Raw genomic sequence first — 72,089 nt, forward strand, 5'->3', positions numbered from 1 at the left:
TACAGTTACATGCACATGCCGGAGTAAAATACCTTGTCATAATTTTTTCCAGAAATTTCCAAGGATGCTAAGAACACAAGGAGATTTTTTTTTCTGATTCCATTTACTGTAGGAACATTCTTTTCCTCTGTTTTATAATAACCCTGCTCTGAAGGTGGGACATCAAGTTAGATTCATTGTACTTCATTTATCAAGTTTGCGAAGATACACAGAAACATCCCTTGAGGGATGGGAAGTTCTGATACTTAGAGAAATAAAATTTAATATCTACTTTGCTGGTGTAATGGAAAATGTTATTACTTTCAGAAATATATTTCAAGTTGGGAGACAAAGGTTTTAGGCAGATCTTTCAGAGAAAATTGTGTTTTATTGAAAATGGATATAAAAGTAGATTAAGTCTCTTCCCATACATTAATGCAAGATATTTTAGCCTGCTTCAAGAAGTCTGGCCAGCTTGTGAAAAATATGAGCTTGTATAACTGATAGTCAAGTTTATCAGGGGACATCCTACAGGTAAGCCCAGTGTTTACATTAAAGCATCCTGAACACTGGGAAGCATCTGTAAAACCAGACGAAAGAAAACAAAACTAGACAATTAGAAAATCCTTAGTAACTGAAAAAATACATATGACAAACACCCATCTCAAAAGCTGTAAAATAATGTAGCAGCAGTCACTTCAGCAGACAAACTGGAACTGCTGTCTTGGAGACAAAAGCATGGTTTTGTCCTCTGCTCTTCTGGCAGTGCCTAGATAATCAGCTAGGATTTGGTACCATTGCCTGAGTCCCAGAGTAAAATGCCATCCTCTGGTGCTAATGCTCTCACTTGCCAGAAGACTTGCCAGAGAGGGCAGACATGACCAGTGAACTTCGGCTGTGGCAAGTCTCTTGCTTAGATGGGGCTCTCATCACCAAGAGAATCTGAGATGCCTACCTCAGTGCCACAAAGGGATGCAAGGCAGGTCCAGCAGAACCGTGTGGTGGGCTGTAATGGGCACCACTGCTAAGGAGGCTGGGTGGCCCGGATGCTGCTCTGCGACTGTGACAAAGTACGTCAGACCTGCCTGAGCCTCCAGGAACAGGCTTCGTAAAAGGTTGAGAAATAACCGCCTTGAGTAAAAGAAAATAGTCTCTTTCTGAAGGGTATTAGGGAGTGATGCTGTTGTTAATTTGACATCATTAAAAAAAAAAATAGTCCCTGACAACAGGAAAGCTCTTGTTCGTCCCCAAAATTCTTCTCAACAGATCTATTCTGCCACACGTTCCCAAAGCTCACCAATACAAACTCCTCTGCACAATTCCCCCTGAGCCCCAGTGTACGTCAATGCTGCTGTCCTTGTTCCCATCCTTCAGGACAGTCAACATCTTCCCATACTTCACACATGGGCAGTGCATGAATGGCTCCCTGCCCAGGGGGTTTTCCGACACAGCTGTATTGGAGTGAGAGTGAGCTGTCTTCCCTCCTGCTGTTTCTCTTAGGACCAAAAGCGCCAGGTTCTTCCATATGTCCCTACGTTCCAGTCAACCGATAGCGTTTTGTACCAGGGAACAGACGTAGGTAAGCAAACAACACACAGGTACGCTTTCAACTTGATGGACAATCTGGAAAAGTGCAATGTCGTTTGAACACTGCGTCCATTGCACCCACAGGAGAAAAAGGGAAACAAAGTACAAAGCGATTCATGTGGGGAAAATGCAGGAGGGAACTCTGTTACGCTACTGGAGCTGGATTTGCAATGCTTCGCTAAACTAAGGATTGCTGTTGATAGCAGATCTGTGTCAGAAGTGCCCTGGGATAGGAATTTATGGGAGTGGAGAGAACGCAATTGCCAGAAAGGGTGGGAATAATAGTCCTCCTAGGACTTTCTTGTAAACAACGTTCCCTGCTGAACTGTTTCCTAACTGGATAATTTAAAATGAGATTTTATATTCTCTGTCATAGGATTTAGCTCCTATGGGTTGTTTGCATCTGTTGAGTAGTTTGGATGATTCCCTTTGCTACCCGTGATTATCTCCAGGGTGGCTGACTTGTCCTTTCCTGGGAGATTTGTGCTCCAGCACTGCTCTTACAGAATCTTCATGGAATCATAAAATGGTTTGGGTTGGAAGGGACCTTAAAGATCATCTAGTCCAACCCCCCTGCCATGGGCAGGGACACCTTCCACTGTACCAGGTTGCTCAAAGCCCCATCCAGCCTGGCTTGAACACTTCCAGGGAGGGAAGTGCTAGTTCTAGCTACCTCAAGCCTCCTAAAACCTTCTGAAACCTCCCCTTGCTCAGGAGCTGTCCTTCCCCAATTTGCCTATAAATGCCACCCTGAGAAGCACAGCTTCTTGAGTTGGAAGCTGGTGGCTCTTACCATCTGCAGTTGCCACTGCTTTCCGAGTGTGGATGACCTTGGCCTCTGGGATTTCAAATGAAGGCTCCAAAAAACCTAGTTAACCTAAATTCAAATTAAGAAGAAAGTGGACAATTCCTTTCAAAGTTTTGCCACATAACTAAATTACATGGGACCATTGCTAAGGTGTGGTCTGGTTCTAACCAGCAGGGTAAAGGGACCCAAGAAGCCTCTTCTGCCTAGAAAACCTTTCAGATTTCAGGATAGAAGAGGAAGGGAATTGAAAGAGTCTCAAAATGTGTTTTCTATACAACTAAACTTCTCCATGGCAAAGAAAGCATATGGTACGAATGCAAAAACTCATTAGTGCAGACCTTTGGGAGACACCACGATTAAGCAAAACAGAGCCAGATGAACATTTGAGAGAAACAACAAATTGCCAACACTGAAGAAAAAATAACTGAGAGCCAAGTGACTACAGTTGCAGATTCATTAAAAGAATATTCAGGAATGTGATTTCTGAGAAAGACTTTTTCCAAGAAAGGTTTCTGGCTCTCTGAGACCAATCCAGGCATGGAGGGAGCAGGCTAGCTCAGTCCTCAGTGGCGGTGCAGACAGATAGTTAGGTTGGTAGCAGATAGCTGACGACATTTTCCTGTGGACTGTTTCTACCTCATAGTACTTCAAATATTTCAAGAATTTAAGATCCTTTCCTGGACTGCTTAGATTCTTGGTCCTTCTTTTACAGGTAAGGTCCTCTAAAATTAAAATATCAGCGCAGAAATGCCACGAAGACAAGTTTCCTTTCCCTTCCAGAAGGAAATATGGAATGACGATGGAAGATAAATACATGTGACCTCACACACATCCTTCAGTCAGACGGAAATTAACTCCTTTAAATCTTCCTTTTTTGGCCTTTTGCCCACTGTTTCATGGCTTTCATCAGGAACTCATACCTACCAGACCTTATTGTGTTTCTGAAGCCTAAGCCTGAAAAAGAAGATCTAATTTAGCTGATTGAAGGAAAAAAGGATGGAGAAACTACAGTTTGTAAGGGATTGTTTTAAATGCTAGCTACTTCCACTACAGTTAACTGGGATCTAGAAGCTGGTTATAGGAGTATGTGTTTTAAACATGTGGAGACTATGTCTTGTAGTGATGATTTGTCAAATTATGAGCTGATTAGTTCTGCAATCTAACTTCATAAATGTAGCGCCTCATTGCTACTTGTACCTTTTGGTTAAGCTGGATTTCTCTGTCCTGTGTTTGGAACAAAATTATTTTGGATAGCATTAATGAGAAGATGAAATTTTCAAATAATATACAATTTTTGTAGCAGGCTAGTCCAATGACCTTAAAAACATTATTTTTGCTTTAAATGTCAGTCACAAATTTACTGTAACATTTTAAGTTACCTCTTTGGATTTAAAACCGGTGCTAACTTGGTACCTACCTCTGCTTTGGAGTAGGTGGAAGAGTCATGGATGAGCATTCATTACTCAGATCTGTGTAACATATGGATGAAATCGGCTTGGCTTCTGCTTAAAAGTTACATTGTTTTCACATTCCTACTATAAAGCATGAAGACATGATTTTTTGTCCTTCACCATGGGCCTTGTCCTGGTATTCTAGTCTGTCTTACCCAAGTGATGAAGATCTGACTGTGCATCAGTGACTTGGGTGCAAGGACTCTGTCCTCACTGTGAGGCTCCTGGTGAGCTATGCTCTCTCCATCTGATTCCTTACCTCTACCTCTGGCAGGTCGTACTGTGATGGGGAACAGCGTATTGGCTTTCCTCTGCAGCTGCGACATACCTGAGGTGATGAGACATAGAAGTGAAATGGCAGGGTACACGCCTTAGTCATCTTCACAGGGTTCTCTCACACGGGCTTCACCCTGGTTGGCCATGATCAGGCTTTCTAGTAGGACAGGCTGGGAAATTTTTCTCCTGGAGAGGAAGGAGAGTGCGCACTTCGTAGCCCAGGTGACTTGTCAAGTGCTGTTCATGGAGGAGTGTTTACACACACGTCCTTGCACAGTGCGTCCCTTGCCAGCTCCTATGGAGCAGGCAAACCCTGAGTCCAAGGCTGTCAGGGAACTCTCAGCAGCTCACAGTTGAGTACCAGGCTTGGGGCCGCCGCATAAGAGCATCCCTTTTCCCTTTGGGCAGAAGAACTCTCTGGCCAAGGATTTTACCTGTGTACTCAGCAATGGTGCGTGAGCCAGTCGTGACATTACAGGAATCCAACAACAGTGGTACCCTTCTCCAACAGTGCTGTCTCCCTCAACCAGGCACAAACGTTGATACCATGTGCCCGTTTTCTTCATAGCTGACAAGTTATAAATCACATGCACTGCATTGTCATGTTTCCAGGCATTTTGCAACCCAGCTCCTCTTACCAGAAGGAAGTGTTAGATTCAAAAAATTGCTGTTGCTTAGTTGTCAACTAAAGCCACAGACATAAATACAAAATCAAAAGTGCCACTCTTAGGAGGCAGGAGCACATAACTACCAAAATCTAAAGAGTAAGAGTAGTCTCATCTTTCCTTCCAGTATGGTAAGCATGGTTTGGTTGTGTTTTTGGTTGCGTTGCGAACAGGGAGTACGAGCTGCATCAAAAACTTCCTCCGCAGTTGTGTGCACCAGAGACTGAGCCGCTTGGTCGGTTGTGCCTCATCAAAAGCAGCTCGTCGGTAATCACTAAAACCTGTCGAACATCTGCAACGCTCCGATGGCCATGTCACCCCTGCCAAGGGAACAGCACAAGCGAGGCAGGGGAATGACGGCAGCTGCAGCACAGAGCAGCTTTGCTGCTGACGTGAAGGATGGTTTAAGTATTCCAGACACATCCTTCTTGCATGCGACGGGTCTGCTCTTCCTGGGCTTGGTTTTAAACCTTTTGAGTATTAGGGCTACCTGCTCAGCTCTGAACACAGCCTCCCTGTAATCCCACAAGCTCGGTGACGAAGGCGACAGAGATCCCAGCCCTAATTCACACCGCGGGGAGCAGCCTGCCACAATTAACGAACTGGAACTGCTTCTGACAGATGTGAAGATGAAACTTAGCACTGGAAGCACCCCGTGCCTTCCACACTTATTTCAGTCTTGAGAAATGATCAAGGAAAACCTGCAGCTTGTGTTGCTAAGTAGCTGCCACCATAACAAACCTTTTCATGCCTTTCCTGGCTCATTGCTGCCTCCCTCAGCATCATCAAGACTAGCTACATGTTTGCATCCATGTAATTACAAAATGGTGCATTTAGTTTATTTTCAGGGTTGCTTATCAGCTATTTGACCAACCAGATAAACATTCTGAAGTTAGGCATTGAATTTGGCTTTTGAATCCAAATACTAAGCTGCTTCTCCTGTTTTTTTTTTTTTTTTTTTCACAACATTGCCTTGTGGTTTGATTCCTTAAACATCAGCATTTCTTTTGTTTTGGAGATTAGTCCCGTAGTCAAGGAATATGAGAAGCGGCTTAATTTGTACAAAACAAATATAGCTGAACTTTTCTGGAAAAATGCTCAGTGGTGGAATGGTTTATCATATCCCGATCCCTTTGTTTCAGAGTTAACAATCTGCTGTGATGTGTGGTACGCACTGCCTGTGGAGCGCACATTGACTCTAATTCTGGCTTACTCTCAAGTAACGTGAGGACTGAATATATCAGCTTTCACAAAATGAACAGAAAGCTGGTGCAGACACATCCTCTGGCAGAGGTTGGACTTGAGCTCTGTCATAGAAATACCCGATTTGAGAGAGAACATTCAACTTTTGCCTTGGAAAAGCAGAATATGAATACTGGTGCGCAACTTGACGATAAACATGCCAATCCAGGAGTTTTAGCCAGTGCTGGGACTCTTGAATTCATACAGCATTATTATGAAAATTTTTCTTAAACTGATTTAACACACATGCAAAGTTGGCGCAGCCATCTGAAAAAGCAATCCTCACCCCCTCCCTTCTCTGTTCTCCTGCCTGGTGCTTCTTGTGTTATGCTGGCACAAGTTTCTGTACGGCTGCCCAGTGCGCAGGATGTAAGAATTAATCCAGCCGGAGGAAAAAAAAAAAAAAAAAAAAAAAAAAAAGTTTCTTTTGGTGGGCTTTACTTTGAATCAGTTCCCACCATCCCCCAATCCAGATAACTGAATTGTACACATAATTGCCAGCACTACCTGGGCACCGCAAAGCAGGGAAGGAGAAAGTATTCCAAGAAAGTAGCAGAACAGTTTAATTTAGAGAGGAGTCCTTGCATGGAGAACGTTAGTGGTTTTAAATCCTCATCTGCTCTAGAAGGATGCTAAGTGTCATGAGCAAATCTGTGTTTCTCATCACATGTATTCTTCATCAATGTCAAACACCATTTATAAACATCCATGATTAAAGATCAACCACACAGTCCTCAATTATTTAATGTTAGTTTCAGGCTATGTTACAATGTTTAATGTTTTTATTGAAAACAAAAGTTGGGCAAACAAGAAAAGTGGGGGGAGCTCGGGAAAAGAGAACATGTAGAGACCTAGCTCACGACAGCCAAACTACTTCTGGTATCCTTCCTGGCTGCTGGGGAACAGCTAGGGCCAAATGAAATTGGAGGGTGTGTTCTCTCATAAAGTTTCTGGCACTTTATTCTACTTATAACACAACATTAACATTAGCATTTGGCTAATGTGAATATTTTCTCCTAGTTGAGTTTTTGCATTTTTTTGGACTCTGCATGAAAATGTTTTGAAGTCAAGCAAATGTAAAAACCGCTCCTGTGAGAACGAGGTAAAATCTTCCCTTTTTCTACCTCCTCCTCTTGTCTCTCCAATAGCTTTATCAGATGTTCAGAGGTTAGCAAGAAATGCAGGGAGAATTGTCCTTTCTTCCTTGTGTGTTAGGACAATCTATTTCCTGGTCCTTTAGCTTTTCTATGTATTCATCTTGCAGAAGTTCAAAGTACATAGCCCAGCCCATTCTTCTAGGTATAACAAAAGAAAAATCTTTCAAACAGCACAAGCAGAAACATGATAATTGCTTGAGAAAGTATGTTCCACAAGTAGCGGACACCTGAGACCTTTGGAAACAGAAAAACCTACCAGAACCCCACTCCCCTGAAAAAAACCCAGCATCTGTTATGTAGCAACGCACAGACACACATGGGGCAATGGAATGGCAGTAGGGAGTCGAGAATAACTCTGAAGTTTTACTTCCAGAAAAGGTGATCTAATGTCTACAAAAGATGGGCCCACCTCACCATCCTTAAGACCATATACTTGACCCTCCAACAAAGTCCTTGAAGCAAAGTCACACATGACAGCTGCAACTTAGAACAGGTTGCTAACCAAATTGCTTTAAAATCCTGAAGTGTGAGTTCCAGTGATACCTTCAGTCAATACTTTTAGCTAAGTTAGAACCTGCCTTACAAAACGTCCTGTGAATTATAGAGTCTACGACTCATACCCTTCCTGCAAGCAGAGAGCTAGTTAACCTACAGATGTAGATAATATTACCTGCCTGCCTTCCTCCCTTCTGCCCCATCTGGAATGAGAACAGAGCTCTCCCGAAGGAAAAATGGAGCGGTACGTCTTCACGGTGGTCAGACATGTAGGGTAGAAATTAATTCAACAACTGAATCCCCTTGAAGGACTATTTCCTTAGATACATTAACTGTTTTCTTTTTCACTCACAAAAAAAAAAAAAAAAAAAAAAAAAAAAAAAAAAAAAGAGTAATTTGGAAAGGAGGGCATGCATAGTAGTCACTGATATAAATACTTGAGATTTGCAGACAGAACAAACCTGCTGCCAGCGGGGAAGATGGAGCAGTGAGATGTATTCAGAGCAGTTCCTTCCCCTTGCTGAGGCACTGTAATGCTATAGCCAAACACAGCAGCGACATTCCAGCCTGAACGGTAAAGCCGCAAGGAATACATTTTACAGTAATGTTATCGATCAAATCTAAATCCCTCATAAGAAGACTGGTTTCTGAAAAGTAGATGGTATTACTGAACTGCTAAGAAAATGGCTTCTTATCTAGTAAAACCTAAGTGAATGCTTATGGTTAATTCCTTTAAAATTGTTTAGACATTTATTTGAGGAGGAACTATAATAAAATGCAGATGCTGTGTTTTTTAAAGTACTCCAGTATCTTTGTAAAGAACAGCAGTCACAGGGAAACAGAATAAATGCTGTGCGACACAGTCCTTCTGCATCTCCTCACCTGTCTGCACAATAACACAGTAGGAGATAGAGGAGAAATACAGAGAGCAAATGCTTTGTCTGTCTCCACTCCTTACACCTTACTCAACAGCTGATCCGTATATTACTGCAAAGCCTGCTTTCCAAGAAATAAGTCTGTCAGTACTACTCGCAGGCCATGTTCAAAACAAGTAACAAATCCTGTACATTATGAAGCAGAGCTTGCATTCATTGCCCCAAATTGCATGTAGTGTCATCAGGAGTCTACATTTGTGCAAACTCAACTCGTCATGAGTGCTGATGACACTGGTGTAACAAAGAGCAGGACTGATAATAAAAGTGTCCTAGATTATTGATATAAGAAAAAGGCAGAGAAACAATCTTTGATTCTCATCTGAGTACCTGAGTTCCTATACTTCAGTGGTAAATCCCTCCCTTACAGAGCTTTAACCAAAGGAATGAAAAATCAAGTCCTCATTTTCTGGTGCAGACAAGTTGTACACATGCACACACACTCAGGTTAGCCCATTACAGGCCAGCCTGCACCCTACAACACTTAGAGCACAAACATCAGCCCAACTGCTTTCACAGGTAGCTCAGTACAGTCACCTTTGTGTGGAGCCCAGCTTAAGTCAGCTTACGGGATCCAGGTTGGCTCTTCAATCACCAGAGACTGCCCATGTCAAACAGAATTCCAGACCCAGGGCTTCATACAAGCTCTGCAGGTAACCCGAGTGACTCCAGGGAAGACGCACTGCTGCTATAGGCTTGGATCCAAGTGCCTGGATCTACCAGGAGCGTGTAACTTCAGAAGCACTGTCATACCCACATGCAGGAGTCAATCTAGAAACAAGGGAACAGTAGAGCTAAAAGAATTCAAGCTGGATATGTTCTGGCATTCAGAAAGGACTGGCATGGAGATGAATCAGATTTTATAGACAGTCTCCCCTAATTTTCTGCACAGACATTCCTAGCATAGAACGCTTGAACAAGACCACAGTACAGTCAGTAAAATAACTCTTCCTCCCTAATGGCAAGAAATCTGTTTACATATGCAAGCTTTAATTATTTAGCTCTTTGAGAGATTTACATTTCCACTCCTAATACCAAAACAAGCAACCTGTAAATGCTGGGTCCCTACTATATAAATGAAAGGTGTTCAAACAAGATACAGAGCTAACACATGACAGCTTATACCACAACTTTTATTAGAAAAGTTATACATAACAGCATCAACTATTTTCAAGAATATTAACCTTGAAAAGCAACAAAAACAGACTAGAAATGTGTAACAAGAAACTAATGACCTTTCCTATAATTAAACATTCAAGTTATCTACAATGTCTCTTTTTACAAAGGGGGGAAATAATGGTTTTACAGGCACATCATGTTGAAAATAAAGCTGCAGTAACTTTATACAATTAACTTTTCCAAGGATTATTAAAACATGGTCATCATGTAGTCTCAGATTTTTTTTTAAACATTCACATAATTTTACAGTTGAGTATACACTGACATTTCAGAGTCCCAAAATTATTTCACAAAAGTGCCAACATTAAAACCAGAACCTTCAGTGTGAATAATTTTGCCCTAAAAAAAGTTAAGACAGGTTTCCATAATCGACATATTCACATAATTTCTGGTGCTACCTGGTCTAATAGTAAAGCTTCATTCTTTGTAAGTAAAATCAAATGGGACTTCTTTTGCAAAAGTGGTAAAACGTTTTGAATACAGGAGTGTGCATTATTGGAAAAACTGATACTAAAACTATAAATATATCCAAAGAGCCATTAATACACTACACAATTAAGTGGAACTGTGCCTGTTTGTACTGTATACATAGATGTATATTCGAGTTTGTTGCCCTCTCGGTACAGGTGGTATCTGAATTTAGCATCTTTACAAAGGCAATCTGTTCAGCTTCTCTTATTCTTATCTTCATATGCCTGCTTAATAAAAATCAGATAATTTACAATCTAGAAGTCTGTTTTAAAAAGTCTGGAGTTTATATACAGCTCTAACAAACCTAAAGCATTTTGATATCTTAAAGGTTTAAATGAAATGACTAGAGTTTTTACTTGATGCTTATTAACAGTAATTAGCCATTATCAGTAGTGGACCGTAATGAGGTGATAAAGTGAAAAGGAATGTTTCGTCTAAAATGCTTAACACATGTTCTGTCCTTTCATGGATGTAATAATATCATGTAGAGGAAGTGCTTACCACAGACACTCGTTTCCCCTTAGCATCAAGGGCTACAAAAATCTGACTGCAAAAATGCAGTGACAAAAGCAAGCTGACATATCAGGCACTACCTTTCATATTGGCAGCTGTAAGAGACCCACCCAAAGATCTAGGGAAGAGGGAAAAAAACCCACTACTATGAGAAGCAGACCGAACATTTTAGATGAGTTTGGCAAAGTTTTCAATCAGACAATAGGTTGGCCATTCAGGTTCACTTGTATAGGTTAAAAATATCACTATTGAATCAACTAGTCAAATTATTGTAAGACATTTTCATTGATACTCAACATTACATGCACCAATATTGCACACATCTGCTCCGAGTTGTTAAAACAATCTTCACCTGGGTCCTTGAGCTGTCTGGTTTCTGCAGTTGAAACTCAAGTCACCCACCCCAGCAGTTTCACTAAAATTTTAAGTGGTAAATTTAAAATACAAAACCCAAAATAACCCAAAAAGAAAACCAAGGACTTTATACAGACAATAAAATCTAAATTTTCTGCAATGGTTTTGTGGGCCCTACAGATGGGGCAATACACGTACACACTAGTGAAACGAACACTAGGTCTGCTGTATCTAACCATTCAAATAATATGGAACCTGGGACCGGGCGTTGCAATGATGTCACTGTAAGGCTCCTCCTGCGTCAGCTCGATAGCTTGCTGTTTTTTAAGTACCAGGAAACTGTAGAATTTTGCAGCTGCTTGTTTTCTATTCGTATTTCTGCACAGCTCAAGCAAACTGATAGATTCTGCTCCAGTCTTAGCAAGAGCTCTCTGAAAAACACAAACATTGATACCACAAATTAAACAGAGAACTACATACAAACAAGAACGTTGGCAAGATTCTGCTTGTTGCCCCAGGACACTGAGGGATTGTGAAGGACTCAGACAATAGATGGGGACATTGCAACATGTACATGAAAAATTCTAGACAGATCTCACTCTACATGAAACCAAGTAGGCTTCCCAGAGATGTGTGAAAAATCGATCTTAATTCTGTGCAACTTATTTAAGAAACACTGTAGTATAGCACAAGATTTTCTTTCTGCACCAATAACTAGCCAGTCTTTTTTGACTACAGGACAAATATTTTTAAGTAGGAATTAAAAAAAAAATCCTGGTTTATTTCTCCAAATAAAAATAACTAAAAAGAAAAATCATGATCTATTGTTAAAACAGAATTTCAAGAGCTAAGGTTATTTAAAAAATGTGTAATTTTCCCAAGGTGAAAGCCTGTTAGTTTCAGACAAGCAGAGGAGTTCTAGAAATAAAGTACCCAAAGTCGCTTACATTTTTTCAGTCTTGGCCACAATATTAAAAAAAAAAAAAAAAAAAATCCAGAAAATACATCTGTTTGCTGGCTAGAACAACAACTGACGTCTTCAATTTAAAACAGAACCGTCTGCTCTGGAATATCTACTAGATGAAAAGATTAGGCTGGCCAAACCAAATTACTTTATATTAAACAGATCTTAGCTTCGAATCTCATTACAGACTTAATTTTTCAGCCATACAGTGTTATGCTCTTTTGGGCACATGGAAAAAAGAATTGAGAAAAAAAAAAAAAAAAAGCTAGACACAGTCCAAAGAGAATTCTGAAGCTCTTTTCAAAAATTGTGATGAAACGTTCAGAGAGGAAACCATTACACAACACTACTGACTAAACATCCGTACACTTTAAAAATTACTTTTAAGCAACAGTTGTACTGTTTTGTGCTGGGACTGAGTTAATTTTCTTCAGAGCAGCTCATGTGGTGCTATGTTTTGGATGGGAGCAAATGCTTTAGTTTTGGAGCAAGTAGGCTGAGGGGGCACAAGAAACTGGGAAGGGACACAGCTGGGACAGCCGACTCCAACTGACCAAAGGGATATTCCATACCATACGACATCATGCTCTGCAATAAAAGCCAGGGGAAAGAAGAGAGGTGTGTGCCCGGATCTGGGGGTATGACATTTGTCTTCCCAGGTAACTACTACATGTAATGAAGCCCTACTTTCCCAAAAATGGCTAAATGTCTACCTGCTGGTGAGAAGCACTGAATGAATTCCTTATTTTGCTTTGCTCGTGCACACAGCTTTTGCTTTACCTATTAAACGGTCTTTATCTCAACCCACGAGTTTTCTTGCTTTTACCCTTCTGATTCTCTCCCTCATCCCACCAGGGAGTAGCGAGCAAGCAGCTGCGTGGGGCTGAGCTGATTAGCAGGGTTAAACCACAACAACAGTTTAAAACAACCTTACTTAAACTAGCAGAATTCTTGCAGGTGTGCAAAAGAACTAACTTAAGTCACATTAGTTTACAATGTAATCTGAACTAAATTTAAGTGTATTTAAGTGTCATAAAGGCTACTTCGGAGCTTAAAACTAAGGTTTCATTGTCTAGAGATATAAGCAAGTAATTCTTACGATGTAACTCTAATAACATTTTCCAGAAATATAAAGCTTTTTCTTGATTATATCATACTTTTGAGAAAGTTAAGAGAATACAAAATACTACTAAATCCACTACACTGGAAGTTCAGAGATACAATAATGACAATGAGCTTTTATCAGCAGAAGTGAAGCCTATCAGTTTTACATAAAAGTGAAGATTAATTTGGAAAACAGCTTAGAGAGATGGAACTGAAACACTTCAGTGACAGCAGAATCTCAGGAGCTGCCAAAATGTTTAAGGGAACAAAGGGGTAGGAACCGCAAACTAGACTGAAAGGCAAAGGTAGCCCAACAATACATGAAGTACATACACATACAGAGACTCGTATGCAAACGGACAGCAGTTTGCACTGAGGTTCAAGTGTATACTAAGGGTGTTCAATTATCTTATCAGAAAAAACCTCTTTTCTAGCAAGCAAGAAACCATCCTAAAAAGATTCTCTGTCTGCGCAGACTGAAGCCAGATGCTGAAAAGTAATGCTGCACCTCAGCCAAGGTCAGATTCCCACAGCTGTAGATTCAGCTTATCATAGCATGCAAGTTTTCAAACTAGCCTAGCTGGAAATAAACAACCTGTAAAATGGTTTTATCCCTACACCTTGGTGAGGTTTGCCTAGTGTCATATAGGACTAGGTCAGAGGTGCTAAGGTTTAATTAGAAACACAATCAAACCCAATTATTTTAAAATTTGAATTTCTGGGAGTCTTACTAGCACACGAAGTGTGGACATAGAGGTTGAAAAACAGTTAAGTGAAAAATTTTACTTCAGATGTTCTTTGGAATAAAGTGACAATTTTATTATGATTTAATCACTCACAAGCACTTTCCTTCCCCCTCTAAGATGCAACTGGCATTTTAAGTCTGTAACATCTACTGCAAAGAAAGTTTTTTCTCAACCTTTTAACTCGGGTCAGTAGGCACACTCAAAAGCTACTTTAAGAGAAAGCAAATTATCATGTGTACCTGAAGTCCATGAAGCATTTGTTGAGTCCTCTTGTTCCATCTCCTTTCTTCTTGATCCTGATCACCCCCTGTGCCATCTTCTTCCTACAAGCAGTCAAAATTCATATTTACAAAACAATAATCTTTTCATCAGCTGAGTTATGACGTCAAAGATATTTCTCGGTATCAATGTAGCTTTTTCTTTTCATCAAGCCAGAAGTTTTAGACAACTGGAGTCACAGGATACATCTATGTAAGGCAGGAAGTGGGACAGAGGAAGATACACATGTAAGCTGCCATATTGTAGTAAGACTGGCTGCCATTATGATTATACATCAATGTTACGCTGACAATTAAAAAAACAAAGAAGTTCAGTCACGACAGCTGAAGGAGAAGAGACACTTCAGTCTAATCTAGGATTGCTAGTACTGAACAATGCTTTTATTTTACAAATATTGATAAACACAGACATGTCCGCATTTCACTGTGGAAACAGAACCATTGAAAAGGAAAACAGGCTGCTGCTGTAAGCTGCAAAGGCCAGCTGTAATGACTCAGCCCCTCAAGTCCTATGAAGAACTCACCTACACAGAACAGTAATTGTTTACGGAAGAAGTGCATATACAGCTTTTAAAGAGCTTTATTTCAAATCAGCAATTTAAAAAAATAAAGTCACTGCTTGCATGTGTCGCTATCATTGTGATCTGCTTTGTTTCCAACCTTAATTCAAGAGCCTCAAACTGTGTGGAAAAACTATTTGGCCAATTATTTTATTTCTCAAAATTAAGTCAGCATGTATTCCTTCCTCTTCATTGTATTAAAGTAAGATTTTTCTGCATCCAACAACATCCTGAAGTGGTCAGGCAATTGGACTAGATGATCACTGTAGGTCCCTTCTAGTTGAAAATATTCTGGTCCTAACTGCTTTTGGCATCACTAGGAAAATCACCTTAGCTAAAGTAATGTACATTTCATCGTGCATGTGACTTGTTACAGAAGGAAACTTCACATGTTCAGATACATTCTTTTTCCAACAATAAAACAGTTGTTAAAATGCTAATTTAATATTATGCACTTTGGGTGTCAAATAAAAAGTATCAATGATGTTTGTTTTGATATCCACAGAATATTAAATATTGTAGTTAAGAAACAACTTCAGTTATCACATTTTAGGACACGGACATTTTTCTTACAAAAATCTACTTTTATTAACTGGCATAAAGTATTTAAAATTAAATAATAAAATTAAGTTCAAATCCCCTTGCATGAGGCATCGTATAGATTGGTTTAATCCAACCATGTGCAAGAACAGGAGAACCCTCTAATTCAAAGCAGAATGTATGTGCAATTTATAAAATGGTCATGGAATAATTGTAAAATCTACATTTCCAAAGGTCATCATTTCCCAAGTAAGGTCTGAAGATTTCTTACGCCAAATGAATCCAAAGTCAAACAGGGCTAGGAAATACACAAACCCTTTCTACATAGCTTGCTTTTAAGAGCTTAGTTCTTACCTCCTCTTCTTCCTCCTCCTCTTTCTCCTTTTCCTTCTCCTTCTCTTTTTCTGGCAGAAGTTCTAGCTCTGGTATTAGTTGGCAGATGTTCTGGGGCTCCTCTGGAGGCATTTCTACAGGTGGTATTTCCAGCTGTTGCGTTGGTGGATGCTTTAAGAGTACACAACATAGTTAAACAGAAAAGTGATGCTATCAGTGCTTTTACAATAGAACACTGATGCTACAAACCAGCTTCACAAAACCCAAATCTGTAAATCTTAGCCATTTGTCAGAATTTTTCATTTTTGAAAAATCAAAAGCCTTTTTTTTGTTTTGCTGTTCATACATGTATTTTTAATCCTTTAGAGAATACTCAAACCAGAAATTATGATACCACTATAAGGAAAAAGGCTTTCCAGTAACTTCACTTAGTCTACCATCCAAACAACTGATCTCATTTCTCATGATCAGAACAGGCAACTTGAAAATCCCATGTAAGCAGATGCAGGCCTACATGAACACACTTTAAATCATTGGAACAAGACACCTTCAAAATACCAAAATGCTGTTCTTTGCAACACAAGCATGAAGGAATTAGGTACTTCGTAAAGTTTCAAAAAATGTGTGACTTTGGTACCCAAGTATCATTCTCAGAAGATATTTATATTAAGAGGAAAATCTAGAAACGCAGTCTAACAGGATTTATGTAGCCAGTTCTAATAAAACTAATACAGAGTATTCCCCCCATGAATCTATACACAGAGTTAAGTGTTAGTCAGCAAAGTCAGCTTGACACCTGAAACTATTTCTACACGTACCACAAAATAGCTCAGAATAACTTCTGGTTTAGAGTCATACAGCAGGTTATCACCACAGCTTATCTTGCTAGAGACCTGATCTGGTTAGTGTGATGAAAGGATTACCAACACACGCCAATGGCACTGAATTCAGCACAAAAGTACAAACAGTCAATGACAATTTCACCTAATGACATGGCCAAGAGGAGCAGCAGCTGCCACTCTTTTTAACAAGATAATGTAACATCTAATAGTCTTATTCTACAGCAAACAAGCTGTTAGCCAAGTAGTATGTGAAAAGTGGGGTTAAAAAAAAATAAACAAATGTGAGAAAGACAGCATAAACCAGGACTGCTCTCATCAGGTAAGCATTCAAAAAAGAAGACACCTTTCATTTTGCCCATTTCCTCTCCCCTTCACAAATGTGTTTTCCTTTGACACTGCATCACAGCTTTTACAGAAGAGGTAGATATGAGATAGTTTCCAAGTCTACTCATAATTCAACTAGGAGACCTTTCCTGAAGATTTAAGTTTTTCTTTGAACCCTTAACCCTGGGACACTAGAACTATCTTAAAAACGAAGTTTGTGCAGCTAGCACAATGCTTTCTTCGTCAGTGAAAGTTTTTCATATACACTTGCCAAGCAGAACTTGATAGCTTTGTAAGTAATACACTTTACTCCTTGAAGACTTTTTCTGGAGGAAACAGTGCCATCTCTTTAACCTACCTGCATTTTAAACACTTCAATAAGCTTTCCACTTAAGAAAAAACACCATAAAGACTACCTAGGGACAAAGATTCTGATACTACTCCAGCAGATCTCACAAAAAAGTCAATGTCTCAAATCTGTGTCACTTCTTGCTCAAAGACACTACCCACTTCTCATTATTAAAAAAAAAAAAATCTTACTCACAGGTAACACTGGCTCTGGTTCTACTTGCTGCAGTTTGCGTTTAACACCTGTCTGTGGTGGTGGGGGTGGCATAACAGATTCATCCAGGTTGGTTCTGCTGCCTTCCATCATTGATTCTTGTAAACGACTTGGTTCTTCCAGAATAGGTTCATCTATATTCCACAACAAACCCAGTTTTAGATACTTTGGTACCATTTGAAAGTCCATTACCAAGTCCAATCTGCTATTAATATAGATTTTAGCACAGCCTGCATAGTTTTTGCAGACACTTAAATGGAATTGGTACAGATGTTCATACAACCCAATCCAATACTCATTTAAATCCACTGGATCAAAGTGAATCCTTAAGTATCTCCTACTTCTAGGAAAAAAACTATTTTAAGTCACAGACTGTATAGCAAGTTAAATAACCATTATAAAGCTCTGCTTCATTCACAATCTTTAGTGGCTTATTATAAAGCACAAACAAAAGAAAAATAGCCTGAGGGAAAGCAGAGCATCTTTGACAAGACACAAACCAATGACATCTCGTTGCTGCTGTTGCTGTTGTTGTTGCTGCTCCTCTCTGGGAACCTCTGGGTTTTCAAAGTCTTTAAGAAACTCATCAAGGTTGTCAGCTTCTCCACCTTTCCTCCTCTTTCTTAGGTCTTCTGGTACCAGGGGCGTAAGACAACGAGTAAAGAGCTACAGGGGAAAGGTTACATTATTCAATATTGTAGTTCTCAGTGTCCTCAATTTCATTTCAGAACAGGTAATTATGGGCCATCTTCCTGTCTCATTTTTTAAGCTCTTCTCCAACAGCAGTAACTTTACAAAAAAAAAAAAAAAAGTAATTTCTGTAACTGATAAATATTTTAAGCATTGGTGTTATCTTAGTTGTTTCAAGGAGGGTTTTTTAAAAATTATGAATACTGCTCTCACTATATCACTATTCATATGCTGATATTTACTATGTATGAGGCACAATCCTAAATATATGAACCCGCACAAACACATTACCTTCAGTAGCCTGTTATTCCACAAAGGCTGTGCAGGCAGAGAGAAAAGCTTTTCAACTCCACCAGTTTCCTTCCACATCATCAGCTTCTTAGTAGGAGGTGCCAAATCCAAAGTAGTAACAATATCAGAGTAATCACTTAATTGGGCTCGAATAGTCTTGCTATCCAGTTCTTTCACACTGTCCACAATCAGCTTTCTCTTCCTCTTTGCTTTGGTTTCCTTGACTGTTGATATTTTTAGCAAATAACAAAAGGTTAGCTCAAGCAGGTACCACACTGCAGAAGAGTCTTGCAGGTTCTCTATAGGTCTTATTTGCCCCTATATAAAGCTGCCTCAAGAATTTAAGGCAACGTTAGTTTTGGGAAAAGGAATGAAAAGCTATAAGCACTATGAGAGGTCAAATACTGTGAATGCTGTCCCATAACCTACAAATTCTTCTGTGTATACTCATAGTTCTACTTAATCTACCTAAGCCTCATCAACATCCTCAGCTGCACATGCCTGCCTCCCTCCCTCACGGCTGGCTTGTCAGGCTGGTGTTTCTTAGGAGCCAACCCCTGAGATGTAAGGTCCCTCTGACCACAGAGTCAAAATACCACACCAAGTTTTAACCCTGAGCCCTGAGCTTTGGTAGTGTTAATGTGGGTGGTTATCTTACCTGCACCTCTCATCCTGCTCTAGAATGACTTTACTGTAAACTGCTTACAGCCTGGCACCTGGCACTCTGCAGCAGACCCTGAGGCGCTGGCAAACGCTGTCTTTGCTGGTCCCAGCTGATCAGCTAGGACCTCTGTTGCTAGCTTGCCACCAGAGGGCAGTGCTAGGGCTTTTTAATTGGCCAAGCAGAAAATCAGGGTCTGGAGTTCAGTCTGAAAACACAGGATAAACTACATTTTTTCCAGATCTTTCTTTTTTTTTTTCTTTCTTTTTTTTTTTTAATAAAGCAGGGATCTGTTTATAATGAGTCAAAGACAGTACCAGCTGAAATAAAAAAGTGTCTTGTGTTAGAGAAAAAGACAAAGAATTCAACTGTTTAGTAGAATTTCAAACACAGACTCATCTCCTGAATTCAGCAATTCATTAAAAGCTATAAGTGCTAGAAGAACACTCATTCTCAATGTGAACAGTCACTCCTGGCCATCAAACAGAATATCGAGAACTGTGCTGCACTACAGATACTGTATTAGAATTAGACATGATGAGTTGTGTTCCAACTCATTGTATATTAACTAGCACATTTATCAAAAGCTATAGTACCATGCTGCTCTACTTACTGACTGCAGAAACTACTAATATTCTCTAAAAACCATCAATGTAAGCTACCTATCTGAAAAGTACTGCAAGGCTATCATTAGGATAAAAGAAATTCAATACTTGGTCCCTGGTTTCTCTTCCAACTGAGAAGCAGTCAGAAGCACTGCTAGACATTAATTTCCACTCCATGGCATGGACCACTAAGGTGGTCTCTGATGACTCAAGTAAAATACTCCCAAAAAGTTACTCACCAGTTATGTCAATAGGTTCCAGAGCAAAAGCTTCCTCTTCATTGGGAACAAGCGTTGTCTGATCAGTCATAGTTGGTAACGGTTCAACTGGATCTACTGAGTCTGGGCTGTCTGGTCCACCCACTGCCAATTACAGAATCATAGAATTGTTATGGTTGTTAAGGAAGGGACCTTTAAAGGTCAACTAATCCAACCCCCCGGCAAGGAGCAGGGACATCTCCAACTCGATCGGGTTGCTCAGAGCCTCATGCAACCTGGCCCTGAATGTTTGCAGGGATGGGGCATCCACCACCTCTCTGGGCAACCTGTTCCAGTGTTCCACCACCCTCAGTGTAAAAAATTTCTTCCTAATATCTAATCTAAATCTACCTCCCTCTATTTTAAAACCATTACCCCTTGTTCTATCGCAACAGGCCCTGCTAAAGAGTTTCTCCCCGTCTTTCCTGTAGCCCCCTTTAGGTACTGGAAGGCCGCTATAAGGTCTCCCCGGAGGCTTCTCTTCTCTGGGCTGAACAGCCTCAACTTTTTCAGCCTGTCCTCATAGAAGAGGTGCTCCAGCCCTCTGATCATCTTCATGGCCCTCCTCTGGACCCACTCCAGTTAGAGCAAGTATATTGCCTTATGTCAAAACATTAAGAAACTGTGCTACCCTTCCCATCCCTCCCTCCACACCTTGAAGTGGTTTACCACATTACATACTTTTGAGCTCAACATGCTTTTAAGGAATTCGAATCCCAATTAAATTAGTTGAAAACAAGCAATTCTATATCTAGCTGTAAATCATACTCACTCGATACATTATCATCATCATCCATATCATCGTGGGGAGGTTGCTCTGGCATCATTACTCCACTTTCTGAGAGTGCAGGTGGGTCATCAAAAATACCACCATCATTATTACTGAGAAGTTTGTCATCTGGAACAACCATATGGAAGAGTCAGTTTTGTATCCACAAATTCATGAAACAAGTATAGACGAATTGGTAAAGCATAGTCAAATTTATGACAACACAGATAAAAACAGTGCAAAGGTTAGAGAAACCTATACTGTCAATGCTGACACAAAAGCAATTAGGAGTGGTTTTTCAAGGTGCATTTCAGCTCAAATTCTGAGCTTACAGATAACTTATTACGATACACTTGCCACATATTTGCATCTTACTAGGTTTCTTAGTACTTCACAGAGAAGCAGTCAGTAAAATTCTCAACATACTAAATCCTTGGAAGGAACGAAGAGTTGCATAGTGATTTTTCTCTAAAGAACATTACGTATAGAATGGAGAAAACTCCGGATTATTTAGTTTTACATCATTTGAAATACGCCAACATTTAACACACTACGCATCATCTGTATTGCTGTAGCACTTACGAATCAGAATTCCAGTCCTGAAGGCATACCTTAGAGGGGGGCCTCAGCAACAAAGAAAGCAATCTCCCTTCTGTCCCCACAAGAACTCATTATTGAAGCAGAAGGTAGGACAGAAGAAAAACAAATTTCTCAAACATACCCAATATTCCACCATCATTTCCTTCTCCAAAATTATCATCTTTATATTGGTCTTCATATTCCAGGTGATTAGATTTCTCATTGAGGTGACTGGTGCTCTGCTCAGGTTCCAGTAGAAGATTGGAAGCACTGGTGCTCACTAGCATGTCATCCTCAAATGCACTACCTTCTCTCATCATCTCACGATCATCCATTCCAAAGTCACCTGCAAGAATACGATTTCACTGCTATAAATGCTAAAGAACCAAGATGCAAGAGACCTAGCTAATCAATCAAACACCCAAATGCAAGACCAAACTTGAAATCAAGTTATTTTAATTGCAGAGTTAATGACAAGATATAACTAATTATGCCCAGCAATACCATGGCCAAAATACTGTTCAAACAATTATAAAAACAACCATCTCCTCTTCAAAGCTTTTTATTATACTTATTTGAATTGATTTTATTTGAATTGATTTTAGCAAGATCCTACTAAGTTTTAGCTGCACTAAAACCAAAGAATTCCAAGGAATTCAAAGAAGTTGTAGCTTATGCCTCAAGGTTGGGCTTCACGTACAGAGTGCAAACCAATACCAAATCAACACCACCATCAATATCTGGATTATACTTCCAAAAAGACTACTAAATTGTGGATGACATTACTGTACTCTGGAAACTAGATATTCAGATACAACTGCCTTCAGGCTTTGATTCAGATCTTAGAACACTGTCCTTGAATAGATACTGAAAGAAGTAAACTAGTCACCATTCACTGCTTCAGCTTTAGAAATCTCATGGAAGCTTCTAACTGAAAACATGCCTATGATTAAAGCAACAGTTGACTTCATTTTCACACCACATTTTGAAAATTATAGTTGACATAATACTTCACTAATTGACCTGACTGAACAGTCTTCAGCTTTATATAGGCAGCTAGAAGCTTGATAAATAGTAGAGGACAGTCTTTTTGGAAAAACCGACACATACAAACTAAAAACTGAATGTACGGAAACAGAGAATGTTTGATTTAATTTGCTTTGTACTTAGTGGGAATTCCATAGTAATTACAAAACCATAACTGTACAGTTATCAAAACTAGCTTAGTAACACATAATAACACACGAGATTTTTACCAAAGTCATTATCCTGGAGGATACTGATGTTGCCTACTTCTTCTCTCATTGTAATTTCTTCCACTCTACTCTGGTTCAAACTGAACTGCTGGGCCACATCAATATCACTTAAACAAACAGAAGGCAATAATTAAAAATCTCCATTAAAAAAATTAATGACAGATAAAGCCTACTTAGATAAATGTGAAATTAGTTCCTAAAAAGTACTACACACTTAAGTCAGTTAATGAAAAAGCAGATGGCGAATACAGAATAGAAAGCACTACTTAAAACAGTAAGATATTCATGGTTAAAACCTATCATCCAAATGGTGTTAGCTTCTGAGAAATGTATCAGTAACCTCTCTTACTCCTTGCTATGATGGGGTCACTAATTTTAAAGGCCAAATTAATAAGAAAAGACTTCCCCTCTCTTCAACTTCAAAAGCTATTAACATCATTTATCAAAAAGTATATCTAGTAACAGTACCACTGTTCCACACTCTGTCGTGTGTTAAGGTACGTTTCTTAGAAGAACACAGAATTGTTATGTAGTTTCAAATTCATATATATTCTAATTTGAATGCAAACCAAATGGAACACTGAGTAAAATAAACTGTATCCGAGAAATTCCATTATGGAACTTCCATTATCCAAAAGGGTAACATCAATTTTTTAAAGATCAAGAACTATTCAAGTTGTATACTTGTTATCATGTTTACAAGTAACCCATTAGTATTAAAAAATATTGAGAAATTTAAGAAATTAAAAGTCCCACTACAGAAGGTCAACAAGGACATTTCCATAAAACTAATTTTGTCTAATCTGAGAACATGTGTTGTAGAGTCCCTTGCACAAAAAAAAGAAAACAATAATACATATCTGAGCTTTTCAAAAGCTTCTGTAAGGAACTTCAGTTAAAATTACATGCTGCCATGAACTTAAAATCAATACAAAGGTACTTGCTTGTTATATTATAAGACTTAAGAATACAAGCTACCTAGAGACTTGCAATGAGTTTGTTGTTTAAAACCAGGTTTTCCTCAACTGCAAAATATCATTTGCATGGAAACAAAAAAACAAACCAAGCTTACTCCAGATCAGGAAGTGGTTGGTCAAAATCATGAAATTCCTCAGGTAAGGTAATAGCATTGTAAGCAGCCTCTCTGTTTTCCTCAGGCAAATCGACAACCCCTGCAGAGAAGAACACTCAGACATGAGTTTCCATTCCTTACAATGACAACATTTTTCCCTGTGCCTTCAGCATTGTTCTCTCTGCACGAGCTTCTCGTCTTTAAACTGTTGAGCTGAACTGATGCCAGACACCTATGCAGAAACCTTAGATAAAGTTAGTATTGAGATTCAGTCTAAATTCATACCCTTAAGCCCCTGTACTGTTTTGTATATCTCTGGAAGCCTCAAATCACTCAATAATGTTTGTGTAGCACAAGGCAGAGCTGTGCAAGCTAACACAGGTGCTGTACGTCATCACAACACTATGCAGGTACCTGCTACAGAATTATTTTACCATGATGCTCCAGATGAGCTAGTTAGTCCTATATTTTGGGTAAAGCAGTGGCAAGACAGCAGCCCGGTTTGAGCAAAGCAGTGGCAACACAGTATGACGACTTTGCTACTGGTCATTTAGTCAATTCAATTAGCTCTGAAAGTCCCAGCACAGTACTGATTGTACTTGGGCCACACAGACTCTTAGGCTTCTCTGTGTAAAAGAGCTGGATTACCTAAACCACTACATACCTTCTCTTATCCTCCCGAGATGCTTAATCTGCTATTCAGTGGGCACTCTCAGAGCACGACTATCAGATCAGGCATCACACAAAAACAGTGCTAGTAGTTGGTGCCTCTCTTTCATTCAAAGGCTTAGGGGTCAGGACGCTTCCAAGTGCGTAGGAAACGCAGGTTCAATTCTCTCTGTAACTCGCAGAAGATCCGAGTGCTATATTCTGCCTTCTGACTCACAAAACACATGCAATTTTGAGGTATAGATATTTCTGAAACACTCTGCCTACTGTGTTCCCCTCTGCAATGGATAATCAAAGAACTACTGTCCAGAGAGAGCAGGCCCAAGCACAAGTCTGCAGTTTACTCATCTCGGTATTTGGCTAGGAACGAAGAAAGCTAGTCCATCCTCTCAGGGCTATCCAATGTTTTTACCTGTTGGCTGCCTAAAATAAAACATGTACATGATTCTCAGAGCAGACAGGATCGAGACAATGTCTAAGCCACAAAGCTGATAAACTGAGAACAAAGGCAAGTGCCTCAACTTGTTTCATGTCAGCATGCCACTTTTTGTAAATCTTGTTTTAAGGTGCTTCACTTTCTACACGTGCTCTGTTGGAGTGGGACAATCGAGAACACAGATTGCCTTGCGAAATTAGACAAATGTATATGTTCTTACCGCTCTGGGAAGTTAAATGTAATATTAAACAAAAAAATGGCAACAGTCAACAAATTGCCACTGAAAGCTACATACAGTTCAATGCCTGAATCACAACGTGAAGATCAGGAAATGAAGATAGAGGTATTATATATCTTGACTTTTTTCAAATTTACTGTTGCATTGGCTTTCAAGAGTTGCCTTTTAAAAAAAAAAAAAATAAAAAAAGCCTTCCTTAAGTTCCGCTTTTAAATTTATTACACTCTCAAACTTAAAAAGGTAGAATATGATTCACCAGTTTTAAGTATCCAGTAGCATCACTGCCACAGCTACGCTCCAGCTGGAAAAAAGTTTCCCAGGCCAGAATTAAAGAAAACTATTAACGATGTGTTAATAGCGTTAAGCCAAGCAATTAATTGCCAGATGAAAAGTCATTTCAGGTATTAATATGGCTCCCCATCTTAATGGAAAATCCTGGAGTAAGCAACAATAGAGTAGAAAGTTATGTGTCGCACATACAAAAAGGGAAATACATTTGTTGCTCACATTACAGTTCATGTTATTTCCAGAAACTAAAATGTGAAAGTGGTAAAAGACCAGCTTACTTCTAGGTTTCTTTTGTAGCTCAAGGCAAGGCAATCTTTATCCCTGACGGAAACAAGCTCTTTTCTGTGCTTCTATTCAGCACATGCAACTGGCCTTTTTCAGACTTCTGACAGAAGGTAAAAACCATGCAACCTATTTCCATTTAACATCATACACCAACAACAGCCAAAATAATAACTGAGATTTTACTCAATCAGCACTAATAGGAAAAGTTTCAACTCAGAATTCAATTAAAAGATTTTTTCAGTATAAAACTCAGTCACATAGCCAGCCTGAAGCTGCACTAAGGAAAATAACTTATTCTATAATCCTATATAACTTTATGCAATTATTCTACAGAGACAGGAAGCTGGAATTGTATACCTTCTTAATAAATATCATTATGTAACAGCGTAACTTCTCAGATAGTGCTTAAAGACAGATACCTGGACGAAAAGCCATCTTAATCTTAATGAAAGCCTCATTACAGTCTGCAAGAAGATATTTTGCTTTCCTGTGGTAGATTCTAACAACGCCTAGTAAAAGATGTCCTGAGGTTCGAAGTGCCATCTTCACCTAAAAACATATTGCACAACCAGTGAATTAGATTTTTTTCTTTTAATTAAATTTCAGTCAGCTTTGCATGAGTTTTTCAGTAACATCAAATATCCAAAACAAGTATAAAAAGCAGCAGAAAACTGAAGAAAGAGTGCAAAGTCTACAGCTCAAGATGATACTATACATATTATTTATGAATGACCTGGCAAAGATCAGTAAATTAATAGCAGTCCACTCTAGGAATTCGCAAACACTGCTCTGTCTAGTAGAAAAAAAAAAATAGATGACAAGTCAAAACCCATTTTACTACATCTTTTTCTGATTTTTGTTACTTTAATTGTGAAAAAAATGAAAAATACAAGCACACGTGGACAGTCATAAATGACAATTTAAGTAAAACTTTGTTAAAAACTCTTAGTTGTTACCTCTCCACCTCCTCTCCTGTAGTTAAGGAGAAAACTAGAGAGAAATAGTGGAAGATGTGAGGTGTCCATAAACAAGCACTGCCACATTAAAACAAGTTTAAGTTTCTTTCCTCTTTAGCCTCACTGCTTGACTACGTAATCACGTATCTGCTCTTGGAAAAGAAAACTGATTAAAAAAAAACTCCAGGGAAGGACCTTTCTTATGCACTTTAGTCTGAAAGAGCATGAGACTTGTGTCGAAGGGTACAAGGAATCATTGTCTCCCGCAAAGATCAAGCCATACAGGGTTTAACTTCAAACTCTAAAGATTCAAAAATTTTATTGCATACAATGTCTTTCCAATATTCCAGCTGATGAAAGTGTTGCACAAAGTTAGATATATGAAAGAGTGCCTATCAATTTCTCCTTTTTCTAAAAGAAGGCTGCAGCTCATTAGTTGAGTCCATGAACATTATCATCTTCTGTCTAAATCCTTCCAGAGCTGACACTGAAGTAAATCACTGTTCCTGCATAGTATGTATTTCTGTGATTGTACTATACATTTTTTGCTTATACTTAGTAGTTCTTCCAAAATCCAGAGCAGCATTATAGAAACGTTGCTATATTTGTATCAACTGAAAGAAAATACAAAAATGCTTTCTTTTTCAAATAGCTGCTTTTCTTATAAGACATTCAGACATCTGTTAAGTGACAAAAGTCACAACCATATCAGTCCACTAGTTCTTAAATGGAAAATTTCATTTTAATGAGTAGTAGGGGAAAAAAAAAAAAACAAACATTTAAAAAACTAAGTTTCTCAAAATTTCTTCTGGTTTCACAATAGCCATCTAGAAGTGTTATGTTCTCCCAGTTTTGTTGCTATGTATTCACTACCCAGAAAACCAGGGACTAAAAGCTTCAAAAGCAAGGCTTTTACACTGCAGTGCAGTATTTCTATTACATGGAAAACTGTCCTCATGTAACCAGTAACATCACAAGCTACTGTGATACTTCAGATCTTTTTGCTGTAGCTAAGCAGAAACATGCTTTTAACTTAGGTCACAAGCATAAACAAGAACATATTAGGTATTATTTCTACAGCTCCCAGTAACAACAGCACTGAAAGAGTAACTTTAAGAGTTACTTCTCAGAAAGCCTGGGCTTTCCTCTCTTACAAATACTTGCTTCTAAATGATGCACGATACATTAAGATACAAGTCCTCCATTTATACAAAGCAAAATATTTTGTACCTAACTTGCATGGTACTTCAGCATTAAAAAATTGTCAGAAAATACTCCTCAGAATCAAACAGCCAACAGAGTATCTAACATCTGAACAGACCCCTCCACCCTTAAAATAGTAACATTAAGAATTTTATTTGTTTCAGTGACTCAAATAGTAACCACCACCAGTACACAGAATTTCTTTTAACTACAAGATAACATTATAGCAGTGTGAAATAGATACCTTTGGTGAAATGATACTCTCCACGCTGCTCTCCAGATTACATTCAAAAACATGAGCTTTGGTTAGCTTTTTATCCCAGTGGGCTGCCAGCCAGATTTTGGCCAGTGGCCCACGCTTGCTGAGGACAAAGTGGGCATAGAACATGGTCCCAGATGTCTAAAACAAAGTGCAAACCTGTAAAGAGAAAGGCAATTATTTTTTCCTAGAAATTTTTTTTATGAGGAATATCCTTGTAAACACACCCGTTATCCGCAGTAAGCAAAGCGCATGTTTCCTTCTCAGTCATTAAGGTGAGGCTATTTGTATAAAATATTTAAGAAGCCAACGCTTCCATGTGGTGGCCATGTAATAGCATATGTATTTATTGCAAAGGAAATATAAAGCAGGAAGAACAGCAACCAGTGGCCATTTACATAATTTAAAAATGTATACCAACCCGTACAGGAAAAAAAAATCTTGAATATATGAAACTTTATAGTAATGATACCAAACTCATACAATGCAAACAAATATGTCTCAGTTTTCAGTCCACAGTAGTTCTCTACCACCTCCATTTCTTTCTACTTTTACTTCAGTAGGTACTACTGTACTATACCAATGTATATATTCTACATTGTTTGAGTAAAACATTCATCATTCTAAAAATACAGTCATAAACTCTTTGGGTTTCACCATATTTTCTTAAACAGAAAGTACAATGATGGCTTCATTTCTGAACAGACTGCTCCTCATTTCATAATCCTCTTAGTAACGCTTCGCACTTTTTACTCAAGTGTTGATAAAAATTGTAAGAAAATTGACTGCATTATTACAAATTTCCTGAAGATTTAATTTTCTTCTTTCTCATTGAACAGAAAAAAAATCAGACTTCCTTTTATCTACTTATCTAGTAACTACCTTCTTATGGCTTATAAGATGCCAACATATCAAATCATGGGGAAGTAGAATAGCATGATGCCTTATGATCTAAAAAATGCCAAGTTCATGCATGAGGTAAGCATATGACTCAGTTCAACTAGAAGCTGAGAAAAATCAAAAGTTTGCTTTAAAGAGGTGGAAAACTCTCCACAAACAGGTTTTTTTTTTCTGCAGCAATATCTGGAACTAGGGAAAAAGAAATGAAAGAGAAGAACAGAAGAGATGTAACAAGTGTGTTTCAGTTTTTTCCTCCTCCATGCCTACAGAAAATCTGCTAGAGGAAGCAGAGCAACCTAACAGTAAATGCAGGGCAGTTTAATGTGGGCAGAGCCAGTGTGAGGAGCATTAGTTTCTAGCCATAAAAACACTCCCAGTGTTTCCCAAATGCATGCCAACACAAATTGTAAGCAAACAGGGAACACAGGGAAACACAAAGCATTGCTAAACATGACAGCAAGAGAGATTCTTAGGAAGCCAATTCCTAAACCATATCAATTTACTTGTAGGTAAACGAAACAAGTTTCAATGCAGCTAGGACAGAGCCGTTGATATTTATAGGGTCTGCCTCACAAAAAAAAAAAAAAAAAAAAAAAAAAAAAAAAAAGGAGCAGTACAATTGTGACAGCTAGAAATAAAGTATAGGGAGAAGAGTAGCACTGGCATTACTGGTTCAGTGGAAGCAAAGCCAACCTCTAGGTACCTAGATAACAAAAAATTGCAGATCTAGGGGTAGATCTCAAAGTAAAAGCTAATTTTTTTTTGTGGGTTTTTTTTGTTTGTTTTAACAAAAAGGAGTTGAAGGAATATAAAGGATAGGGAAAATTGTCTTTGTAGTGGTACCATACTCCACACTTGTACCTACTCAGAGGCATCCTTCAATGTGCAAGGTGATGAAAGCTTTGAATTTCAGCTGCATTAAAGAGAGAATAGAGTTGTTTGGACAACAGAACTGATTGTCAAGCTTATCTGTCAGAATGACAGACTAGCAACTGATTCTGGTCATAACCAAGAATGGACACAGGGGAGAGGACTTAAAGGAAATAAAGGCCATGTTCAGCTTCAGCTCAAGTTAACACAGTTGACAGAAAGGATTAAAACGACTCTTAGGAGAGAAGTTGACAGCTTTGAGTCATAAAAAAAAAAGCTGCACATAAACAAAAAGTTAAAATGTCATTTTTATTTGTTGAAATTGCATAGGGACTAAGGTCAGCACTGCACAAAGATGGACATAAGCAAGCTTTTCTAGGAAGCACAACAAAACAATTTTAGAAGTCTGCTTGATCAATAAAAGTTATCTAAAGGAAGGTATTCTACTTTTCTTTCCTCAGTGTTTTTTAAGACATCACGCTGTCTAAAAGGCCAGCAGACAATTCAATCCCTCATGCATTTTCAAAGGCCTTGCTTTGCAGCACAGCATTTTGATGTCTTGAGTTGCTACCACAACCATGCACTGCTCTGGTAATAGCAGGCCTGTAAATTACCCCTAAATATGAGGAATAGGGGAAAATACAAACATACAGTTAACAAAACCACTTGTATTACTCTGCTAAAAACTTCCAACAGCAGTTGCAAAAGAATGTACTTTGATTCATGGAGCTTCGCAGAATTATTCACCAATGTTTTACAATAATTAAAATGCGTAGCATGGCCTTCACAAAACTTCAAACATACAGTTAACTAACCGTGAAAATATACTGAAGATTTCCTATTAAATGTGAAACATACTATTTGGACAACTTAGACAGAAACAACCTACCATTTTAAATCCCAGATAGCAAGGGTAATACAAGTGTAGACAAACAACTATCTAAGGTATCTCAGAGGAAGCAAGGTCCCCCAAAAATATGAGCTGCTGGGATCACACCAAGGCTAATGATTTCATAAGGCTGGTGGTTTGTTTTTTGGGGTTTTTTTTTTTGTTTTTTTTTTTGTTGTTTGTTTGGTGTTTTTTTGTTTATTTTTAAACAGACACTTTGTTAACTTCTTTCTGCTTTTTAAAGAACTGACAATCCAAATCAAAGTAGTCCCCGTAAGGGGGCTTAACATAGGTGAACAGGTTGGAAAACATATGCTTCATTAGCAATTAAATGAAAGAACAGAGGCTGAAAACCGCTGCACCAAGGGAAGGCACAGAAACAGTAAGTGGTCACCTGTGCTTGTGGTGTTTCCTAGGTCTGACTATCACCCAGTACTGGAGTTGTAGATCAAACCTAAAACTTGTTTGTAAAGTAACGAGACGATTACACTACATGTGCAGGGTACTTAAACTTTTCCAGCTAGTAAGAACCAAAACTAACTAGCTTCTGACAGAGGCTGTCTGTTTCTCTTCATCCATTAATGAAGCCTTGCCCCAGAGAAATACGTAAACAGACTACAGATATTTTTGAAGTGTGTTTTAATCTGAACTGTCATTAACAAATAATACTTCTATTCCCTGAAGCACCAATTTCCTGTCATAATTTGGATCTCTGTCACTTCCAAATTCCAGCAGATGCTCTCCTCTGTGTGGTAACACCTGGATTTCAGCGACTGTACAAATGCCACCTTTACAGCTGAGCTGCAGCAGTTCAGCTACTGTTGTTTAGAGCATCAGCACAACTGCAGGCCCCAACAGTTGCTCTCACTTTCTCCAGATGTTTTTCTTTCTTTTAAGATAATCCTTTTCTTTATTTCAGGCTTTTTCTCTGATCTCTAATTCACAGGGCAGTATGCTGATGCAGTGGCACAAAAGGAGAAGAAACAGATTTTTCTGGCATAATTTGAGATAGGATGAATGTTAAAGGAACTAAGAGTTTTTTGGAGTGGCAGAGTGCTCACGCAGACACATAAAACATATGCCATTGGCTGCAAAACCAACTCATAAGAATCCTCAAAAGAAAAAGGGTATCTGACAGCTCTTAAAAAGCTTGTAAGGTAAAACATAACTGTTAATTTTTGACATTGACTGGTTATGAACCAAGACCTTAAAACTTGTTCTAAGAACTTACTAATTTTTCTGTCTTGCTTCCATTGCTCTGAGGCAAAAATAACACGTACTCTCACAAGACCAGGTGGGACCAAAGACTCATCTGTCCAAATTGCACTTTTAGAAGACTTTATACTTGATTTTAATTAACTTTGAGTTTGCTTCAACGTCCCACAATTGTGCTCTGGTTCCTCTGCCTAAATTGGTCCCCAACAATTGTATAATCTTTTTTTTAAGTATTTTTCTTTCTATAGAAGTGTGGAAAGGCTACAATTCTATACACAAAGTAACTGAACTTGTAAAGTGAAACTACTACAACAGATAGTACACAGGGTCTGATCAGAATCTGCCTGTTTCATTCTCTCACCTGAGTACCTGGTAATTGATCCTCCCGAAAAAGCAACAAGAAAACTGGGTAGATGCAACCTATGAACTTCATCTTAACCATAAAATCGCAAATATTAAGGCTTAAAATCCTTCTGCATATTAGAACAGCTAACTATCTAAACTCTGAAAACCACTCTCACATAGCTTGAGTCCCATCCTTCAAAACATTCAGAAAGAAGCTTAATGAACTAACAGTTGACGGTAATATTGCAGACAACAGATACAATATTCACCATATTTTAATTTGTCTATGGTTCACTCTAGTCCATTAATCTACTCGCCTCTTACTCTACTAGGTCAGGTTATGTGTACACACACCAGTTCATAGGTTAAGTTCAGTCTTCAATTTGTTTTATTGTCACCTATCTTTGTTCCTATTGTAAGGCTACTCCAGAATCACAGGCAGCAGACAATTTCCATACTATAGTTTAAAAATCAGCCAGTCATTTTAATTCATTCGTTCTTATGCTCTCCTTCAATCTTTCTTCTCCACCGGTTCCCCCCTACACATGTATTCTCTTGCCATGTTGTCCTTGTTTCTGCTAAACCAAGTCAGCCCTGGGTGATCTGAGGAAGAGCAAGAGCCCTGTGCACCTGCAGCAGTCTGAGCTGGTGCTGGACTTCAGGAGTCCAAGATTACCCTGACTCTACAACTGTTCTTTGAGTTCTTCAATTTTAACTCATAATCCTTCACAGTATCATCCTTCTAACATGTCTAAAACTTCTCTGGTGCAGGCGCTTATTAATGTTGTCTCACTAGCAGGTTTCATTAGCACACTGAACATCTGGTGCCACTGAAAAAAAAAAATAAAAATCACAGGACCAGACTTCACAAATTTCACTAATAACTCCTAACAGTTCAGTGCTTCTTTTCAGCACTACCTTGTTTAACCTCCTTCCTTCAACAACCTTTATAATTTTCTGGTTAATCCGTATTTATCTGAATTTTAATATATTTCTTTGTGGCACCTGCAGCTTTACTGAAGTTCAGTGACAAGTTATCTCAATTTCTTATGTCCACAAAATTAATTATTGGAAAGATGAAATTGAACTAGTCCAACTTGACACACCTTTGAAAAATGCATACAGCATTTTCTATTTGTCTCCTGGTCTTGGTTCTTCCATCAACATTTTTTCTGAAATTCTACGTCTGAGGTTGCACCACCAGGTGTTTAATTGCTCAAAACTCACCAGTCCTTTACAGGAACTGCATTCACTGTTCTCCAGTTACAATATACTACGCACTCCCATAATCAAATTGCTAGATCTAGTGCCCCACTAAAGTTACTAATTCAAAAGACAGATCAGTCAGAATTATTGTACAGAACTTAAGATTATTGAACCCTATGAATACTGTTCCCTCCCCGACTCCATTTTCATATCTAAACCTCATCAGGTATCCTGCCCTTGCCCCTACATTTAGTATGTCCACATACCCAGGGGAAAATAGTCTTTTTAATTTTAGGCCTTATCTTGATTATCTCAACTCATTTTGTGCAATTCCAGTTCCAAGTCAAACTAACACACTTGTAGAAACCATGTATTAACACACTCTTTAAACGTACAAAAGTTGAACAACTTATATTACTCCATCTTCTGCAGCAGTTATTCCTCTGCACTGTTCACCCAAAAAGCCTAAATGTAGAAAACCTAACTCTCTAACACTTTGCCTCAAAGAAGTTAAACTCACCTATTAACTGAGGCAACTATTCTCCTTTCCGTAAGAAATCCCGTGATATGAGCAACTCTGGTGGCAAGGCAAGACTGATTCAATTAATTGTCTGGTAATTTAAGTTTACTGTAGGTCTCACTAACTTTTTCCTCCTCCTTTAATTTCCCCCACCACACTTAAGTTCCTCTCTAGTTAAAACTCTAGATCAGTTGTCTTTGTTTTTCCCACATTTCACAGAATGTCAAATATTTACAAATGAACAAAATATTTACAAAATAAAATGCAAGCCTGGCCCTACTAATGCTTTGCTGCTTCCCCATTTTTAATGTAATGAGCTTTATTGAGAAAGAAATTAATGAACGCATATGCTCATTGCACACATTCACACAATGTGGGCCTAAGTGATAACTTCTCCAAACTTAAACTCCATGTGCCTAAATTTAATGAAAAGCCATTTTCAGTGGAATAGTGTCATGCCAATAGGTCACAGTCACCCCAAACATCCTTTGTTACCGATAAAAACACAAAACCCTGTTTTATAGTTAACAGAAGCCTTTCATTCAGGATCAGAGAGAAATCTTAAAAAATATGGCAAGATTTATATCAGTGTCCACAGGACCTGTTAGTGTAAGATCTTAAGTCTTCAAGAGGTAGGCATTTTTAAAGGGGCCTTTTAGTTGCAGATCAACAGTCACAGTGTGCAGATACTGAGGACTGCGAGAACATTCGGCAGTCTGCTTTATGCGAATAAGAAGTTAAACTGCATTAGAAAGCATGAGACAGGTAAATGAAACTTTGCTCGCTCCCCCCCCCCACCCCAGACTGCAGCAGGCCAGCAGCTACGCCGTCCCTTTTGCCAACCCACAGCTGGAGATCTGTTACATTATTTCGGACACCGGACACCAATACACTGCTCCCTCGGCTCGCCCACGGCAGAGGGGACATCACTGCTCTTCCGCGCGTGTGCCCGCTCCAGGTTTACAGCCCGTCTCCACCACGGAGCGCGCCCCCCGCCCCGCCCCCTCCCCGGCCGCACGCTGCGCTCCCCGGCTCCCGGGACTCTGCCCAGGAGCCCGCCAGGGCGCAGGCGGGGCCCCGCTGATCACCCGGCCCCGAGCACCGCGACCCCGGCCCCGGCCCCGTCGCAGAGTCCCGGGGCGGCGCCACCGCCCTGCCCCTCCCGGGCAGCCCCACAGCCCGGGCTGCCAGGCGGGGCCTCTCCTCCCGCTGCCACTCGCCCGCCCCTGCCGGGAGGGCCCGGCCGAAGAGCCGGCGCGGCCGTGCCCAGCCGCAGGGGGCCGGCAGCCGAGCCCGAGTAGGCCGGCAGCGCCCCGAGAGCCAACCTGCGGCCGGCTCCCGCCGCGTCCCTTCGGACAGCGGCAGCGAGTGCGGCCGGAGCCGCTCCTTACCCTGATCCGGGGCAGGGGGAGGTTGGTGCGGCGGCTGGCGAGGCCGGGCTCGGTAACCGCTCCGCTCCTCCTCCTCCCCAAGCCAAGCCGCTCACTCAAACAAACAAGATGGCGGCCGCGGCCCTTCCTGCCGCCCAAACCAGCCGTTCAAATCGGCAGGATGTTTACTGTTAAAATGCCCCCTCCTCCCCCAGCCCGGCGCCACCGCCCACTGCGCCTGCGCGCCACCCCGCCACCGCGCGGAGGACCGGAGTCTGCGCATGTGCCCGGCCGCCTGCTGCCAACTGAGCATGCGCCTGTCCCCGACGCTCCGGTTCGCCCCCCGGGAGAAGGGGCGGGGCAGCAGGGATGACGAAAGGCCGGATCAGTGGCTCTGGCGCGCAGGTTTCGTGGAGGGGCGGGGCTAAGGCCGGGATGGTGGTGACTGCGCCCGTGCGGTTCGCCGAGGCGTACAGCGCCGTTCTGGCGGCCGTGGGGAGCGGCGGGGGGCGGAAGTGGCTGTTGAGCGCGTGCGGTTGCCATGGCAGTGTGTGGCTGCTGGGCCGGGTCCCGTTCACAGGCCCGGCCCGGCCGCTCTGGTCGCCTATGCTGGTGCCGGCTGCCGGAGAGCCAGCCGCGGGGCACCGAGACGGAGACGGGGCCTTGTCCAGGGCCGCGTCCCACTGAGGCTTAGGCAGCTGGGCGGGGCGAGCAGCCTGCCTGCAGGGTGCCCGTGTGTCTGACCGGGGCTGTGCAGCCCGTTGGGCCCGGCCTGGGGACACCGTTCGGTCCGGGGTGCATAGCACAGCCTTCGAGTCCAGTCTGGCTGCGTGCGGTGCTCAGATCTCTTGTTACCGAGCAAAGAAAAAGCACTGCCTGAAGGTGACTCGGAACTTTTAGTTAACTTTTTTTTTTTTTATAACAAAGGCTCTCATCTAAAACGAACACCCTTTTTTACAACCTGCTTCCTTAAGGAGGTTAATACACCAGATCTTATTTCTGAACTTTGCAGCTTGCTCCTGCTATCTGGGACTCTGCAAGTGGTTTTTTTTTATGCTGTGAGGGTGTTTGTTGACCATGTGGGAAAGAACTGCATGCGCTGTGCATCTTCTGTGTTTGGACTAACTTCATTTCAACAGGACCTAGAAAGGTTTTATTGTTTCTAGTTTGCTAATCTATGATAGTTACCTGCGATGGAACAGAGGGAATTGTAGCTACAACTGGACTTAAATTGGAGTCAATAACTCGGTAAAAGGAATGGAAAGGGAAAACAAGGAGGCTGGTTTTGTGAACAGGATTTTTCTCATTTTCTCTGTGAGGCACTAGGAAGTCTGAAGCTATGAGTACATAAAATATCATTCTAGAGCAACAACAAACAGTCTTTAGCCCAAAGAGATGCAAAATACAAAAACCTTATTAAAAATAAGCTCTCAGAAATAATATTTTCTTGTGTAATAGAGCATCAGTTTACAAAAATAATGTTAGAATACTGAGAAAATCTGTTTACCAAGGATTTAAGAATTATTACTGCTATGTGTGACACTCTCCCAATTGTCTTTCCTCAGATCCAGTTTTACAGATTTCAGCATTCATTTTTGTTCATAATGTCTCACTAGAACCTGTATGCAGAACAAACATTGATTCTCTGCCTCACATGGAGTTCTGCTAGGTATAATAATGTTTCAAGGGTTTTTTTTTTTTCTGCAAGAAAATATCTGATGTATCACCACTATTTATTCCCTTCTCTATCCCCATACAAAATGAGTTAGTGGTGCAGATGCTGAACCAGGGAGTGTCTAGGCTACAGGCTATTGCACCACTGATTTGAAACTTAAATTAGTTTAACAGTGCTAATATACTGGATTGCATCAAATCCACCACAAGCGTGGGTCATGCATCATTTGCTGTTATAGGAAAACAACCACTCAAGGGTAAAAAAAAAAAAAAGCGAGAACAATAAAGTAATAGCACAAATGTGTGAATTGGAAATCTAAACTCTTCATACCCCACCCCCATTATTACAGAAAAGTCTATAGCATAGCCTTGCTTTGGCTCTAGTCCTGCTGAGTACTTCTCTCAGTTGCATGTATTTTAATAAGAAATCCTTCTTTCTCCGTCTCAGCAGACACTGAGTATTGATGGCTTTTGGCTTAAATTGCTTTTCTGGCTAGTATTGGTTGCCCGTCTAGAAGCCCTACATCAACTTGCCTTTGATAGCAGAAATTGACAATGGGAGAGAATTATGATAATTTTTTCAATTTTCACAACCATTTCCTTAATCATTGTCCATTTTTTAATAAAATAATAAAAAGTGGGTCTCTTTTTTTTTTTTCTCATGCTCTATACCATTTGAGCAAGTAATTCTCTCTATAAAAGACATCCTTTTTGAAACCAAAACTAGGATGCTTAAAGTTAAGTTTTTGGTAATATCTGCATCTAATTAAAAGCATAAAGCTAGCACATAGGTCCAGGTTTTTTTTTTTCTAGATAACCCTCTGTAGTCAGATTTTGCAGTTCTTCCAAAGTTTAATTTCCAGTCTTTCCATACTTAGTTATTACAGAGCTTTAAAAGTACGTACTTCAAAGAAGCAAGTTTATGCAAATCCCAGAGAGTTTAAATTTGGCTCAGTTTAAATCTAAAGGATTTGAATTGTTATCACATCTGTTTCTCATGGCAATATGTGACTACTGTGAAGATCAGTCTGTAATCTTGTCCTCTAACTTATTGTTGAATGTATTCTAAAATGATGCCACTGTAATTTAGTATGGCTTATTTTTTTCCAAGGTCTTTTAGTTTAATACTTTTCTGCTTCATCTAACAAGAATGCTTCCTTCCATTAAAATTAAAATCAAGACAGTTCATTTGCATGGTCCAAAACTAAGGTTAATTGCCTGATGCAAAAATGTTTCATTTTTACTCTAGAGATTAATGCACTTCACGAGCAAGTTCATATTTCAGAATAAAATAAAATAAAATTTTCAGCATAATTTTCAGATATTCTGCTAAAAATTAAAACAATTATAGTACAGTAAACAAGGAAGACCAAAATCCGGTGTATTTGAACGCATGTCCATTGAGTTCTGTCCACTGACCTGTCAGTTTTAAAGAACATAAATGAGCTCTCTTCATTATTAATCATATATTAAATTATTGCATGATTCCTTCAAATGTTTATGATCAAGTCAAATATTTTTCAACCATAGCCATTTCCACTTTGGTTCTCATGAAGATCAATTCTTTTAAAAAAATAATACTCTCCATTACTAGTGTTTGTTTACAGTTTTCTTTTCACTCAGATTGGAAACTGCCCTGAATGTCCTGGCCTGAGACAGACAGCGTAACTCATCTTCCTGCCCTTTTTTTTTTTTCCTGAAGGACTACCACAAGAAAGTAAGCAGACTGATTTGTATGTGGCACTCAGTACTCTGCTGAACTTCTCCTCTGGCTCTGCTCAGACACAGGCATTCCAGATGGTACTTAAAAAAGCAAGTTTATGAGTATTATGTACACTCTTGCTAGCATATAGCAGATCACATTATGCAGTGACATTTGAAAAGAAACTGAGGCAAAAAGCCTGTTTCCATTTCCAGCTTTGGTCAAGTCTATCTATCAGGCAACACAATCATGATTTTTCAAGTGCAGAACAACTTAGTTCATATATAAATAATTTTCTCTTAGGAGAAATGACAACATGTTTTAATTCCCTTTGAATAACTGAATTGATCATTTTTCCCTGATAAACATTTTCCCTTGAAATTTGAGATCCAGATCCTCTCTTAAGTCAAGCACGCATCTTCCAGTTCCTTCCAGTCTAAGCTATTTTGCCCAATCACTTCAAAGTACTATGAACATGGTTGCCAGATAAATTGCTTTTTTTTGGGACATCAAAGAAGGAATTCAGGACAGTCACAGTCATGCTTCTATTATATGAAGTAGAGGACAAAAATACCGTAATTTGTGGTTTGATTAGAACCTGTGTACTCTAAAAACAACAACATTTCAAGGCAGATAATCCAAATTTTGTCCAAGATGTTGGATCTTTTCTGAGGAACAGTTTCAGCCTCTGTTTACAGCAAGTCAGCTCTGCTGCAGCTGTATAGAAGAGCAGGAGGAACTAGAAAGGGACCTGCTGCTGCAAGCGCACATGGACAGAAATTTTCAACTGTAAACCACACCTGCCTTTAGGAGATCCATAGATGTAGTGTTTTCTGAAACTGGCATTCAGCTGCCACCACAAAATCAGCATGATACTCAGTTCTGAATGTCAGAAGAGACACATTTGCACTCTAGCTGGTACTTTAGACTTTCAGGATGGGCCACCTGGCACAGCTCCCTTGTGAAGTGCATGAAAGATGCAAATAACTGAAAACATTGTGCTATTCCCACTTCGGCTTTTTGTTCACAGTACATCCTTTTGCTCCAGAAGAAAGGTTTTATATTTGCTGGGAATTCTTTACTTGGCACGTCAAAGATGTTTCCTACCACTTTACTTCATTTGAGGAATGCAAAGAGATATAACTGAGGCAAAAAAAAAAGTTTAGATTTCTGAAATTGCAATGGAAATGCAGCTCTTGGCATTTGCTAATACTGGGTAGATGGAATGTTCTTAGCATCTGACACAACAAATCATGCACCACATAATCAGTACAAATAAACTTGTTTGTATTGGAGTTTTCAAGGTCTCTAATTTTGTTTCTTAGAATGAAAACATTTTTTTTCCTCAGGAGAAACGGTATAGAAATTTCAAATTACCTGTAGACTCAGCATTCTTGTACTGGTCTCTTTGACTCAATTATGTATCAGTCAGCCCACTTCTGCCGGACAATTTTTAAAGATTTAAGTTTGTTGTTATTCAAGAAGAAAACTTTGAAAGCATCCTCCCTTTCTCTTCCTAACACATTTTGTTTCCAGTAAACTGAAATATGTGTTTAGCCATTTGTAATATTAATTTTCTGGAAAGACCCTTTTTTTTTTTTTAATTGCAGCTTATCAGATGAAGTTTTTCTTGCAAACTGGAGCTTATTAGATTTCATATTTAACCAGTAAACACCAGTAATGCTTTCTTGGGCCTGAAGGTTTCAACTTGTTGCTCAGTTGCAGTCTTTCGTCTCTCTTGTCTTCTCTTACACTCTTCCCACACATTTCTGCCTTTCTCCTCTCAACCTGCTAGCTGCAATTTGTGGTCATTTTTAACTTCTAAAGTTGATCAGAAGGGTGAAACTGAGGAGGAAACTGTCTGGGATGGTCCAGGGAAAAGAGCACAGGGACAGGTCTGCAGGGAAGGTAGAGGCCGAAGGCAAGCATCAGAAATACAAAACAAACATTGGTTTTTTTAAGTGGATTTTCAGACAAATCCAACAACATTATACATACCTTCCGTGCTGATGCTCTACAACATTTTAATTGAGAACAGTCTTAACATTCGTGTAAATTTTGTGGAAATGAAAGTATACATCGGATCTCTATCAGCATGATGATATTCATGTAATACTTGCCCTGGGAGTAGTTCAATACTAAAGTGCTATTAAGATAATTTGATCTGATTCATAGAACCAGAAAGGTGTAGAATGCTGATGTATATGAAAATTATGTTATTGATAATGTCTGAAAGCATTCCCAAAATACAATACACAAGGAGTTTCACCATTTCTTACCCATTATAACTCACCACACATTTTTCTAAATAGAGAACTTTTTGAAAAGAGTGCATAATTAAAATCATTAAAGAATCATGAAGCCTTCTTTAACTGTGGCTCTGAGGCTAGTACATCTCTGGAAGATAAAATACAAATTAACTCTATTTTGACACAAAGTAGTAACTAGATGGATTAGAAAATTTTAGAATTTAAATGAGAATGTTAAGTATTTATCATTGGTCCGGTTGTCATTAGGCAATTTGATTTTACCTCCCTGCCTTTTGTCTGACTTCTTAGGCTCCTATGATGCCAATTAATATCATCATTATTTTCTATGTGTTGACATAAAAGCTGTATTTACATCAAAACTATTGTTTTATTTATCTGCTCTACTTATAGTATAGTTGTGCTGCATTGGTAGGCATAAGTCTTTTGGGTTAAAATTGTCAAAGAAGACAAATCTGATTCTTTGGCAAGTGTATACTTGTAAGCTTTCCAAATTTTGCTTTTCTGCATTCCACCATTTGCTCAAACTGATAGCTATGGTGCAGGCCATAACCATAAAGTGATCTTTCTGATGATGTACGCCGATATGCGGCGAAACTATTAATAGTCTCCTGGTAGGACCTAAAACAAGTGAGTATCTATTAAATAATGGCACCTGTCTTCATCACAAGATTTCTTGCTGTCTCTACCTCATAACTTCCCAGTAGCAACGCAGAGTGCTGAGCTTTCAGAGAATAACAACGCAGTTCAGCAGAGACAAAGAAGCTCTTGCACCACTGGGCTTCTGAGGCAGGCTCTGCACAGATCGCTGGGAAAGCACCTGTCTTCCTTCTGGTTATATTGCAGCTGCAGGGGTAACTGTACTCAATGTCAATATCTGTGATTTTCACAAGTCTGGAAACGGTTTTGCAGAGAATGAAGCTGCTCCAACAGCCATTCCCACGGTTGTTGTCCATCGCTGACACTGCAGTGGCAATATGTAGCTGCCCTCTTGAAAACTACGGTAGGCTGCTGTGTCTGGCCCCCGAAGGTGCAGTCATCCAGCGGTAATGTACCAAAGACAGAAGGTACAAGTTGTACCTTGCTCCCAAACACTGCTGTTGCAGCGCAGAAGAGTCTTTTGAAAGAGCGTGTAAAGTTTTATCAGGATTATACTTTGATACAACTATGAGTGATGTTGGAAACAAATCCTGACACTTTAAAAGTTTGATTCCATGCTCAAAATTACATTGACTTCCAACCTAACTGGCTTCTGTTAAGTGTCCTCCAAGTCTTCATAGACGCCATCCTCCAAAGCATGGTATTTAAAAGGGGAATGAAGAGAGTAGCACACCTCTCCCTCAAATTGAACATGTCATTCAAAATGAATTCCATTCTCTACATAAAAACAATGTGTCATTGTAAACTGAAAGTCATAGAATCATAGAATGGTTTGAGTTGGAAGGGACCTTAGAGATCACCTAGTTCCAGCCCCTCTGCCGTGGGCAGGGACACCTTCCACCAGACCAGGTTGCTCAAAGCCCAAATCAACCTGGCCTTGAACCTGGCCAGGGTGGGGACATCCACAGCTTCTCTGAGCAACCCATGCCAGTGCCTCACCACCCTCATAGTGAAGAATTTCTTCCTTATGTCTAATCTAAATCTACTCTCTTTCCATTTAAAGCCATTACCCCTTGTCCTACCACTACATGTTCTTGGGAATAGTCCCTCTTCGTCTTTCTTGTAGGCTCCCTTTAGGTACTGGATGGCTTCTATAAGGTCTCCCAGTGTCACCAACAAAGATGTTAAACAGTGCTTGTCCCACTGCTCTCCCCTGAGGAGTGCCACTTCTCACCGGTCTCAACTTGGACATTGAGCCACACCTCTTTGAGAGTGACTGTCCAGCCAATTCCTTATCGACTGAGTGGTCCATCTGTCAAATCCATGTCTCCAGGTTAGAGACAAGGGGACAGTGCAGAACAGTGTCAAATGCTTTGCACAGGTCCAAGCAGATGACGTCAGTTGGTCATCCCTTGTCCACCAACACTGTAACCTCATTGTGGAAAGCCACCAAATTTGTCAGGCATGATTTGCCCTTAGTAAAGCCATGTTGGCTGTCACCCATCACCTCCTTATTTTCCATGTGCCTTAGCATGGTTTTCAGAAGGATCTGCTCCATGACCTTGCCAGGTACAGAGGTGAGACTAACTGGCTTGTAGTTCCCCAGGTCTTCTTTTTTTCCCCCTTTTTAAAGGGAAAAAAAATCTCTTTTTCCAATCAGCGGGAACCTCAGCAGACTGCTGTGACTGCTCAAATATGATGGACAGCGGCTTGGCAACTTCATCAGCCAGTTCCCTCAGGACTCGTGGCTGCATCTCCAGGACTTGTGCACCTCCAGGTTCCATGGAGGTCTTGAACTTGATTGTCTCCTACAGTGGGTGATTCTTCATTCTCCCAGTCCCTGCCTTTGCCTTCTGCAACTTGAACAGTGTGGCTGTTGTGTCTAGAGCACTTGCTGGTGAAGACTGAGGCAAAACAGTTGTTCAGTACCTCAGCCTTCTCTATGTCCCTGGTAGCCAGGTCTCCTGTTTCCTTCTGGAGAGGGCCCACATTTTCCCTAGTTTTCCTCTTATCCCCGACGTACCTGTAGAAGCTTTTCCTGTTGCCCTTGATGTCCCTGGTTGGATTTAATTCTATCAGGGCTTTAGTTTTCCTATGTCAGCTCATTGAACATGGATGAAGCATCCCCATGAGTGTGACATGACTATAATGAATATTCTTACTGTAAGGTAACCTTCTTGTAGGCAAGGCTGAAGTCTTGGGAAAAAAAAAATAGAATAGAAATTCTGAGTCAAACTGTGTAACGTTAATGGATGTTGAGCAAGGTTGCCCAGTGGCATAAATCAGCCTGCCATTAAATCAAGTACTGGAAGTTAGTAGAAATACAGTATTTCATATCAGATAAGTATCGGGTCTTAAAATCTTTTGCTTTTAGGAAGGAAAAGGCAATTTTGTCATTGAATGAGCTTTTTCTTTAGCTATGCACTTTTCCTTTGTGAGTTCTTACATTTCACAATTCCTTTTTGTGGTTACTTTACACTTCAAAGTGGTCATTTAAATATTTTTCAGTACAAATTGTCTGGGACTATCTATCTGCTGAAATTTTCTCCTGGATATTTTACTGTTATATATAGGTATCACTATATTTGTTTCTTCAGTCAAGCAGAACAATAAATTAAACCATTTAAGTGGGCTACATGACTTATAGAGAATTATGATTCAAGTTAAAGCAACATGGTGGATCAAAACAGCTATTAAATAAAGAATAAAGCCAAATATTGTTCAGCCATTAAAAGCTATATATTATATACACAGTATAATAGCTATACTTTCCAATTCCTAGTACTATTAAACATGTCAGCATAGTTTCTCTGTCTTTATAATAATGAATTATTTTTACAGGACACTGCCATTTAATTCTGTTAATAAAAAAAAAGATGTTTTATATAATGTAACCCCCCAAACAATAAATTTATTTAGATGAATGAATCACACTTTATGTGAAGGATACGTTTATAAGTACTTCATGTGAAATTAATAGATGATCAATAAACGTTATGAGTTACAGCTACATATAGAATGAGCTGAAGGTGCCTGGAACTGTAGAAGTGGAAGATGTTAGAGATTTTCATATACTAAGGTCGTAAGCAAGCTATAAACATACTGGCTGTTACTGCGGTCTTGAAGAGTCACCAAGGTGCAGTTTTATGTACATTTGGAGACTGATGAACCAGAAGAGTCTCTTCCGGTTGTCACTCTACTGTGGACAAGTGACGGGACCTGGAATGCATCAGGGGTGGTTATGGCAAGCTAGGGAGAGGTGCTCGGCAAATGGATCATCTCTTTCCATTAACCCTCTATTCATTTAGCCTTCGTTTACCTTCTCCATTTACCCTCTGCTTAACAATTGTGAGTTCACATCTCAAACACTTTATAAGGGCTGGACCCTGCCCATAGAAGGGAGCTGTCAGCAGACTAAACCATTTGGTGAGGGAGTTGGAGTGTATGGTGTACAAGAAGAAGCAAAGCAAAGTCGACTTCAGCCTAGAGAAGAGAAGGCTCCAGTGGGCTCTAAGAGCAGTCTTCCACTTAAAGGGGGCTTTGGAAAAGACATGGCAGGCATAGTGAAAGAACAAGCAGGCTGCAATAAGGGAAATTTTGATTTAAACGTAAGAAAAAGAGCTTTACCATGATCACAGTTTAGCTACGGAACAGGTTGCCCAAGGGTCTCTGAATCTTTAGCTTTGGAAATTTAAAAAAATCAACTGGATGAGTAGGAAATAATGTTGCAACATTGTTAACAAATCCATGTGAAAGTTCTTGTGCATGTCGGGGCCCAGAGGGGCCAATAAGCCTTAATTGCCCTTGATGAGCCTCACTTGGGACCCCCACCCTCTTCCCAGGGGCCCTGGGGTCCCGTTTCTACTCAGTCCTGCCTGAGCTATGCTGTGGGTAAGTCTTTGCCCAGACCTGTCCCTTGCTGGCTTGCTAATGGCACTTCCTGGCCTGACCTTGGACCTGACCCATCAATTTGCATTCATCTGATGGTCACTGGGCTGTCACCAGACCCTGCTCCTGTCAACGCAGCCCTGGTCACCTTGCCCGGGGCAGTGGGAGGGTGCTGGGTCGGTGGAGACACTGCCTCTGCCTCTGCGTGGTCACCCTCAGCTCCCATCTCGCCTCCCCTCGTGGAGCAACCACACTTGATACCCTCCAAAAATGAGACTGGAAAGTGATTTACTTTAAAACAATACTGATTTCACTCATGCTTTCTCACAGTCCTACAGACACACACCAGGACATATATACCCAGGTAGTCTGTCCAGCATGCAGGTATCAGGATGCTTGAATCCAGGTGCTCTGTCTAGGAGTCCTGTTGAAGGACATGGACACCAGCTATTGAGACCTTATCTTGTCTCCTGGTCTCTTCTTAGGTTGGGAGCTATGTGCTGATTTTTGCACATCTCTTTTTGTACCCTTTAGGGCATCTCAGTGATGAGCTTCTCCATTATATCCGACCTCTGGCCTCCATGAGTTGTCAGCATGTACTCACTGTTTTTTGTCTCTGATCTAGGTGTCCTTAGAAGCTGATATCTATGTGCTAGGATCATGATGAACTGCTAATCTCTCTGTGCCTTCAATAGAGCTCGTTCCCATTGCTTTTCTTCTACCTTTGATCCTTTGATCCTTCCTGCTGCTGCTTCCACACCCCATGATCTGTCCCTGAAGCTAGCCCTGCCCTGAGTGGCAAGGTTGGGCTTGATGATCTGCAGCGGCTCCTGCAGTTTACTTTTCTTAGAATTCTGTAACATAGTCATAATAATATAATGCAGCCAAGGATTGTCTCTGTGAAAAAAAAAAACCATTTTAGGATATCCATCTTCTAGAAAACATTTATTATACCAGTACTGAGCACCAAGGATACTGGCCTCTTGGGAGTCTGCTATGTGAGTGAAGAAGTGAGAGGAATTATGAGGAGTGGAAAAGACATTTGGTTTTAGCGCAAAGAAAACAAAATTTGATTTAAAACTACACAAACAAAAAGAAAAGGAATAGGTTAAAGAGTAGGAAAACATTGCTACCTAGAAGAAAGATATGAATGAAAATATAATGAGAAAAGATATAAAAAGGACTGTGTCTCATCTGTCTGAGAAATTGGATATAAACAGTAAAAAGCAATTGAAGTATCTATACAGTAATGGTGAGGGGTTTACACAAAAGAAAGGAAAGAAATTGGAACAACCAATGCAGAATATGAAACTAGATGTTGTAGGAACAACAGGGACATAGTGAATAGCAATCATCTTTGTAAAGCTTAAAATGTTCAGAAATAAGCAACTAGAAAGTGCATCTTCAGAAAAAAATGTTATAGGCAGTTTGGAGTGGAACAGATTGCTAAATGCTAGAGCCTATAAATGCGTATCCCCTATAAAAGAAGATACAAAGAGAAAAAAAATAGTTCTACTGTCCCTTTTGACAATTATTAAAAAAAGAAAGAAAGTTTCCTGAAGGGAGTGAATGAAGTTTGCCAGAGATCTCCCCTCAGGTTTCAATTTAGACAGAGATGCCATTCATTTAAGCATTTGTCTGTCATTCTAGTATAGATTGGAGAACAAATGGTAAAATTTAGATATTTCTGAGCCTGGTGTCTGACAAGAACATGCACCAAACAGCCACAGAACCAATCAGAAGTGTATTAGACTTGCTTTGTGGTGTGATGTTATTGAAAAGTGGTCATTGAAAAATACTTTGAAATGAGTGATCAGAAATTAATTCAGTTAATTAAATGGCAGTGTAAACAAAAGCAACTTCTAAGGGTCTCAGATGCAAAAGGTCGGTTGATGTGATGGCATCCATGTAATGTGTCCATGAAAACAGAATATGCAATCAACTGTATCAAAGAAGTGTCTCCAGTGGAGGTACAGAAAGCTGTAAATGAAGTCTCATTATGTCTGAAATTCTGTGGCTGTCTCTGTATTAGTAAATAAATTGCTTATAAGCTTAAATTGCATTCCCCCTTCCCAACTGCCACGCCTAAAAGAGAAGCCCAGGGTTAATCTCAAAGTGTCTACTGGGAATGGCCATGACTTGCTCTGTCCCCCAAACCGTGCATTGTGCAGTGGGATGCTGGACGGCATGGGCTAAAGTTGTGCTGGGGAACGGGCTAGCATTTTGATACTATGGATGATCCTGTACTTGTGCCAGCAAGCCCTGGTACTACATAATTTTTTTTTTATTGGTATAAATATAATCTTTACAGTTTTCCATTCCTAGAAACAGACTTGACTTGCAGTACTGGGAGGTGGGAGTACTGAGAAAATCGGGAGAACAGGGAACCTGTTTGTGTTGAGAGAATAAAAGGGATTGGTGTATTTAAGTTAATGAAACAAAAGCAGAGGTGGATATGATGGGGTGGGATTTTTTGGCAAGGGAGATAAATGCCAGAGAAGATGAAGAATCAGTTCAGCCAACTGGCAGTAATGACTCAAGGACCAACATATATTAACCTTTCACAGGAAAACTGAGACTAGAAATTAAATTTCCAAGCATTAGAAAACTGTGACTCTAGGGTAGGAAATACAAGAGTCAAAAGAACTCCCCAACTGTTTTTAATAGAAAGTTGTTTAGTTTGTGAAGCGGGTAATAGAACTTGACTGGCAGATTGTGTCCTATTTGACATTCCTAAAAGCTGTGATTTTATTTCCTAAATCTTTACAGATAATCTCTTATTCAAGAAGATCATTTCTATTTCAAATACAGATAGCTAAAATGTGTTTAAGCTATATTTTTATCTTTTCAGTACAAAAAAAAAAGCCTTAGTAATTTTTTCTGAGTTGTCACCTTTTCTAAACTCCTGTACTGTGGTGGGGATGATGATATTTGTTCCTAAATTATACTATGATGGGCCTAGTTCTGAACTGCTTTCTCAATCACAGCTCTTCGTAAGCTGTGAGAGTGTAGTCAGCAAAGAGCAAAGCAATCAAACTGAGATCAAAAGATGGGAGGGGCTGGGTCTGAGTGGGCGTTAGGCAAGGCGTATTGTGAGGAAAGTGATAAAAGAGGAATAAACACACCATTAGCCTGCCGGGGACCCAGGGTGCCAGGAGACAGTAAGGTTTTTAATGCCTTCAGCTGCTATCCAGAAAGGTCAAAGGAAAAAGTCTTATTTACATCTTTGAGATTTGAAGTTTCTAGTAGAGTTTACCTTGCTTAAGTTGTCCTCATCTACTCTAGTCTAGTCTAGTAGACTAGTCTATGCTAGTAGACTAGGCCTTATAGCCTTAAAGGTGGTCCATAAACGGACAAGACAGAGAAGGAGATGAGAACATAGCCTGCCCCTGGTTTGTAATAGGCTGCAAAGCTTAGCCGCTAGCAAAGGCTTACAGTGAAACCTCCAATGCAATTAGAAGGCAATATTTATAAAATTAATGAATGAATGCATGAAGCATTTAATGCAAGACTGACCCATGGCACTCATGATCAAACTCAGGTCAAGGACTAAGTAAAGTATGTAAAAAAATCGATATTCATGTAGATGATATCCCCCATTTATACAGAATTTTCTCCAGTAATATAAAGCCTGTATTCCACTGCATAAAGCCACTGCTACTGTGTTGTGAAAACAAGGGAACATTTTCTCATTTGTGCAGATTGTTTCCAAATTGTCTGCCCCATAATTCTTCACTACAGGGCTTCCAGCATTTTCTGTTGACATCTATTACTGGTCAGTGTTTTATTCTGTGATACTATGATAACACATTGTAATATAGAATATACATTGTCTAATAGAAATAGCAGCAACATGAAAGCAGTAGGAGAAATTAAGATATAGTCCACAGTAATAAAGGATGCAGTAAAATAAATTGGCATTACTTTACTGGTCTCCTTTCTTTGTAGGTCTGCAAACTCATCTGTTACATTGCGAAACATTTTTCAGGCATGCCTTCTATTGAGGTAATGCAAAAGATAAAGGAATTCTTTACTCTGATAATACTGTAGGTATTTTAGAATCAGTTTTAATTTGCTGGAAGAGCTTTCATGCTCACTGTAATAGTTGTATCAAAAGCTACAAGTAATAATTTCAAATGTAAGTACTGCAAGCCCAAATTTCATCTTACAATTATGAAAGAAAAAGAGAATTTTCACTTTTTACTGTTTTTCTTCCTTTTCCTAAAGTGCCCTTCTTATTGCCACCAGAAATATCTTTTTGTACCTGATGTTCAGATAAAGCAAGGTTAATAAAATCTAAATGCATACATATATATGTGTATATATATATATACATATCACAATTTTTGTGATCTTTTTGCAAAAGCTCAGTTCAGTGAAAACGCTTATGTATGATACCATGATGATTTATGCTTAACAAGCAGGAAGCCACGTGAGCTGCAGAACTGCTTAAATCTCATTTCCTATCAATTTGTGTTTCTGTTACTACATATTCCCTCTACCCTCACCTGGGAGAGCACTGGCCTCCCTTATGGCCCCTAGCGCTTCATTTTCTTAAAATATTCCCTCCTTGTGTCCCTTAAGCCTTCTCTTGCCCTTAAGGCAAGAGAAAACCTGTGCTGTGGCTGATCCTGGACTGCCAGGATGCAGATTCCCTGGATGTACTGGGATGCTTATTCCCTGGGTGTACCGCTGCTGAGGGGCTACCTGGTGGGCCAAACACTACAGGTAACTTGAGCTCACTTGTCTTCTCCAGTGGGTATGCAATATTTAATTATTCCTTCTTTTTCATTTGCTTCTTTTCTGAAAGCTTTTAGGAACTTCAGACTGCAGAGACTTCAGTCCCCTTGTCATTTCTTTTTTTTTAAACTGGCTATCTGGTTCAAAAGTTATTAGGGAAGGATTGACGGAGACCTTAATTAAATAAACCTCATTTCCTTTCAAATTCAGGCTAACAGCTTGCTCTGCTGAAGGCAGCATTTCACAGAGAATGCCAAACACGGATCGGCAGGGCCATGCTTGTATTATGCCAGGCTCCGAATTCCTGCTTCTAGTCATTGGAAAACTAAAGCTGTAAAACCCATTTAAATTGTTTAACATGGAATAAATAACTATTTTCCCTATTTTGTGTCTTCCCTTATTCCAAGAAATAGGTGAATTGCCTTTGGGTGAAAATTGGAAACAATACTGGTGTATGATCACCTACCTACTTACCTACCTATGTTACTGTTTCACTCGAACAAATCCTGCTTATCTCTAACTCTGATATAGAACAATCTCAACATCAAGAGCTGTTTTTTTTTTCAGTAACTGTATCTACTAGTGTGAACATTTAACAAGCCTACTGGGGCACAACAATCCTAGTTTTTTTCTGCCTCACTTGGTATAGTGTTTTGAGGATGAGAGCCATATATGTATATACACCCCCTCACATCTGATTCTGACGTCTTTATGTGTCCTCAGAATAAGGTTTTGCATAAACCTTATACAATCTTTCAGCACAGCAGAGAAGTTCACCTAGTCAGCATGTTATTTTTTATAAGAATGAAGTTTTTCTTATGTAGGAACAGACCAGTACTATTTGCCTGTAGTGTGATAATATTCCTTTCAGGATAAAATTGATGTCACAGAAACCCACCTGAGTTCTGATTCAAAATCTGAATATTCCCAGAGGTGTCATAGCTAACATGCAGAAATCCCTTAGCTCTGAGCTTTCCAGTAAACTTCCCGTAGATAATATCCTCAACTCCCAACAGTTAAACACCGCATGCTGTTATAAATTTGATTTTAATGTTCCTTCAGAGTAAGGAAGTTTACCTTCATATTGTTACCTTAGCACAGAAAAATATCAGATTATAGGAAAACACTTGAAAATCACTGGTGATGGGAAGATGTCCACAGTGACCCAGGGAGAGCCCTGAAGTCAGTTTGTATGGAATGTAAATGTTTTAAGAGTATTGTTTAGAAGCATAGAAATCTCTGTTCCATGTATAGGGAGAAAGGTAGCTTTTAGTCTGGTTCATTTGTATGAAATATACTGCTTAATATTAATAATTTCTCTTTATGTATTATTTGCTTATGTTTTACTCAGATGTCAGTAGAATCCTGTTTTTACCTTAGTGATGAAAGGGAATGAATGAACAGGAGGTGCCTTGCAGTGAGCATCTCCTGCATGACTGTATTGACAGTTTGGTAAGGAGATGCAGCCAAAGGAGGAGGGGAAGGAGAAGGAGAAGGAGAAGAAGGAGAAGGAGGAGGAGGAGGAGAAGGAGAAGGAGAAGGAGAAGGAGAAGGAGAAGGAGAAGGAGAAGGAGGGGGAGTATTTGATTTTAACTAATGAGGTTTGTAGAGTTAAGCTGAGGGACTGGACTAATCTGACCTTGGGTCTCTGCACGGTGGAGGCCAGCCTAGTTTAGCAGCAGCGTTGACTTTACTGTGCCATGATCCAACAGGACTGAGACAACAGCAGTTAAACTACAAATAGCGGAAATAACCAAGGAGCTGCACTTAAGAGTAGGAGTTGGACTACAGGAGATTGGTGGAAGAAAGTTGCTTCTGCATTCAGCTGAGTCTGCTTACCCCTGAGAGTAGCGTTCCAGGTGAGCGGAGTTTGCCGGGTGGACAAGAATGCTAAACCATAACAACTTGAAGTTACGGGGTTAGCCAGACACCTGGTGTGCTAGTTTGGATACTTGACTTTGATACTTTTCCAAGCTCTGGGCCAGAAACACTTCAGCAGCTTTTGCCTGACACACAAGCTCTGTGCGTATCCCCAGGCACCACGCTACGGCAAGCAGAAATACCGGGCAATATGATGCACAGACATCTGAACGGAAAAAAAACCCAAAGTTAAATGGCTATGCATTGAAATTAATAAACACAGCAGGAGACCACTTGGCTCGAATACTTCATGCTGGCTGATGTTTTTAAGCTGCCACTTAAAAATAAGCAGAAGTGTAGTCATTAAGGACAAACTCTCTCCTTGGACATATACAGATGACTTAGCAGAATCTGTCCTAACAGCTGAAATCCTATTGTACTATGATTTTTAAAAGAGTTTATCACATCCATAAAGTCAACATCTGGTTTGCTCTGCTATAAAAAGCCCTCTTAGAGCTACTATTTCAGAGAGCTGTGGATTTGCCTTATTATTGGGTATTGTTTATCTTACAGCAAAGTATGACATTGCAGTTAGTGCTGTTCAGTACACGTGGAAACCCGCAGTTTAGTGGGGTTTAAGCTGGGATTCATCTCATGTGTTAACTGCTTGTCCGGGTTGCCTGAAATGGGAAAGGCTTGCATTTGGCTCCTGCTGTAGTCTCAGCAGATCTTAGGTGGTCTGAACAGACTTTGAGAGTGCCTTTCTCATGTTCTTCCGTGCAGCCCCGTGGTATGGCTCACTCTTGGGATGTGCCTGTCATTCTCTAGTCTCTATAGAAGGTCTCTCAGGCAAATGACTCCTCCCATAGGTACATTGGAAGTGTACCTAAAGAAAGATGGAGTGAATCTGAGCCTTACATCAGCCCCAGTTCAACAGCACATTTGTGGTGACCTTTATCTCACCAATCTTCAGTCATGTAAAGGTTGAGATTGTCTAAGCTAGCTGTTTTCACATTTAGTGGGCTGACACAGGTACATCCAGAGGGCAGTTCCTCTTGTTGGTGCCAAACACACATCTTGAGATGTGTGTCTTTGCCTGGTGAAGATGCTTGTCTCCCTCCACTGACTGGAGAAGTTGCGTGGACAACTGATTTGAACCAGATGGCCAACTTGTAGATGACAAATGTGAAGACAAATGCACCCAGGATGGCCAGATAAAGGTCCCTTAGGAATGTTTAGGGAGACTTTACCACTGATAGCACTGGGTGCAGATTCTTAGAAAGAGGTCTGCATGACAGACAGTCAAAACCTTGTAGCTGAGGAAGATTGTCCAATGTAGAAGAGGCTTTTCTTATAGCAGCTTTATTTTCTTCAGCTAGATCTTGATTTGACCATTACCAGAAAAGGCATGTAAGTACAGAAGAGAACTTTCGTATTTTGGATCCTCTAACATATTTTTTAAGTATACCTTTATGAAAAAAAGTATATGTCTGCAGTTTGTTTCCTGTGGCCTTTTTTTTTTTTTTGTATCTTTTCTTTTTTTTCCTTGTGTTCCTAGAACAGTGTAGCACACCTTTTAAGGTCCTCATTGAAAATAAACTAATAACTGACTCCAGCGCAAATGACTTCCGAAACTGTACTGTGATAGTATGTCACACCATGGAATAGTTTTGCTCTCAACTTTATATTATATTGCTGAGATACTTTTTCACAGGTAGCAGAAATGGAGCACTGAGAAGACATGAGACAGAAGGGCTGTAATGGAAGAAAATGCAGCAGGGTCCTTTTAGAGAAAATTGCAGGTTTTTAAAGGTGACCGGCAGAGAATTTTAAAAATGTTGTTTGTAACCTGTTTGTGTTTCCTTACAATGTGCAAAGAAAGCTTGAAATGTGTTATTTTTCTCAAAGCCAGTAACAATTTTGAAAAGGAAATGTCTTTTCAAAGAGTAAATTTCATGCCTGCTATGGAAAGCGTAACAGCTGTGAGAAATGCATACCCGGCTCCGAAACCCTCTTCATGCCAGCAGTTTGTACTTCCAGCTCACTCACCAGTTTAACCACAACCATTCAAGATCAGTGTACGTTTGTTCGGAGGGAGAGAGAGGCCCTTGCAGCTGTGTGTGTGTATAAAATAGGCTATTATTTTGCAGCATGAACAAGAATGAAAAGGAATAATGTTTTCGCTAAGCGTGTACCTGTTTCTCATAGAACTTAGGTTTGGGAAACAAGTTCATATCTAAGGCTTTACTTGCATATCCTTTTAGAAACTAGGAGAAAAGTGTGAAGTTTGGGGCTGGAGGGAGGCATGAAGGCAGTTTTAAAGGCCTGTTTCGGGCAAAGAGAAGTGGTGATGGGAAAGAAGAGGGCAGAGCAACATCCAGTTGGGCCATCCTCCTGGGCTGTGCTGCTGAAGACTGCACGTGTGCAACACTGACATCACCTGCTCCCTGCCTGTGCTTCCTGGGAATCGTGGACCACTGCTGCAGGCTTGTTGTCAGGACCTTTGCTAGTGATTGAGTTCAAGTCCCGTCACAGAGGTTCAATGCATTTTCTTCAGTAGTGCTGCTCCCAGTCACAAGTCAAATCACCTTAAGAATAAAATTACAGCCAAATTAACCTCTCAGTCACCTCTTGTTCTTTTCAAAGTCTTCAGTGAGGAGGCTTTTCTTCACACAGCTAAAACACTGGAGGATTATTATTGTTTGGAGTTTATTTTATTGTTGAGATTACTGTGTAATCTTCTGATCCAAGAAGAAACAAATATCACAAAAGCTGAAAATACATGGTCTTTTCTGCTCCCTAGGCCACCTATCTAAAATGATTTTACCTCTGGAGATAAGAAAGACAATAAATATGTAACAGATACACTGATTTATTTTCTTCTGTACCAAAGCTAGGGTCTGGCAATTCAAACACAGAGGCTGGAGGCTTGGTTCTCTGTTTTATCAGTTTTAAACTGGAACAAAACTAATACTGTGGAGTAAAGAAGCCGGCCCAGTATACATTACATATGCTAGACTGGTACCAGGGGTCTCGGGAATGTTTTTGCCACTCCTAATGAAAGAAGTTCTAGTGAATCCCTAAAGGGTGGAAATAAATTGGCAACTATTTAATATTGAAGATTGTGATAGCGATAGAGATTCATGTCAGAGCTTATGCTTTAAATCCGTGCATAGTAGGACAAGGTGGTTTTTAAAACTTCTTTGGTCAGTGGGTTGCTGTACAGCATCACAGTGAGGTTGTCTTCATCCATGCGGTGTCTTCAGAAGCCAACTCACCCTGCTGCTGAAAGCTCAGCAAACCTCACTCATCTCTTGTCATAATACCTTGTGCATGCACGCGTGGTGTGCACATTGCACTCTTCTAGTTCTGTCCTGTTTCTTCCTGGGAATAAATGACCTTGGTCTCAGTCAATACTCAAGTGCAGCCATTCTTTGCGGTCAACCTCAGCTTCATGAACCTCTGGATGCCAAGCTTGGCTAGTACATAATGTTTCTGTGTATGGTATCCTGTACCAGCTAGGGAAGGGGGGAAGAAAAAGCCACACCTCTAGCCAGCTGCGTCCTTTGAGCTGTCACAACTCTGAAGGAGAGTTTTGTGTAAAGCCATTCGAACTATCCTTGCAGAAAGTGTTTGTCTGGCATTTGCTGTCCTCTCGCTAGAGGCCTCTGTCAGCATAACTAAGCTGGCACAAATGTTTCAGCTGTGATGGGCAAAAATTCAGTTCTGAATTTAGCCACTAATCAATGCTATCAGGATCATTAGATGCTGGTACCTGCACGGTATCTGCTCTGCTGGACTTTTGCACAGCTCTGCACTGTTCTGCCAAGTCCTTCTTCCTGTCCTCAAGGCCTGCTGGGGGTATCACAGTGTCTGTCTGTCTGTCTGGGGTCTCGGGCTACCCTCTCCTTCTCCTCCCTCCTTAGTGATGCTCTGGGGAGAATCGCCCTGGGGTGATGTCTCCAGTAGTCAGGTGGAGGGGGCCAAGGAGAGGAAGGGGAGCTCCAGTGCCACATTACAGGCTGAAATCTCCCTGGGACAGCCCCTAACCCCAGCCAGGTCAGGTCAGTTCGAAGAAAGGGTTAGTAATAGGAAAGAAATTATAAAATTGAGGTACAAATTTGTAGGTCTCACAAAAATTGTAATTGTTAAAAATAAGTATAACCTAAATTTTTTTAAAATGTGTATAATTAGACTTAAATAGAATTCTAGCAGTTAAGATAAATTAAATGTAAATCCCCAAATCCCGAGTTCCATTTGTTCTCCCTCGGTTTATTTCTTCTCATTTACAAAATGATCATGTACATGGTTTCATCACTTAGCTGCTAGTTAAAAGTGCCAGCATAAGAAAGTTGAAGAGTGAAATCCCATGATGATTCATAGAACAAATACAATGGAAGTTTCAAAATTGTGAGTTACCATGTGCCATCAGTAGAGATGCCCTAGTAATATTTTAAGTAAAAAATATTTCAGCCTTCTAGCCATGTAGTTCATAGCTCCTGAAGAGCCACCACCACACACTATTGACTACATGGTCAAATGTTGTACTGGCTTTTCCATGCAAGAATAAACTCACAAGGATGTGCAATTTGACCACAGTTGATTTTCTACCAAACAGCCAGCCATTATTAATGAATTCCTGTCATTAAAATCCAGCCTGGATTTGTCCTGGATTTCTGGGGCCCAGGATATTTTTCAGCTGAGACGACTGGTTTCTGAATCATGCAAAAAAATACAGGTTTCCGAGTTGTTGTATGCAATCCATCCTCTTCTCTCTACATTTCTGATACGTGTAAGGATGCCATATCTTTTCATCAGTCATATGTGCTTCTTACTTTCAAGCGTTTTGTGCCAAATATCATCTGACAGATTTTATCATCCTCTTATACTTCCTTTAACTCTTCTCAGAGTGAAGATTTCAAAAGGAAGTTAGAAGTTCTGTCAGCATGTACATGAGAGACAAGAGTAGGGAAATTATATCTTTCTGTATTCCTCCCTAGGACACACTAGTGCAAACAAGATAAAACAAGCATTTTCTGGAAAGAGATTTTGTGTCTCTTTCTGACTAGAAGTTTTACCAAAGGTCTTGCCTCTTATTAGATATAAGTGGATCTGAATTGTGAGAAATTCACACACTATTAATCAGATGTATTATTGTATAGATTTGCATAGATTTTCTGAAGTTGTTGTCAACCCAGCTTCCCAATGAGGCTGTCTCTGTACTAAACCATAAAGAATATGTAATCTTTGAAAAAAAAAAACCCCGAAAGCATCCTCCTACCATGCCATTTTAAAATAGAAAGCTGACTGCTGTGCTGCTGATTTTGTGTTGCAAAAATTTCCATTTTCAAAGCAGATAAGATTCAGTCTTTTGGTTTGAGTGATTTGAAGGGTGATCCCTTTTAAAAAATGTATTTCTTAAACAAGCAATCTTTGCCAATATCAGCCTGCAAGTGGTCCTGTAGAAGAGATAAGTTATTGCCCTACTAAATGAACTTAATTGTACTAAAGCATGCAATAGCAGGTGACCTTTTTTTAAAACCTTGTTTTTATTTTCATGTCATTTATTATTTGGTACTCTTCTACACAAGGAAGAGGGAACAATATATTGAGAAAGCTCTTCTTACAATTTTTTTATCCTGTTCTGTTGCAGGGAAGTTAGGTGTGATCTGCAAGGATATGTTTCTTGTTGGTTATAGGGAGAATGCCCTAGCATTTTCAATGTAGGATACATAAAAGTCACTTTTATATTTCAAGTCAAGACATGACAACCTTAGTCAGTGGTTTACCGTATGTCAACAGCTTATTCTGTACTCAACTAATGCAATGCTAACTGCTAACGCTCCCCCACGTACAGTGAGGATGTGACAAACAGCAGCTGCATACTGTGCTGGCACTGAAGTGATGGATATTGTAGTATCTGAGGCAAACTTACTGAATTTGTAAGGGGACTGTAGCTTTCACGGCAGTACAGGTATAGCACCAGAGTACCAGTACAGCACACTACATCATTGTTGCATGTCGCCTTGCAACCAGGGCATAAATAGTTGGTGCCAAGGTGCAAGTAGAGCCTGTCTCATTAGCAGCCCTTCTGAGCAACATAAATTGTTTGGTGAGCCACAAGTAGCTTGGAAACTGGGAGCTGGCCTCCTTTGCCATGATTATTTAATGACTGGAAAAGTAGGAAAGAGCGTGTGCTCTCTGCTTTCTATTTTTACCTCAAACACTGTTCTCTTCAGCACCTCCTCTGGTAGATCCTCCCACTCCCTCTACACTATCTGTCGGCACCTTTCAGATTTTCACCCTCAGTTCTCCTCCTTTTATCTTTGTAGTCTCTATTTTGACTAACTCATCCTCCACAACAGTTTCTGCTACTTACAACATTTTTTTTTCCTGTTGTGAATTTTTATCTCCATCATATCTTCTTTGTTACCATGCCATCTGAAACTCCCGTCACATGAGACTTTCTTACCTGTCCCAATGATGCTCTTTTCTCTCCTGTTTGTTTATTCAGAATGTTACTGTCCTCCTCCTCTTGTAGCCTTAATGTCACCTTTGATTTCTCATTCTGCCTTTGCCTCTCTATCTACACACTTATTAAATCAAACAATTTCATTCCATGTGACATTAGCAAGCCTAACCATGGCAATTTATCTTCATTGCTAAGATACTTGTCCATTTCTGCCCTCATTTCCAAACATCCTTTTGCTGTTATCTAAGACAAATTTCCTAAACTCATCTTCACCTTCTGTTTTCCAACCACATCTTCCTCCAGTCTGAATCATTTCACCTGCTTTGCGAGTTGATCTGTAATCCTTTTGAATGGCTTGGATAGTCTGTCCCTCCAAGAACCCCTTTGAATTTACCTACAACCCCCCTGTTCTATTTCTTCCCAAGGTCCTCATGTCATTGTCCTTTCTTTCCAGGCTCCTTGTCATTTGGGGAAGAGTAAGTATTCTGTGTCCCGTTTCTTCACCCTGTCTCTGATGTTAGCAGGCAGATTAATGCCTTTAATGCTGTTGTGCGATGCTCACACCTGACACCAGCATGTATGTACTAGAGGAGCTACAGAGATATGCAATGGGGTGAGGCTTCTGAACTGAACTTACTATGTGTCGTAGTTCAGCCCCGATCAGACCAGACTACGCAGTCTCTCTCTCACTCCCCCCACCTTCCGAGAGAACAGGGAGAGAAAATATAAGGAAAAACGGCTCAAGGTTTGAGATAAGGACAGGGAGAAATCCTTAAAGTTACCGTCACGGGCAAAACAGACTCGACTTGGGGAAAACTATTCATTTATTACTACAAACAGCAGGATAATGAGACAGAGAACAAGATAACCTCCCCCCACCCCTCCCTCTTCCCGAGCTTAACATTATCTCTACTACCTTCCCCTCCCGAGTGGCACAGGGGGGAAGAGGGAATGGGGGTTGTGGTCAGTTCATCACATGTTGTTTCACGCCGCTGCTTCATGGTTGAGGGAAGAACTCCTCGCATTCCTCCCCTGCTCCAGCGTGGGGTCCCACCCCTACGCCACAGTCCTTCGTGGAACTGCTCCGGCGTGGGTCATCTCTTCCACGGGTGCAGTCCCTTCAGAACAGCTGTCCCAGCGGGCCCTCCACGGGCCACAGCTGCTTTCAGGCATCCACCTCCCCCGGTACGGGGTCCTTCACGGGCTCCAAGTGGATCTCTGCTCCTCCATGGACCTCCATGGGCTGCAGGGGGACAACCTGCTCCACCATGGTCGTCACCACAGGCTGCAGGGGAATCTTGGCCAGGAGCCGCATTACTCCTCCCCCTCCTTCTGAACTGACCTTGGCGTCTGCAGCCGTTCCTCACAACAGGCTGGTAGATGTCTCTCAGGATCTTTTTTACATCTTATTCACTTCTCATCTCCTCTCCACTTCTTGCAGCCAGGCTGGACTGAGTCGGGCCCAGTCGGCTGCCTGGTGAGAGGCCAGAGGGTGAAGTCTGCAAGGCCCATGAGGCCTGCGCCTCCCCCTCTGCGCCTCTGCCCCCGCTCAGCTTCTTCACATCTTCTCTCCTCTCCCTTTTTTTTTCTGTTTTCCCATTCTTAAATACGTTATCGCAGAGGCGTTATCACGAGACATTCTGCTACCAATCGGCTCGGCCTTGGCCAGCAGTGGGTCCGCCCTAGGCCTGGCCAAGTCCCCTGAACAAAGGGGAGCGACTTCTAGCAGTTTCCTACAGAAGCTACCACCTTAGGCCCCCCCCTACTAAACAAAACCACGACACTATGTCCGTTTGATTCAGCATTGATTTATTTACAATGCTTTCTAGAAATCTTGTATCAGTGCTGGTGATCTGCAATTAGTATCCTTGTATTTCACCAGCCCAGGGAGATGGGGAGCAAAAAGGTAACAGGGAGACATTTTTCCTGTGTTTTCTATATGAATCACGGTGGCTGAAGGAATAATCTCATTCCTTTGTGAGAAAAAAGTAAGCACTCTCCTGCAGAAACCAGCTGGGAACATTAAAATAGTGGAAGATGTAGCCAGCATTTAGCCCTGAAATAAGCAGTGCGACAAGTAATGTCTTTGTCTTTTTATGTACTGTTTTATAGGATTGTCCTTTGTTTTATCTTACAGCACTAATGTTCATGGCATTCCAGCAAAAATGGCTTTTGCAGTTACTAAAATGCTGAGGTGTTTACTCTCAAATTCTGTGCTGCAGCATTTTGTTTCTCTTGGGCACCAATCTTTAGAGATGCGTAAACAAAATTTGGTGGTACTGACTTAAGTCTGTCTCTTTCTAATTCTAATTGCTCTAGTTGGTGTAATATCCTCCTGCAGACAAAGCCTCAAATGCATTTTTAAGGACCATGTGAACTAGCACCTTTGGTAGGTATCACCTTGGCAGACTTGGAGAATGAAGTTCAGGTTATTATCGTGGAGTATGCACAGTGCAGATTTCCTGATGTTATTGTCTTTACCTCACCCTGACCTGCAAAAGCTGCCACCAGAGGCTAATGCAATAGTCCTTGGATTTGCTGCGGAGTTTGCCAGCCAGGCTGTCAACTGTCTATCGCAACTCTGTATCACAAAGCTGTGATTAGTTTTGTGATAGAGAGTTGCGATATACAGTTTTGTGATACAAACACCAGTATGCTCTAAACTAGACAACCCTAAAACCATTGGACTCACTTCTTGAAGGACAGCAAGTAACTATAAGATGATAAGATGATAATATCCATTAGCAATTAATCTGTTCTGGAATTTAATTGGGGAACTTTGGTGGAAGAACACTACTATGTGAAATCTATAGGTGTACGATCTCTCCATCCTCAACTGCATTAATTTTGCTGTACCTTTAAACGTTTCCAAGATCACATTTGATTTGCTTATGGAACTGTGTTTTACACAGCAAGTTGACATGGCATAAATGGATTATTCATACATTTTCATAACTTGTAACTAAATGACTACATAAATTACAGTGAAATAAAAAAAAGACCTCAATAATATAATATTAGCAAGATACCTCCTACCTACCAGCCTGCAATAATTTAAATCCTTTTATTTCACCTATGGGGGGAAAATACCTTCTATTTTGCTGGATTTACATTGATAATTTAAATGGCTGTTTCCTCTTCTGTGTCTGTAAAGTGCTTGGTGTGACCCAGCAGGAGTACAGCCCAGCAAAAATCTGTAGAGTAAAAATATCCAGCGACTGAAATTTACTGGAGAACAGGCAATGGAAATTGCTAATATTCAAGTGTGAAAAGTTCACCCCATTTTTTAATTTATCGTATGCACAAACGTTAATTACATTTTTAAACGCGTGAAGTCTGCAAATTTGAAGAGCACAAAAGAAACTATAGTAACCTGTTAGACACTTGTCCTTTTCTTGGACTTTTCTTTGGCACCCTGGCCAAGTGAGTGTTCACGGAAAGGCTGAGAAGGCAAGTGCATTTCTGATACAAAGCACTGAGGGCAGGACAAACGGTCAAACCTGTAAGAAAAGAAAGGGGCCTTTTTGTTGTGGAAATGAAACTGCAATAATGTTCCCAGACTATAAACTGGCAGTCTGGAATGACAAAAACCATAGGAGCTTTTTCAAATTCTTTATCAATGTCAGCAAGTTGTTTGTTTGGTTTTTTTTTGTGTTGGGGTTTTAGCTGAGAAAAACGTGAAAATTTATGTGAACAGTTTGTTACTGTACATAGGACTTAGCAACAGGGATGGAGGACATAAAGGCAAACATTTTATTGCCCATTCATGAGCTGATTAACACTGTTAATGAGAGAAAAATACTGTGGACTGAGGTGTTCTGCTTCCAGAAATTAAACTGCATTCAAAAATGAGTTAGTCTCCGCAAAAAGTCATCTATGGACAGGAATACTTAGTAATCTTTACATATCTACCCACTTATATCTGCTTTACTCACCAAATGAAAGAGGCAGAACAGCCTGTAGCACCGTCTTTCTAAGGATCTTGGTAATTCAATGCCACCATTAATGTCAATATATGTATTATATTTCTGTCAGTTCCTAGATGTCATGAGTGACCTCAGTGACCCCAGGATACCTGGGGTGTGTTGCTGGCCTCTCCTTCCCTGCCCCTGTAAAAGCCTTCCTCTCTCCTGTCTCCACTCCAGAACATCATCCTGTCCTCCTCCATCCCCTACATGGACACTGTGGCATCTTCTCTGCATTGCCTCCTTTTCTCCAACTACGGAGGAGAAGAAGGTAAATTTTCCGGACAGAGGAACTAGTCAGGGGGAGATACAGAATACCACTAATATTTATTGGAACACATTTTATGAAATAAGCTATTATTAATAACAGAATCAAGCTGTTACTATTAATAGCAGGTAACTATTGTTACCATCCATTCAATTGTCCCTCTCAATCCTTCCTTTTACCCAACTAAAGCAGCAGCGAGGAGGACAGCTCTGGGTGTTTGCTGAGAAACAGAGTGCCATATGGATGCACCAGTGGTTTTTAAGAAGGTATTCAGAAGTCCCTTCCTTGCCAAGGCATATATAAACCCTGTTCTGTGGTCTGTGTCTGCATATAGCAGCCACCACCTCCTTGGCTGTGGTCTGAGTTATAAAACCCAGTGGTAATGCTCTTGCATGCTGATGGCCTAGGACATGCTCCCCAGACTCTTGCTGTTCAGAGCTTATCAGCTTTCTCAGGTTCAGCAGAACCACAAGTCTCCAGAGCTTATCAGCTTTTGGGAGACTTTCAGACACTACCTCTCTGTGCGTACTTTTCCTCTTGGTGTTTTCTGGTAACCATTTCTGTATGCACACAGGTGTGTGTCTACAGAGCCCATTCACACAAATTCACCAAGAAAAGGGGGTTGTGACAAGGATCAAAAAAGAGTAAGCAGCCCTTCCTGTGTCCCCTGCAGCATGAGGTTGGATGCTCTGTTTGTACCATTCCTGGAGAAAATTCTTGTACAGGGATAAGTCTGTGCTGCATATTACATCACGGCTTGGAGCTAGCTCAAGCATCAAAAGTACCTTCACCACGTCAACATGGACCTTTGTGCATCTCAGAGAAGCCTGGTGACTTCAGTCATATGAATGTCCTCTTTAATGAGACATGTCATTTAGAGCTAGCACAGATGCCTCCGTCCTGCACTGCTGCTTTTGCTGTACACAAACAGGCAGATAAAGCATTTGCCCTGAAGACCACAGAATTATAGCCAGTACATAATAAAGATAAATCGCAAAATGGATATAGAGAAGGACCAAAATACACTGAAGGTCTCATAACCCAGCTTGCAACATGACCCTGCAGATCATGCTGCAGTGAATCAAACCTTCTCATTTTCTTGACATTCTGATTTTGCCATTCTTTTTCCTTAAAAAAAATAAAAGAGACCCACAAGATATAATGAAGAAGTCAATGACAGATCTGGGCAAAAAGCCCAGAAATGCCTTGTGCCCAGTTGGCTGCCCTATGCATTAAAAATTCTTTATTCTTTTTAATTTATTTTTGCTGAAATGGAAACTACTCTTAAATTCAACAGAACAGAGACTTCATTGCTTAAAGCTTCTGACTCCATTCAGCTGAGGAAAGGCATAGTCCCTACACAGAAGGTTTGAATGTGATCTTTCCCCTTCTCTTTGATGAATTATTTTTTCCAGAAAGGCCAGCATACATCTACACGATGAAATAGGAAACTTGAACTACAGATTTTTCAGCACTAATTATCCATCCAGTCTTACCAGGTGTCCTGAGGCACCACCCATCCCTCCAGCTGTTTGAAGACAAGATCAAACCCCTTAGCGGTCAATAGGGTGGAAATGTAACTAATTTGCACTTGTCCAATATTGCCAGTTGAAGGATGAACTAGCTCTTCATGCATTTTTGTACTAGAGATTGCCAAGAATTTATAAAAAGCATATTTTACTAGTGATTTTACACAAGCTTTGCAGGCAAAAGATCGAAAATACCCATAAGAGAGAGAAAAGCAGCTCTCCCATTCTCTACAACAATTGGTTGTGCAGGAGCTGAAATGAACAGTATAACAAAACCCTCTGTTTTCCCATCTCTGCCTATGAATAGTCATATTTTTCACTCATGTCTGTATTTGTAACATTTTTGACCTAATCATCAAGCAATATATATGCAAGGAATATGAAACACAATTTCTGCTCACTGACCTTTCAATCCCTTAACATATAAATTGTTTAACAAAATCTGCTGAATATTTTCTTGTCTTCTGTCATTGGAAATTTCACGCTCCCTATGGGACTCGGTAGGATGTTTAATATAGACACTGCGAGGTGTGGTGATTGATGGGACACGCTGCAACCCCAACAGCTTTCTGCAATTTAAAACTAAACAAACCATAAAAAACAAACAAACAACAACGACCCAGTATTTCAGAATCACACTTTTTTGGAGCCACGTTTCCGCCCTCTGATGGCCTGGGCTCCGCTGGGGCCGGTTTCAGTAGAGGGAGGAGGTCTGGGTATGGTCCCCATTCCTGTCCCTCAGGGCCAGAGCTCCAACCCATTAATACTTCTACTTAATCCTTCACATGGGTTATGCAGAGGCAAGATGAGAGTGGAGGAACCGTACGCTGTAAACATTGGTCTCCAGGGCTGTATCCTGGTGTGATATAAAAACTGTCTGAGGCAAGTGGTACATGAGGGAGGCCAAATGCTGGGAGCAAACTGCTTGCTGTAGTGCCGTGTTTTGCATCAGCAGTCTTGAGTAAAATTAATCCATGTGGAGCTCTGTTATAATGTGGCACTACGGCTTCTCCTACCCATCCATTTTTTTATTTAAAAGTCATTCGGGTATCTGCACGTCCCTGCAGTGAGCAGTGCTGGTGTGTGTCAAGGAACCACGCTAGGCCTATGCAGGCTGCTTCAGTTCCCGTAAAGGAGGGACTGGATTTAGGAGCAGACGAAGTCTAACTTGAGCTGTGGCATCCCCACTGTTTGTGTGGTTAATTTAAGCTATAGCTTAATTTTTTTTTATCTCCTACTAGCAAAAATCATTGTCGGGTGATGTTTTGACTTTAAGGTAGCTGGGCTGTTAAGAAAAGCTCAATCCTAGCCAGCAGATTTGGTGAGGAAAGTGCTGAGATTACAAGCAGTCATTAATGCTAAATCAAATCATTCTGGTAATCACTGTACTTTAAGCTAATTGATGAGCTTATCTTAGCATTTGTGAGCAAGGCAAACACCAGCTAGGGTGAAAAAATACTGTCCAGGTGGAGAAAAGAGGTTTGATTAGAGTGGGAGCAGCCGATGAAGGAGGTTCCGTGACAGTGCTGCATCCCAGGTTTCAGCCCCTCAGACCAAGCGAATGCCCTGGGACCTCACTGTCACAGGCAGTAAAAGCAGAGATGCCAAGGAGTTTGGCATGGAGCACACACTGCAGCAAGGGCTTTTCAGGCAGAAAACTCCAGCACGATGTGTGGTGAGGGCCCCATGAGTGGCTCTGAACATGCCACCGGGGACTGGACAAGGCTCCTCTTCCAGCACACTCTGTCTTTCCCATCTGCCTGAAGCATGGTGGCCAGAGGCAGCTCACCATAGAAGACTCGTGCCGTAAGAAAGTTGTCCTCTATGCTGCTGGCGTTCATAAATGGAACCCTCCGCCAGGCGGTACTGTGCCTGCTTATTTCATGTATTCTATATTTGCTTGATCCTTTTTTTTTTTTTTTAAGAACCTACTCCATGTAAAACATTAGGAAGGAGCTAACACTGACCCTTTGAAAACCAAGTTTCTTCAGTGATGCTTCCACTATGTCAGTGAATACTAAATCTCCAATATATCTCTCTGCTCTTAACTTTCCTCTTAAGAACATTCTGAGAAATTGAAATGTCCGCAGCATTGCCATATTTAAAAAATAATTTAAACCTAATTGGAAGCAATTATTCAAAGAAAAGTTCTAATAAAAAAGTTATACACTCCAGTTAAACATTAATAATATTCAATATATTAAAATGCTGACAATGCTTTATACTCTATCATAAAAAAAGAAAGGACATCCCTTTTTACAGTCAGTTTCATAAATCTACATGAGAGAAAAGCACATTCCTAGTCCAATTAAATGTGAGTAATTAAATATTTACATGCAATTTATTACTCTGGGTTATAGAATTGTTAAGAGTTAGATCCAAAACTGGGATTGTGTTTCCAGTACAAATATATTATTAATTGTGCCTACAAATACTATGTACTTTCAGAACACTACTTTCAAAAGTTAGGATGGGAAAATGACAAATACAGAATTTAGGAAATAGCAAAATCAGGACTATTTAGTCCTTAAAAGTTAGAGGTATAATTTGCTTGCCCTGATTATGATACATATGATACAATCTCACAAATTAATGTTCTTGGTGTTGCCAGCAGGTCGAGAAGGTGATCCTTCCCCTCTGCTCTATGCTGGTGAGGCCACACCTGCAGTGCTGTGTTTGGTGCTGGGCTCCCCAGTACAAGAGAGACATGGATTTACTGGGGAGAGTCCAACAAGGGCCACAAAGATGATCAGGGGGCTGGAGAACCTCTTCTATGAGGACAGGCTGAGAGAGCTGGGACTGTTCAGCCTGGAGAAGAGAACGTTCTGGGGAATCTCATCAATGTATATGAATACCTGAAGGGAGGATGCAAAGAGTATGGAGCCATGCTCTTTTCAGTGGTGCCCAGTGACAGGACCAGAGGCAGTGGGCACAAACTGAAACATAGGAGGTTCCCTCAGAACATGAAGAAACACTTTTTCACTGTGACAGTAACCGAGCACTGGCACAGGCTGCCCAGGGAGGTTGTGCAGTTTCCCACCTTGTAGTCATTAAAAAGAAGTCTGGCCATGGTGTCCTGGTTTTGGCAGGGATGGAGTTAATTTTCTTCTCAAGAGCTGGTGGGTTTTGGATTTCGTATGTGAAGAATGCTGATAAACAGCCTGATGATATGAGTTGTTGCTAATGAGACTGAGACGCTGTCGGGCTTTTCAGGTCTCACTAATGTGCAGATGGAGGAAGCTGGGAGGGATACAGCCAGAATAATTGTCCCAAACTGGCCAAGGAAAGTATTCCATGCCATAAATGTCATGCTCAATATATAAGTGGGAGTTGCCTAAGGCCGGGGCATTGCTCTCTCTGCCTTGCTGGCTTCCTCTCCCACCTTTGCTTGCTACTTGATTTCATTTCTGTGATCACTGCTTGGGATGGGCTGTATCAGTCATTGGGACATTAGGTGGTGAGAAATGATGCATTGTTCATTTTGTATATTTTGGTATCCTTACATTTTGTTATTATTGGCATTTTTCCTTTGCTATTCTAGTAAACTGTCTTCATGTCAACTCACGAGTTTTCTTCCCAATTCTCTCCTCGATCCTGCTGTGGAGGGGGAGGGTGAGCAAGAAACTGTGTGGAGACTGGGGCTAAACCACAACACACAGTCCTGCGTAACTGGCTCTAGGTCACCCTCCTTGAGCAGAGAGGTTGGACCAGATGACCTCCAGAGGTCCCTTCCAACCTCAACCATCCTGTGATTCTGTGAAAGGGACAGGAGCTGAATCAGTCACTGCCGTGTTCCCAAAGAACTAAAATAAATGAGTTTTCTCTGTTCTTCTTGCAGATGTGCTAATTTCCAGTGATCCTTCTCACTGATGCAAGCAGTGGTCAGTTCAAGCGACTGTCATGTGTTCATGTAGCTACAGCCTTGAGGCTATAATTGCCATCACCTATGTCATCCACATCAAACTCACTTTCAGGGAGACACTTCAAGGTAACAGGGCTGTGAGACTTAGAGCTCAGCAGTCCAGCACATCTCTTCCCAAGTGACGATTTATAAGAAGCAACCTTAATCTTCGTATTTCCTAACTTAGAAGACAATGTAGTCTTCTAACACTTTTAAAATATCTTAAAAAGTTAAATTATTTTATCACATCTAATTCCATTTAGTAGATCCACAAAGGACAGTCAGTAGCACTGATCTAAAGACACTTGGTTACGCAGCCCAGAATTCCACTACCTGTTCAAGAAGTGGCTGGTATAACTTATACAGACCAGCCGGCAAGCAGAAGGTGGAAGGACACCTTGGGGCTTGCGGAGATGAGCATGCTGATCGTAGGACAGTAATGCGGATCATGAACTGTGGCTTCGGTTCTTGGTTCTTGAAGTGAATCTTACCCTGATTTTTACGGATAGGCAGGCAGTGCATTTGGCGTCTTAATTTGTCAGTTTAGCAATGTGGACTAACGTCTGCTGCAGGACGTGGTACCGAGGCAACACTTTCCAATAGAGGAGTATCTGCTGGCTTCTGCAGCTCTGCACTGGCCCTCTGTGGACCACCTGGGAGTGGTGTGGGCTGGCAAAAACCAGCTGGTCAGGACAGAAGGAGGGGGATCAGGGTTAGGGAGCTCAGGGAAGCACACTTTGCACTGGAGTGGCAGAGAATCAGAGGAGCAAATTCCTGAGAGCTGAGGTTTCCCCTCTGCCCCCAATTTAACTGTTTCTTTTCCCTAGTCAAAGAGTGATTTCTGTTGTGAAAATGTACTCAGACTTATGAATCTTTTCCTGACAGTATGCTTGCTATACCTGCTATTTATAACTTGCTTCAGGGGAGATGAAGCATACCGACTGCAGATGGGCCAGTGATATCTTCAGCAAAGATCCATTAAGTTCTGCCAATCACTGTGTGTACAAATGTGTTATATTCATATAAAAATAAATATTTATGTATATTGTCTTTATATAAAATATGTATTAAAAAGATATGTAGCAAATGTATATAGAACATATATTTTAGAATCACATCATTTGCCCAAAATAGGGGTTTTTCACAGGCTCGGCACAAATTTTGCTAATTTGCATTTCCCTACTGCTACAAGAAAACATAAAGAGCATGCTAAAAAAAGCATCTAAAATATTAGTTCAAGCTCTTGCAAAGTTATTGACTTTTTTCCTCCTGTACTTCTCAGAAACAGCTGAACTGGCTGTACCAAAACCTTAAAATCAAAACAAAAACATAACCAACTAGAGTAAAGAAGGAAAATGTAGTCTAAATGGTTCTGTTTGGCAAAATATAAGCCACAGAAAACAAGAACTTCATCAGAAAACGTTAGGCACCTATCATGATCCACTAATCCTTTAATAGGGTTAAAATGGAAATTGGTGTTGACTATAATGAAATCATATTATGGTTTCATTTTGCATTTTTAGGAAACATCTGGGAATGCTGGAATTTATTCATACTTTATGTCTCTTAACTCTTGTACTTCATCCCTGAAGTTTCTGAGACACTCATAGTAGTCGGCAACTTTTGTCCTTGCAGCAGAACTCCTGCCTACACCTAAATTAACCTGCATTTACTAGGAAATTAAAGGCACGCAATAGTCCCTAGGAAATGTCCAGCATTTTTCTGGGACATTTAATTATCTTTAATAGCTTTGCATGATAGGCAAGATGTGGTAGTTATTGCTAATAAGAAATCATTAAAGAAAATAGAGAATGATGGGAAAAGTACCTGTTTAGGAACTAAACTGTTGTAAAGGTTGAAGTGTTCATTTTAAAAGGAGTTACAACTTGATGGGTGGGCTGGAGGTGCTTTTAACAAAAATTATATCATTTAAACTTAAACTCTCTCTAAATGGTGGCTATACAAGCATTTAAATTAGAATAGCCATTGTAACAGAATGTAACAGAAGCAGACTTCTGGATCTGCTTGCAGATCACATAAAACAGAACACATAAAATGAGCATAAAGGGTGCAATCCTGCAGGATGCTGGGTACTGGGTCTCTGTTCATTGCCAGACTAAAACCACTGCCTGCAGTCATATGCTGATGAGTCTCGTGTGACATCTTTATCGTTAGGAAGCGTGCATAAGTGGCTTACTGGGCTTGGTTCTGAGATCAACACTTCATAAGATTGAGTCTGTGTTAATTTGCACACTTGCATTTGATGGTACATTTCAGCTTTCCAGTTGTCTGCATTTTGATCCTAATTATTTTTGCTTCCTTTTCAAATTGTTTAGGTAGCTTATAAATATACATCCAGTGCTGCTTCTCCAGTGAAGGATTATTTTGGCTGCCCTGTAGCTAGCAAGAAGGCTGTATCACTTGAAAATGGTATGAGAAGTGTCTATTTTTCTGATGAGCTTTATGGCAATTACTTTTATGTTTCCACCTAAATGTCTCTAGCTGTCCTTAAAGAGTCATGTTGTAATTTAGTTTGATGGTTATCTCCTGCTAATAAAAATCTTTTCCTCCGTTTCTTTAGCTGGAGGTGCGCTCCCCAAATTGTCAGCTTGCCAGGGCTTGACTGGATTTAAACACAGAAATGCAGAGACTAAGAAATGAAAATGAACTGTCAGCAGCTTTTGAATCCAAAGCGCTGAACATTGCCGTGAGCCCAGAATAATAAACTGTGTTTCAAGACGTAGACCCTGCGGATGAAATATATGTTCCATAAATGCTTCTGACAATAGCATTATGGATAAGCTGGATGAGCTTTTTGATCCAGTTTGGTAGCAGAACACATGGCATTGTTTGGAAATTGCAGAAGTATTTTGGCAAGGATGTAGGGGAGAGTGATGTTTATATTAGTTTGCAGTTCCACTTGGTTTTTGGGGAGAAGGGTTTGTTTTTTAAAAAAGTGTCTAAGGAGTAAGCATGTATAGGAAAGGCTGTTTGTCTCATTCTCGAGCTATTCTTCATACATGTAATTTTGTACAGTTTTTAGTTCTTTAAACATTTCACTGGGATATGTGTCACTTCAGATATTCATTAGTTTAAATGTTCTTTACTGAAAAAGAGAATTTTTAACTGTGCCTTGGATTTAATGTTTTCTAAGTTGTTTAAAAAAAAAAAAACAACAACGAAATACATTAGTACCATGCAGCATTTTAACTTTCATTCCTAGATTCAAACAGCTTAAGGATCTGGGGATGATTCATAAATGCAGAACTGTCTAGGCAATAAAAATCAGTGCATATAAAATGTATGTAACTGTAAAATTTAACATTTAGCCATAAAAACTAATGTCAACAGGCAGAGGAGAAGCTGACTTATTAACCCTTTTATTGCATGCAGGGCTTTTTAAGAGATTTGTGGAGTAGGCAAATTTTACATTCATTTTGGTAAATGTACCAAGGAAAGGCCATATTGTATTCTCCAGGAGTAAAATCTCTTAGAAACACTGTATTCACTTCTCAGTTATTTCTGAGAGAGGACAGCAAGGGCAGTCAGGCAGTTTGACGCTTAGAGTTCGCACATGCTCCCACACTTCTGGGATTCTCTTGCAGGTCTCCGGGCTTTTGTAGGGGTCCAAGAAAGCTACACCTTATGATCCAGTACTTGGGTTGCATGTCAGAAGAAAACTCAGTAAACCCAAGAAAACGATGTTAAAAAAAAAAGCTCCAGACAGGTCAAGACAGGTTTGGGCAGAGCAAGGTGTGGAAGTATCTGTTCTGAGACCTTGCAAACTCAGTGCATGCCCAGCAATGGCAGTGCTGGGCTAGAAGAGACCATTGCTTTGCATCAGCCAGAGCTGTGCACTGGCTGGTTTTGCCTTCCCTGCCTTCTGCTCTGTGGGGGTGGCTGAAGGAAGCAGAGAAGCCAAAACAATTTGTATTCTGCAACACTTCTGCGTTGCCTCTCCAAATGAATGTGAGTTTTATCTCAGCCTGGCAATGGCAGGCTCAGCCGCGGTTTTGATGGGAGAAGCTAACA

At 40.3% G+C, this 72,089-nt stretch overlaps 1 protein-coding gene across 1 annotated transcript; it reads right to left on the reverse strand.

Annotated features, from left to right (window-relative positions):
- Nucleotides 1–9,706: 9,706 nt before the first annotated feature.
- Nucleotides 9,707–35,387, reverse strand: RAD21 (RAD21 cohesin complex component). Its single transcript, XM_086741189.1, has 14 exons — nt 35,213–35,387; nt 27,862–28,035; nt 25,878–26,007; nt 23,543–23,642; nt 22,471–22,577; nt 21,357–21,560; nt 20,639–20,764; nt 19,849–19,971; nt 18,344–18,567; nt 17,863–18,028; nt 17,345–17,496; nt 15,656–15,805; nt 14,163–14,246; nt 9,707–11,540 (listed from the first exon to the last, which is right to left on the reverse strand). Exons 2-14 carry the CDS (start codon nt 28,003–28,005, stop codon nt 11,349–11,351), a joined length of 1,902 nt encoding a protein of 633 aa, XP_086597315.1. The 5' UTR covers nt 28,006–28,035; nt 35,213–35,387; the 3' UTR covers nt 9,707–11,348.
- Nucleotides 35,388–72,089: the final 36,702 nt, after the last annotated feature.

Source organism: Chlamydotis macqueenii, chromosome 2, assembly GCF_036417535.1.
Source record: "Chlamydotis macqueenii isolate bChlMac1 chromosome 2, bChlMac1.mat, whole genome shotgun sequence".
In the NCBI taxonomy this organism is placed as follows: Eukaryota; Metazoa; Chordata; class Aves; order Otidiformes; family Otididae; genus Chlamydotis; species Chlamydotis macqueenii.

What these genes read in the sequence shown, in the direction of transcription:
- RAD21 (XM_086741189.1), bottom strand. Translation starts at nt 28,005, where the DNA reads ATGTTCTATGCCCACTTTGTCCTCAGCAAGCGTGGGCCACTGGCCAAA. An exon ending in GGAATAACAGGCTACTGAAG is followed by an intron (nt 18,029 to 18,343) that starts GTAATGTGTTTG and finishes TTTCCCCTGTAG; the next exon opens with CTCTTTACTCGTTGTCTTAC. An exon ending in AAATGCTTCATGGACTTCAG is followed by an intron (nt 11,541 to 14,162) that starts GTACACATGATA and finishes TGTGTTTTTCAG; the next exon opens with AGAGCTCTTGCTAAGACTGG.